Raw genomic sequence first — 72,089 nt, 5'->3', positions numbered from 1 at the left:
TGGACCAGATTTCAGCTTTTACAGTATGTTCATTTAATATCCACCATGGGGTGCCAAAGACCAAAAAGAGAGAATAGGTATACTGAGCTCACCTCTCGAAATGCTTCTTTAAGTTCCTTCAACCCAATCATCCCTGCAGTTTCAGCCAGGAGCTTTGGGGTCATTAGTTCCACAAAATCGTCAAAGTCCACCCGTCCCCCCACTGTAATAGGACAAATGATGTAACTAATACAACTATAAGCCGGCAGTAGTTGGAGAACACAACTTAAGCAAAGTTTGATTGCTATAACACCATTGTGAATTCCACAAAGGATTACATGCTTTTAGCTATAATCATTCATACATTACATTTCACTCTGCTGCACCGTGGAAAACAATTGTGACCTTATATCTAAGCACACTTATGCCACTTGCTTTAGCCAGTTATCTTCCTGGTTATAAATGTCTGACTTCATTCAAAGCTCAGTGGAGTGGAATACTTCATAAATGTGCATAGGATGGTTCACATTCAACTGTCAAATGTGATAAATAACCAAGATGATATCGTTGCTCTGCTGTAAAATTAATGTGACCCACTGACAAATGATGAGGCAGAAGACGAAATGTACATGTGATTATTCCAACCGGAAAGTGGCCGGCTAATTTTGAAAAAGAATATGTAAATATGTCTCAGGAGACCATTGTTAAGAAGAGCGTGAAAGACACATTTCCTGAAAGAAAACAAAACAAATCCGTCTTGCAGATGTTTTTTGTTATATTTTTTAAAAGATAAAGATAAAAGAAGTACTTGTTTGAAAACCCACAGTATTATCAGAGAGGCAATGACCTTTTTTTTTTATTCTCCATAACCTGCAAAAAATTGCGTCCAAAAATAATTATGTCATATAAATGAATAAAAGTAAGAATGACATATTTAAAACGATGGAATGTTTTTTGTTTATCGGTTTATCCGCCCAACATGGTCAGCAGTAATAAAGCATTAATGGAGCATAAGTACATTACTCACAATTCATGTTGATGTTCTGACTCAGTTCTATGAGCTCCATTTCAGTCGGCATGTAACCCATGGTCCTCATCAGGTTCCCCAAGTCCTTACAGGTTATGAAACCATCCTTATCTTTATCAAACTCTAAAAAAGCTTCATGTAACTCTAAAGAGCATAGAGACAGAAAGATGAGATGGCGTGTGACACATTTTTTAAAAGGTGAACAATATTATACAGCAATTTATCAAGTATACTGAAAGCATAAAAGCCAGTCAGACGTTACCTTCAATCTCATCGTTTGTAAGAGCTCTTGTCTGCAAAACAAGAATGAAACGGATAAATACGGAATGATTTTAGTATGTTTTATATACAGTAGTTTACGACAAAATGTACAACTATTTTTATATCCACAACTATCTACATTGTGTCAACGCAATGACCTATAAGCTCCATACATAACTATAAAGATGTGTGATGCACTTAATTGTACCTTTGTTTAATATGACACATGGTTTCCCAAAGTTTCTTAATAACATCATAATATGTACCAACACCATCCACATTATGTTTTCTGATGAACATGTATTATTTACATTGCATTAAGTTGTTTCATATTTTAAATAGGTTTTTCATTTGTGTGGCCCTGTTATATTGTCGTGCACATGAATTTACAATATATCATTTTAGTATATCATAATTTAGAACTAAATTTTAAACTTTTATTCATTTTTGAAACCTATTGGTTTGGATTTACATTTCTAATTCATTTGGAATCTAGGAAACATTATATTTTGATATTACAACATTATTCAAATCAAAGAACAATTCTCAATATCTGAGTGAATTAACATTTCGTATCTGCTTTTAGCTACACAGGATCCAGGACTATTATATATATATATATATATATATATATATATATATATATATATATATATACACAGTTATATATATGAATCTACCTGCTGTTTATGATGTTACACATTAATGTGCTGTGTTGTTTAACATTTTCAGAACACTTGCCTTGTTTATAGATGTTTTACTTCTTATTTCATTGTTGGTCATAAGTTTTTTTGTATATATATTTATAAAAAATAAATACTTACACCTTTTTTTCACTATTCTTTATCTTTATCTGTTCAGCTTTGTTCTCATTGTCCCCGGCTGGTCTTATATTTCTGTGTAAGTACATTGACAGCCACATTCCACATTCATACGTGCATGATTGGCAAATAAAGCTGATTCTGATCTCTGCACACTTTATGAATACGGGTTGACAATAATGTCCAGACACATTACTGTTTGTGTGCCTTTAACATCTGTAGATATGTCATGTTAAATCCTTGCTTAAAACATTTTATTTTTTATCTTGCAGTATCTTATTTGATTGATTCCAGATCATATGTACAGTATGTCCACCATGGGATTAGAACCACAGCAAAGGTTGCCTAAAAATTTCCATTATTGGTAAAAAACAAATGCAACAGAGTGCATCCTGTGTAAAAAATGTTTTCCTTTTCATATAAAGTATTAAGTTTTGAGTGCCAACGCATTTGCCTAATGCAAAAACGTTTATCGTCCCACCTCTACTCATAATGAGACAATTCTTGCAAGCTTCTTTTGCCATTAATCTAAAATAACACCATATTAAGATGACCACAATAACAAAACAATATTTGTTTCATAATTGATCAACAGATGATAGTAGGATTTATGTTCCTGGTGAACCACAGACAAAGATAATCATGATATATAAACATAATTAATTTAAGCTAAACACATGTTAATAGCAAAAAACAACTACCATTAAATAATAAACTGTAAAACCATAAAATCATTTTGACTTACGGGTCTCTTCGTTCCACCCCTGAGAAAGATGCAGGCTTGTTTAATACTCATGATGATGGCCGTAGTCGAGATCCTGGCTACTTGTGTTTGTAAATTTATTTTTAAAAAGATGATATGTCGCTATATCATTCAGCTTCTTGTTTTCCTGTGCGAGCCTGTGTCTGTGTGTAAACCGTGATCAGCAGTGAACTGCGTACGCCAGAGAGGAGTGATGAGGTCCCATATGGATTATCTCTGCAGCTTTGGTCTAGAAAAGAAAGATAAGCTCACTGCTGTACATATACACAATTTCAGATAGAAAGTACATTACTGGGGTTTTCATTTACTCTAATTTCATGAAGATTAAATGCATCTAAATGTCATAAACAAGAACTTTTGTAATTTAATACTAACAATATTTATATAATATAAAAATATCTATCTCACTTCATTTTAGGACTTCAATCCATATTTATTTGGAAAAAGGAAACCAATGGAGAATACACTGTGTTTGCTTATTGTTTGCAGTCTGTTGACTCCTTCCATTCTTTCGCGTGGTGCAAGTTGAGTAAATGACCGTCTGGATAAAGCTTTCTATCCACTACCACTAAATGAAACAAAACAGAATACAACAGATGGGAGAGTGAAGAGGGAAAGACATCTAGAATTAATAGGATTGTGAACCACATGCCTATAAATGCAATGGCTATTATTGCATGTTGTTTATTAATCTCAGCATGCAAGTTATCTGATTATTTACAAATGACAAATGAAATGCACTTAGAATGCTTGTTCCCTGTATTTTCATATGAGAATAGACATCATCAGCCTATTGCATAAACCATATATGCATTGGTAAAATGAAAGCTTCTTTGCAATTTGAGAAGATGTTCTCAATCTAAACGCAATGATCGCATTTGAAGCTGAATTGTTTGCTGCATTGCATGAGAAGCCCATGATTACAATAAAGGAGCACACAAGCAATTTGATCACACAACACGACGACAAGTATGTCTGTATGTACAAGCAGGATCAGTATTATGCGACATCACAAGCAGGACACACAGACAGACTGGATTTCTCTTGCATAGTATAATAGTTGTTAATGAAAGTGGCATTTCACTCAGAGTTTCTTTATGCTTGAAATATTCAAGGAGTTAAGTGTTGAATAGGCTTTGTCCATTTAAAGAAACTATGTCACATATAACACAGTAGCACGACGGCATTTTAGAAATGTTTGATTTCTGTTGCGTTGTTGGTTATTGTATACTTGTTGATTATACACGTAATTTAGTAAGATCAAATGGGTGCTGTTGGATTGATTAAGGTACTTTCTAAGTGTTGCTGTAGTTTTTGTCCTCCTCCTCTCTCCTTCCTGTTATAAATTATTTTTCAGGCAAGATGTTGCGGTTTGTGACTTCCTCTTTTCTATGGTTATACCAACATGTGCTCTTCTACAACAATAGGCTACTGGTTAATAATAACCCCGTCTGTTATTTTGTAAGGCAGGTGTGATGCATTTTATATTACGTTATACTATATTTAAACTATAGTAAAACAAGTTTAATAGCTATATAATGATTAATAGGACACTAACTAAACACATAATGAATGAAGACAACATGTGTTAAAGCTGCAGGATTTCCGAAAAACAATGTATAGACTCATAAAAAAGTAATCGCTCTTAATCATGGCTGATGACCCACTAGAGGTGTGTGGCGGTGTTTGTATCTGCCAGCCCAGTATCATGGCAGTTTGTCACGAATTGCAATCTACTGGTTTCGTGTACAGGGGCACAAATGATATGCTTTATTCGAGTTGCTCATTCAAGAAAATAATGCCATTGACATCATCAATTAGGTCATACATGGACACTGCCTGAGTATATCTTTATAAACTGTATAATAAATGTTTACACTGAATTTACAGCCCCAGTCATAGTACAGAGTACCTTTGCATGATTGCATCCTTATCGATTGGGGATAGAGTCAATCCCAGGTTGGGGAGAGACCCTACTAAGATAATTTTATGAACCTTGATGTCACTGTATAAAAAGACTTGTTGTGACCTCTAGGATAATCACAGCCTCATGAAACTTTACAACCACAGACTAGAGACGCTGGGCATTCAGAGGATGTATGGCTTTCTATAAAAATTGACAACAAGGGGGTTTCTGCGCAGTTCCCAGAACGGAGGCCATCCAATCGACAAACAATACATTTTTTCAGAAATCTCAAAAGTTCATATTGTGCTTGAGAGCCACAGTGACTGGAGTTGGTTGAGCAGCAGTACAAAATCCTACAATACTCATTCTCACCACAATTATCTCACAATTAATGATGAATGTCCTTCTGGTGCACTCCAAGAACATTTGGGAAAAACATTACTTTTTTGGATAAAAAAAATATTTACAAGTCTTTTTACTTGTTTTAGTCAGGAGTTTGGGGTGAAGTTGAATATTAGAATACTGCAAAGACTGTGGATCGAGACTCTTAACCTCAAACTTTGCTGTGTTGGTCTCCAAATTTGAAGAAAAAGAAGAAAAATAAAAAGATGTTCAAACTGTCTTTTAACTGCACACTCACTTAACTGTCCAAGTTGTCTACTGTTTTGTTTAATCTTTTTTATTTGTGATATAAAAGAGCACCTTCATTTACATTATTTGACACATGCCAGCAGATGTTTTTCCTGTTACCACTGAAAGGAGTTTTTATTTTGCATATCTCAGGTTTCAGTAGTTTATTTCTGCTGGAGGCTCCACATTGCTCTGTATGTCTGTGGCTTCAAATGGCGGAAATTTGAATACTGAAACCTTAAAAAGTCTAAAAACCAGCTGCAGTAAATTCAAATATTCATTTAGATCATCTTGCTTTCACTTCACTCGTGTAAATTTAAGAACAGTAGCATTCAAATCCTCCACTAGCACTCATCTAATTTATCTCAAATTACATGCATAAATAAAACAATTTATAGCAAAATTGCATTATTTGAACTGGTTTATTAAGCAGGACTTTGAGTGAGTTATGAAATGAACGTTATTAAACTATTCAAACATAGATTTCAGTTATGATTTTATTTGTAATAAATATTTAATGTGGAATCGAGGCTTTGACAAGACTATTTGCAACATTAATTTAAAAGTACGTTGAAAAAAGCTCCAGATTTTAATTACAAAACAGCATTTTTTTTTTAAATAAAGAAGTTGATTGCAGACTCCAAGCTGAACGACAGTAGCTCATCTGAAGACACTGAGGTGCAGACACACCTTTATATGCCATTTGTTTGGTTCTATGCAAACTCAGTATTTTTTCTTGTGACACAGTTATAAAAACATCCCATGAGAGTGTCAGTGAAGGCATCAGAAGCTCATCTCTTTTCATAAACCATGTTCTCTGTAGCTTTGCTGCTGCTGTTGGCAGCTGGATGTGAGTTTCTCTTGACTTATCAAAGTTAGTTGTTTTTATTTTACAGTATAACTTGATGATTTGTTATAAAAAAATCTTCTTTTTTAACAGGTGTGAAGTGTGAACAGTTGACACAGCCAGTCTCTGTGACTGTGCAGCCAGGTCAACGTCTGACCATCACCTGTCAGGTCTCTTATGCTCTTAGCAGCTACTACACAGCTTGGATCAGACAGCCTGCAGGGAAAGGACTGGAGTGGATTGGAATGAAATCTACTGGAGCTTCATACTTCAAAGATTCACTGAAGAACAAGTTCAGTATCGACTTAGACACTTCCAGCAAAACAGTGACTCTAACTGGACAGAACGTGCAGCCTGAAGACACTGCTGTGTATTACTGTGCCAGAGACCCACAATAACACAAACCATCAGTAGACCTGAACAAAAACCTCTCAGTGCCTGAACACTTGTAACATGAAGCCACCAGAGGAGGAGCCCTCACACCACTAGTGAACACATCAGTTTAAATACCTGGATGTTACAATCACTGATACATCATTTTATGTATATCCATAATGTAAACCAGAGTACACTTTTATAAATTGCTAAACATTAAAGTTTACAAGCAATGATATCAGTTCAGTTTATTTGTCTTCGGTAGAAGCTACAAGACAAAAGACAAAAGAAACGTGTTGGATGTCAAAGTTTCCCCCTGAAACTAAATTATGATCTCTGATCATAAATGTAATACCTTTGATGCACCCTCCCTGCAAAATTCAGAATCAATTACAAGATAATATTAATAAGAACAACATCTACAGCAGCAGAGACACTTCTGTTACACCCAGTAACATTTCTGATCTTCCTCTCGACCACTCCGATCCTCAAATCTCTGGCTTTATCAATCCCCCGCTCCGACTGCAAAACAAAAGGTGATCACGCTTTAGCTGTTTTAGCCCCAACCTTCTGGAATCATCTTCCCCAAACTATCAAAGCTGCTGAGTCTTTGGACAGTTTTAAGAGGCTTCTAAAACACAACTTTATAGGCAAGCCTTTCTGTAGATCTCTTTCCTATTTTTGTTCCTTCCAGTTTGGTTTGTCTGTCATTGATCCGTGTTTAAAATTGCAATCTATTTTTGCCTAATTCTTTCACTTGTTTTCTTTGTAACTGTGTATTTAACAAAATGCTTTACAAATAAAGCTTTACTCACTTATTTACTTAGATCAGGTTAACAATGTAAACAAATTTAAAATATACAAACATGGTTAGTTAGGAGAAAGCAATACTATGAAAGACGTTTAGAGGAGAGATTGAATAGAAGACAATGATCAATCAAAAAGGAGGAGTCAATGCAAAACTCAGACGTCTTCCAGCTACTTATGTGACTGCAGAGAGGAGGACAGAGAACAGTGGACACACAGTTTAACATGATGGACTATAGGACAGGACTGCTGCTCTTAACTATCTGCTGGGCAGGTGAAGATATCTACATGTATTGAGTTAAATCTTTCTTTAAAAAGTTACCAACTTACAATAAGTGACTATTTTTTGGTTTGTCTTGACAGGTGTTGATGGTCAGACTCTGACAGAATCTGAACCAGTGGTTAAAAGGCCTGGAGAATCACACAGGTTGACTTGTACAACATCTGGATTCACTCTTAGTAGCTACTGGATGCACTGGGTCAGACAGGCTCCTGGCAAAGGACTGGAGTGGGTTGCCGCTGATGCTGATGGTAGCACCAAATACTACTCTCAGTCAGTCCAAGGCCGGTTTACCATCTCCAGAGACAACAACAGACAGCAGGTGTATCTGCAGATGAACAGTGTGAAGACGGAAGATTCTGCTGTTTATTATTGTGCTCGAGACTCACAGTGACTGGAGCTGGTTGAGCAGCTGTACAAAATCCTACAGTACTCATTCTGACCACAACTATCACACATGATTAATGTCCTCACTTGGCATACAAGCAAATACAGTTACAGCAACCACTTAGTGAAAACCACTAATGTTTGTACAGAAAAAAACTCTAAACAGAGATAAGAATGTAGAAATCATATTTCTAAATAGTTAGTCTTACTTATACCATAACAGAGCTTCATTAAAACGACTCCCCACAGAAGGCAGGAACTGAACAATAAACAGCATTTCTGTAGTTAAATGGTTTTTCTAATGGTCTAACCCGACATTAACAAGCCTTCTTTAATTTAAAGGAGTTAAAATAACAATATAACAATACAATTTCTTTAAAAAAAGCTAAATAAATAAAACTTAACTTAGTTACATACGGTTAAACAAATGTCCAAAAAACAAATTTATAAACAAATTAAAACAGCAAGATACAGAGAGATGATTATTAAACAAACACACAAAACATGGTTAGTAGGAGAAAACCTTACATTGAAAATCAGTTTAGAGGAGGGATTGAACAGAGGACACTGTTCAATCAAAAAGGAGGAGTCAATGCAAAAAGAAGTCAACTTCCAGCTCTACTTATGTGACTGCAGAGAGGAGGACAGAGAACAGTGGACACACAGTTTAACATGATGGACTATAGGACAGGACTGCTGCTCTTAACTATCTGTTTTTTCATATAATTTTTTGACATTGTTTCATATTTTACATTCTACTTTACATATTTAATCAATAATTTAACTAAACATTAAATATATAAAAAAACACAATAGAGATCACTTGTTCGTGAAAGGGCCAAAAGACAGCATTACAATATGATCGCTGAAATTAAACTTCAACAAATACTTTGAATTTCCACAAATTGAGGAACAATAATGACTTTAAATTATGTGGAATGTAAAGAAAGTCTTTACAATTAAAGCCGTTACAATTTCCTTTATCAAACCGCGAGAGGGCAGTCCATGTGAAGTTTCTCTGTTATTAAAAGGAGACACTCAGATCTGCTGTTCTTATCATGGACTGAATTAAAGCTTAATATTATACATGGAGAGGTTTTTCATATTTGATGAGATAATAGAACTATTATCAAAGGATTATTGTTGTGTTTTAACTGTGTAAAGGTCTAAAAAAGATTTGTAGAGAATATTGATAGTTTGCAATAAAGTTATCTGAATATGAAGAAAATGTAGCTACATCTCTCCATGGGCAAGAATACATCTCTTGTTTTTTGATACCTTTGTCTTTATTTGTTACAGTTTGTTAGTTTCTGTGTGATTGGGCCATGAAGTATTTTTACTGCAAAGACTGTGGATCGAGACTCTTAACCTCAAACTTTGCTGTGTTGGTCTCCAAATTTGAAGAAAAAGAAGAAAAAGAAAAAGATGTTCAAACTGTCTTTTAACTGCACACTCACTTAACTGTCCAAGTTGTCTACTGTTTTGTTTAATCTTTTTTATTTGTGATATAAAAGAGCACCTTCATTTACATTATTTGACACATGCCAGCAGATGTTTTTCCTGTTACCACTGAAAGGAGTTTTTTTTTTGCATATCTCAGGTTTCAGTAGTTTATTTCTGCTGGAGGCTCCACATTGCTCTGTATGTCTGTGGCTTCAAATGGCGGAAATTTAAATACTGAAACCTTAAAAAGTCTAAAAATCAGCTGCAGCAAATTCAAATATTCATTTAGATCATCTTGCTTTCACTTCACTCGTGTAAATTTAAAAACAATAGCATTCAAGTCCTCCACAAGCACTCATCTAATTTATCTCAAATTACATGCATAAATAAAACAATTTATTGCAAAATTGCATTATTTGAACTGGTTTATTAAGCAGGACTTTGAGTGAGTTATGAAATGAACGTTATTAAACTATTCAAACATAGATTTCAGTTATGATTTTATTTGTAATAAATATTTAATATGGAATTGAGGCTTTGACAAGACTATTTGCAACATTAATTTAAAAGTACGTTGAAAAAAGCTCCAGATTTTAATTACAAAACAGCATTTTTTTTTTTTTAATAAAGAAGTTGATTGCAGACTCCAAGCTGAACGACAGTAGCTCATCTGAAGACACTGAGGTGCAGACACACCTTTATATGCCATTTGTTTGGTTCTATGCAAACTCAGTATTTTTCCTTGTGACACAGTTATAAAAACATCCCATGAGAGTGTCAGTGAAGGCATCAGCAGCTCATCTCTTTTCATAAACCATGTTCTCTGTAGCTTTGCTGCTGCTGTTGGCAGCTGGATGTGAGTTTCTCTTGACTTATCAAAGTTGTTTTTCTTTTACAGTATAACTTGACGATTTATTACAAAAAATCTTCTTTTTTAACAGGCGTAAAATGTGAACAGTTGACACAGCCAGCCTCTGAGACTGTGCAGCCAGGTCAACGTCTGACCATCACCTGTCAGGTCTCGTATGGTCTTAACTACTACACAGCTTGGATCAGACAGCCTGCAGGGAAAGGACTGGAGTGGATTGGAATGAAATCTACTGGAGCTTCATACTTCAAAGATTCACTGAAGAACAAGTTCAGTATCGACTTAGACACTTCCAGCAAAACAGTGACTCTAACTGGACAGAACGTGCAGCCTGAAGACACTGCTGTGTATTACTGTGCCAGAGACCCACAATAACACAAACCATCAGTAGACCTGAACAAAAACCTCTCAGTGCCTGAACACTTGTAACATGAAGCCACCAGAGGAGGAGCCCTCACACCACTAGTGAACACATCAGTTTAAATACCTGGATGTTACAATCACTGATACATCATTTTATGTATATCCATAATGAAAACCAGAGTACACTTTTATAAATTGCTAAACATTAAAGTTTACAAGCAATGATATCAGTTCAGTTTATTTGTCTTCGGTAGAAGCTACAAGACAAAAGACAAAAGAAACATGTTGGATGTCAAAGTTTCCCCCTGAAACTAAATTATGATCTCTGATCATAAATGTAATACCTTTGATGCACCCTCCCTGCAAAATTCAGAATCAATTACAAGATAATATTAATAAGAACAACATCTACAGCAGCAGAGACACTTTTGCAATCTATTGCAGAAGTGTTTATTGCAATCTATTTTTGCCTAATTCTTTCACTTGTTTTCTTTGTAACCGTGTATCTAAAAAAATGCTTTACAAATAAAGCTTTACTCACTGATTTACTTAGATCAGGTGAACAATGTAAACAAATTTAAAATATACAAACATGGTTAGTTAGGAGAAAGCAATACTATGAAAGAAGTTTAGAGGAGAGATTGAACAGAAGACAATGATCAATCAAAAAGGAGGAGTCAATGCAAAATAAGTCAACTTCCAGCTCTACTTATGTGACTGCAGAGAGGAGGACAGAGAACAGTGGACACACAGTTTAACATGATGGACTATAGGACAGGACTGCTGCTCTTAACTATCTGCTGGGCAGGTGAAGATATCTACATGTATTGAGTTAAATCTTTCTTTAAAAAGTTACCAACTTACAATAAGTGACTATTTTTTGGTTTGTCTTGACAGGTGTTGATGGTCAGACTCTGACAGAATCTGAACCAGTGGTTAAAAGGCCTGGAGAATCACACAGATTGACCTGTACAACATCTGGATTCACTCTTAGTAGCTACTGGATGCACTGGGTCAGACAGGCTCCTGGCAAAGGACTGGAGTGGGTTGCCGCTAATAGTGGTGACACCAAGTACTACTCTCAGTCAGTCCAAGGCCGGTTTACCATCTCCAGAGACAACAACAGACAGCAGGTGTATCTGCAGATGAACAGTCTGAAGACGGAAGATTCTGCTGTTTATTATTGTGCTCGAGACTCACAGTGACTGGAGCTGGTTGAGCAGCTGTACAAAATCCTACAGCGCTCATTCTTTTAGGCTGGTAGCACCCAAGATGATTATGTTTTTTCATATAATTTTTTGACATTGTTTCATATTTTACATTCTACTTTACATATTTAATCAATAATTTAACTAAACATTAAATATATAAAAAAAACACAATAGAGATCACTTGTTCGTGAAAGGGCCAAAAAGACAGCATTACAATATGATCGCTGAAATTAAACTTCAACAAATACTTTGAATTTCCACAAATTGAGACACAATAATGACTTTTAATTATGTGGAATACAAAGAAAGTCTTTACAATTAAAGCCGTTACAATTTCCTTTATCAAACCGCGAGAGGGCAGTCCATGTGAAGTTTCTCTGTTATTAAAAGGAGACACTCAGATCTGCTGTTCTTATCATGGACTGAATTAAAGCTTAATATTATACATGGAGAGGTTTTTCATATTTGATGAGATAATAGAACTATTATCAAAGGATTATTGTTGTGTTTTAACTGTGTTAAGGTCTGAAAAAGATTTGTAGAGAATATTGATAGTTTGCAATAAAGTTATCTGAATATGAAGAAAATGTAGCGACATCTCTCCATGGGCAAGAATCTTTGTTTTTTGATACCTTTGTCTTTATTTGTTACAGTTTGTTAGTTTCTGTGTGATTGGGCCATGAAGTCTTTTTACTGCAAAGACTGTGGATCGAGACTCTTAACCTCAAACTTTGCTGTGTTGGTCTCCAAATTTGAAGAAAAAGAAGAAAAAGATGTTCAAACTGTCTTTTAACTGCACACTCACTTAACTGTCCAAGTTGTCTACTGTTTTGTTTAATCTTTTTTATTTGTGATATAAAAGAGCACCTTCATTTACATTATTTGACACATGCCAGCAGATGTTTTTCCTGTTCCCACTGAAAGGAGTTTTTATTTTGCATATCTCAGGTTTCAGTAGTTTATTTCTGCTGGAGGCTCCACATTGCTCTGTATGTCTGTGGCTTCAAATGGCGGAAATTTAAATACTGAAACCTTAAAAAGTCTAAAAACCAGCTGCAGCAAATTCAAATATTCATTTAGATCATCTTGCTTTCACTTCACTCGTGTAAATTTAAGAACAATAGCATTCAAATCCTCCACTAGCACTCATCTAATTTATCTCAAATTACATGCATAAATAAAACAATTTATAGCAAAATTGCATTATTTGAACTGGTTTATTAAGCAGGACTTTGAGTGAGTTATGAAATGAACGTTATTAAACTATTCAAACATAGATTTCAGTTATGATTTTATTTGTAATAAATATTTAATATGGAATCGAGGGTTTGACAAGACTATTTGCAACATTAATTTAAAAGTACGTTGAAAAAAGCTCCAGATGTTAATTACAAAACAGCATTTTCTGGTAAATAAAGAAGTTGATTGCAGACTCCAAGCTGAACGACAGTAGCTCATCTGAAGACACTGAGGTGCAGACACACCTTTATATGCCATTTGTTTGGTTCTATGCAAACTCAGTATTTTTCCTTGTGAGACAGTTATAAAAACATCCCATGAGAGTGTCAGTGAAGGCATCAGCAGCTCATCTCTTTTCATTAACCATTTTCTCTGTAGCTCTGCTGCTGCTGTTGGCAGCTGGATGTGAGTTTCTCTTGACTTATCAAAGTTAGTTGTTTTTATTTTACAGTATAACTTGATGATTTGTTATAAAAAAATCTTCTTTTTTAACAGGTGTGAAGTGTGAACAGTTGACACAGCCAGCCTCTGAGACTGTGCAGCCAGGTCAACGTCTGACCATCACCTGTCAGGTCTCTTATGCTCTTAGCAGCTACTACACAGCTTGGATCAGACAGCCTGCAGGGAAAGGACTGGAGTGGATTGGAATGAAATACACTGGAGCTTCATACTTCAAAGATTCACTGAAGAACAAGTTCAGTATCGACTTAGACACTTCCAGCAAAACAGTGACTCTAACTGGACAGAACATGCAGCCTGAAGACACTGCTGTGTATTACTGTGCCAGAGAACCACAATAACACAAACCATCAGCAGACCTGAACAAAAACCTCTCAGTGCCTGAACACTTGTAACATGAAGCCACCAGAGGAGGAGCCCTCACACCACTAGTGAACACATCAGTTTAAATACCTGGATGTTACAATCACTGATACATCATTTTATGTATATCCATAATGAAAACCAGAGTACACTTTTATAAATTGCTAAACATTAAAGTTTACAAGCAATGATATCAGTTCAGTTTATTTGTCTTCGGTAGAAGCTACAAGACAAAAGACAAAAGAAACGTGTTGGATGTCAAAGTTTCCCCCTGAAACTAAATTATGATCTCTGATCATAAATGTAATACCTTTGATGCACCCTCCCTGCAAAATTCAGAATCAATTACAAGATAATATTAATAAGAACAACATCTACAGCAGAGACACTTCTGCAATCTATTGCAGAAGTGTTTATTGCAGAAGTGTTTATTGCAATCTATTTTTGCCTAATTCTTTCACTTGTTTTCTTTGTAACCGTGTATCTAAAAAAATGCTTTACAAATAAAGCTTTACTCACTGATTTACTTAGATCAGGTGAACAATGTAAACAAATTTAAAATATACAAACATGGTTAGTTAGGAGAAAGCAATACTATGAAAGAAGTTTAGAGGAGAGATTGAACAGAAGACAATGATCAATCAAAAAGGAGGAGTCAATGCAAAATAAGTCAACTTCCAGCTCTACTTATGTGACTGCAGAGAGGAGGACAGAGAACAGTGGACACACAGTTTAACATGATGGACTATAGGACAGGACTGCTGCTCTTAACTATCTGCTGGGCAGGTGAAGATATCTACATGTATTGAGTTAAATCTTTCTTTAAAAAGTTACCAACTTACAATAAGTGACTATTTTTTGGTTTGTCTTGACAGGTGTTGATGGTCAGACTCTGACAGAATCTGAACCAGTGGTTAAAAGGCCTGGAGAGTCACACAGGTTGACTTGTACAACATCTGGATTCACTCTTAGTAGCTACTGGATGCACTGGGTCAGACAGGCTCCTGGCAAAGGACTGGAGTGGGTTGCCGCTGATGGTGGTGGTAACAGCAAATACTACTCTCAGTCAGTCCAAGGCCGGTTTACCATCTCCAGAGACAACAACAGACAGCAGGTGTATCTGCAGATGAACAGTCTGAAGACTGAAGATTCTGCTGTTTATTATTGTGCTCGAGACTCACAGTGACTGGAGCTGGTTGAGCAGCTGTACAAAATCCTACAGTACTCATTATTTTAGGCTGGTAGCACCCAAGATGATTATGTTTTTTCATATAATTGTTTAGACATTGTTTCATATTTTACATTCTACTTTACATATTTAATCAATAATTTAACTAAACATTAAATATATAAAAAAACACAATAGAGATCACTTGTTCGTGAAAGGGCCAAAAAGACAGCATTACAATATGATCGCTGAAATTAAACTTCAACAAATACTTTGAATTTCTACAAATTGAGACACAATAATGACTTTAAATTATGTGGAATACAAAGAAAGTCTTTACAATTAAAGCCGTTACAATTTCCTTTATCAAACCGCGAGAGGGCAGTCCATGTGAAGTTTCTCTGTTATTAAAAGGAGACACTCAGATCTGCTGTTCTTATCATGGACTGAATTAAAGCTTAATATTATACATGGAGAGGTTTTTCATATTTGATGAGATAATAGAACTATTATCAAAGGATTATTGTTGTGTTTTAACTGTGTAAAGGTCTAAAAAAGATTTGTAGAGAATATTAATAATTTGAAATACAGTTATTAGATTATAAAGAAAATGTAGTGACATCTCTCCATGGGTGAAAATACATCTTTGTTTTTTGTTACCTTTGTCTTTATTTGTTACAGTTTGTTAGTTTCTGTGTGATTGGGCCATAATAAAAATAATGTAACAAAAAAACTAAACCTTTAAACAAATTGACATGCTATTGATTAAGACTGTTCATCTTCACACAGATGAAGGTAAAATGTGTTGAATATTACAAAATGTAAATTATACATTTTCTCTGTACGTGTCTTCAAACATCTGCGAAACTTTTCAAATGATTTTATTCAACTCTGTAAACCAGCAGCATCAGACATAAGTTATCATGCTATATACATGGCCCTGGCTGCTGCAAATTAATGAATAAAAAAGTGAGTTTTAATCATTTGAAAACATGCCAAACACATTATAAACATGGCTTATAGAAAGCAACATTCCTGGTGGTTGCTCCTTTAGTTTCCATTTCCATCATCATTATTATTTTAATGCTGATTTGAATAAATATGTTTTCCATTATGATTCATGTTAAAATGAACATTAACAATAGTAATAATGATCCTAATCCTTGTTCACAATTATACAATAATTTACATTATGTTTTTAAATCGAACTGTTATTATTTGGGCATTACTGTTTTAAATTAAAATCAAAGTTAACAGCTGTTTCATTTCAGCAAATGCAGAGATATTTCCTAAATCTTTGAGTGTCAAATTAAATAAAATGATCTAATGTAATGCAGGTGATTTCCAGGCATGTTTTCACTGTGCAGTTATAATGAACACATTGAAGAGACTGTTCAATTGGCTCCAGTTAGACCAACGTTGACGTTTCATGTGTTTGATTCTATGCAAACTCAGTGACCTTCCTTGTTGCTCAGCTATAAAAGCATCACATCAGTCTGTCAGTTTAATTCACAGCTCGTCAGTTTCAACATAAACCATGTTCTCTGTAGCTCTGCTGCTGCTGTTGGCAGCTGGATGTGAGTCTCTCTTGATTTATCGAAGTCAGTCGTTCTTCTTGTATAACTTGATGATGTTACAAAAAATCTTCTTTTTTAACAGGCTTAAAATGTGAACAGTTGACACAGACAGACTCTGAGACTGTGCAGCCAGGTCAACGTCTGACCATCACCTGTCAGGTCTCTTATGCTCTTAGCAGCTACAACACAGCTTGGATCAGACAGCCTGCAGGGAAAGGACTGGAGTGGATTGGAATGAAACATACTGGAGCTTCATACTACAAAGATTCACTGAAGAACAAGTTCAGCATCGACTTAGAGACTTCCAGCAAAACAGTGACTCTAAACGGACAGAACGTGCAGCCTGAAGACACTGCTGTGTATTACTGTGCCAGATACCCACAATAACACAAACCATCAGCAGACCTGAACAAAAACCTCTCAGTGCCTGAACACTTGTAACATGAAGCCACCAGAGGAGGAGCCCTCACACCACTAGTGAACACATCAGTTTAAATACCTGGATGTTACAATCACTGATACATCATTTTATGTATATCCATAATGTAAACCAGAGTACACTTTTATAAATTGCTAAACATTAAAGTTTACAAGCAATGATATCAGTTCAGTTTATTTGTCTTCGGTAGAAGCTACAAGACAAAAGACAAAAGAAACGTGTTGGATGTCAAAGTTTCCCCCTGAAACTAAATTATGATCTCTGATCATAAATGTAATACCTTTGATGCACCCTCCCTGCAAAATTCAGAATCAATTACAAGATAATATTAATAAGAACAACATCTACAGCAGCAGAGACACTTCTGTTACACCCAGTAACATTTCTGATCTTCCTCTCGACCACTCCGATCCTCAAATCTCTGGCTTTATCAATCCCCCGCTCCGACTGCAAAACAAAAGGTGATCACGCTTTAGCTGTTTTAGCCCCAACCTTCTGGAATCATCTTCCCCAAACTATCAAAGCTGCTGAGTCTTTGGACAGTTTTAAGAGGCTTCTAAAACACAACTTTATAGGCAAGCCTTTCTGTAGATCTCTTTCCTATTTTTGTTCCTTCCAGTTTGGTTTGTCTGTCATTGATCCGTGTTTAAAATTGCAATCTATTTTTGCCTAATTCTTTCACTTGTTTTCTTTGTAACTGTGTATTTAACAAAATGCTTTACAAATAAAGCTTTACTCACTTATTTACTTAGATCAGGTTAACAATGTAAACAAATTTAAAATATACAAACATGGTTAGTTAGGAGAAAGCAATACTATGAAAGACGTTTAGAGGAGAGATTGAATAGAAGACAATGATCAATCAAAAAGGAGGAGTCAATGCAAAACTCAGACGTCTTCCAGCTACTTATGTGACTGCAGAGAGGAGGACAGAGAACAGTGGACACACAGTTTAACATGATGGACTATAGGACAGGACTGCTGCTCTTAACTATCTGCTGGGCAGGTGAAGATATCTACATGTATTGAGTTAAATCTTTCTTTAAAAAGTTACCAACTTACAATAAGTGACTATTTTTTGGTTTGTCTTGACAGGTGTTGATGGTCAGACTCTGACAGAATCTGAACCAGTGGTTAAAAGGCCTGGAGAATCACACAGGTTGACTTGTACAACATCTGGATTCACTCTTAGTAGCTACTGGATGCACTGGGTCAGACAGGCTCCTGGCAAAGGACTGGAGTGGGTTGCCGCTGATGCTGATGGTAGCACCAAATACTACTCTCAGTCAGTCCAAGGCCGGTTTACCATCTCCAGAGACAACAACAGACAGCAGGTGTATCTGCAGATGAACAGTGTGAAGACGGAAGATTCTGCTGTTTATTATTGTGCTCGAGACTCACAGTGACTGGAGCTGGTTGAGCAGCTGTACAAAATCCTACAGTACTCATCCTGACCACAACTATCACACATGATTAATGTCCTCACTTGGCATACAAGCAAATACAGTTACAGCAACCACTTAGTGAAAACCACTAATGTTTGTACAGAAAAAAACTCTAAACAGAGATAAGAATGTAGAAATCATATTTCTAAATAGTTAGTCTTACTTATACCATAACAGAGCTTCATTAAAACGACTCCCCACAGAAGGCAGGAACTGAACAATAAACAGCATTTCTGTAGTTAAATGGTTTTTCTAATGGTCTAACCCGACATTAACAAGCCTTCTTTAATTTAAAGGAGTTAAAATAACAATATAACAATACAATTTCTTTAAAAAAAGCTAAATAAATAAAACTTAACTTAGTTACATACGGTTAAACAAATGTCCAAAAAACAAATTTATAAACAAATTAAAACAGCAAGATACAGAGAGATGATTATTAAACAAACACACAAAACATGGTTAGTAGGAGAAAACCTTACATTGAAAATCAGTTTAGAGGAGGGATTGAACAGAGGACACTGTTCCATCAAAAAGGAGGAGTCAATGCAAAAAGAAGTCAACTTCCAGCTCTACTTATGTGACTGCAGAGAGGAGGACAGAGAACAGTGGACACACAGTTTAACATGATGGACTATAGGACAGGACTGCTGCTCTTAACTATCTGTTTTTTCATATAATTTTTTGACATTGTTTCATATTTTACATTCTACTTTACATATTTAATCAATAATTTAACTAAACATTAAATATATAAAAAAACACAATAGAGATCACTTGTTCGTGAAAGGGCCAAAAGACAGCATTACAATATGATCGCTGAAATTAAACTTCAACAAATACTTTGAATTTCCACAAATTGAGGAACAATAATGACTTTAAATTATGTGGAATGTAAAGAAAGTCTTTACAATTAAAGCCGTTACAATTTCCTTTATCAAACCGCGAGAGGGCAGTCCATGTGAAGTTTCTCTGTTATTAAAAGGAGACACTCAGATCTGCTGTTCTTATCATGGACTGAATTAAAGCTTAATATTATACATGGAGAGGTTTTTCATATTTGATGAGATAATAGAACTATTATCAAAGGATTATTGTTGTGTTTTAACTGTGTAAAGGTCTAAAAAAGATTTGTAGAGAATATTGATAGTTTGCAATAAAGTTATCTGAATATGAAGAAAATGTAGCTACATCTCTCCATGGGCAAGAATACATCTCTTGTTTTTTGATACCTTTGTCTTTATTTGTTACAGTTTGTTAGTTTCTGTGTGATTGGGCCATGAAGTATTTTTACTGCAAAGACTGTGGATCGAGACTCTTAACCTCAAACTTTGCTGTGTTGGTCTCCAAATTTGAAGAAAAAGAAGAAAAAGAAAAAGATGTTCAAACTGTCTTTTAACTGCACACTCACTTAACTGTCCAAGTTGTCTACTGTTTTGTTTAATCTTTTTTATTTGTGATATAAAAGAGCACCTTCATTTACATTATTTGACACATGCCAGCAGATGTTTTTCCTGTTACCACTGAAAGGAGTTTTTTTTTTGCATATCTCAGGTTTCAGTAGTTTATTTCTGCTGGAGGCTCCACATTGCTCTGTATGTCTGTGGCTTCAAATGGCGGAAATTTAAATACTGAAACCTTAAAAAGTCTAAAAATCAGCTGCAGCAAATTCAAATATTCATTTAGATCATCTTGCTTTCACTTCACTCGTGTAAATTTAAAAACAATAGCATTCAAGTCCTCCACAAGCACTCATCTAATTTATCTCAAATTACATGCATAAATAAAACAATTTATTGCAAAATTGCATTATTTGAACTGGTTTATTAAGCAGGACTTTGAGTGAGTTATGAAATGAACGTTATTAAACTATTCAAACATAGATTTCAGTTATGATTTTATTTGTAATAAATATTTAATATGGAATTGAGGCTTTGACAAGACTATTTGCAACATTAATTTAAAAGTACGTTGAAAAAAGCTCCAGATTTTAATTACAAAACAGCATTTTTTTTTTTTTAATAAAGAAGTTGATTGCAGACTCCAAGCTGAACGACAGTAGCTCATCTGAAGACACTGAGGTGCAGACACACCTTTATATGCCATTTGTTTGGTTCTATGCAAACTCAGTATTTTTCCTTGTGACACAGTTATAAAAACATCCCATGAGAGTGTCAGTGAAGGCATCAGCAGCTCATCTCTTTTCATAAACCATGTTCTCTGTAGCTTTGCTGCTGCTGTTGGCAGCTGGATGTGAGTTTCTCTTGACTTATCAAAGTTGTTTTTCTTTTACAGTATAACTTGACGATTTATTACAAAAAATCTTCTTTTTTAACAGGCGTAAAATGTGAACAGTTGACACAGCCAGCCTCTGAGACTATGCAGCCAGGTCAACGTCTGACCATCACCTGTCAGGTCTCGTATGGTCTTAACTACTACACAGCTTGGATCAGACAGCCTGCAGGGAAAGGACTGGAGTGGATTGGAATGAAATCTACTGGAGCTTCATACTTCAAAGATTCACTGAAGAACAAGTTCAGTATCGACTTAGACACTTCCAGCAAAACAGTGACTCTAACTGGACAGAACGTGCAGCCTGAAGACACTGCTGTGTATTACTGTGCCAGAGACCCACAATAACACAAACCATCAGTAGACCTGAACAAAAACCTCTCAGTGCCTGAACACTTGTAACATGAAGCCACCAGAGGAGGAGCCCTCACACCACTAGTGAACACATCAGTTTAAATACCTGGATGTTACAATCACTGATACATCATTTTATGTATATCCATAATGAAAACCAGAGTACACTTTTATAAATTGCTAAACATTAAAGTTTACAAGCAATGATATCAGTTCAGTTTATTTGTCTTCGGTAGAAGCTACAAGACAAAAGACAAAAGAAACATGTTGGATGTCAAAGTTTCCCCCTGAAACTAAATTATGATCTCTGATCATAAATGTAATACCTTTGATGCACCCTCCCTGCAAAATTCAGAATCAATTACAAGATAATATTAATAAGAACAACATCTACAGCAGCAGAGACACTTTTGCAATCTATTGCAGAAGTGTTTATTGCAATCTATTTTTGCCTAATTCTTTCACTTGTTTTCTTTGTAACCGTGTATCTAAAAAAATGCTTTACAAATAAAGCTTTACTCACTGATTTACTTAGATCAGGTGAACAATGTAAACAAATTTAAAATATACAAACATGGTTAGTTAGGAGAAAGCAATACTATGAAAGAAGTTTAGAGGAGAGATTGAACAGAAGACAATGATCAATCAAAAAGGAGGAGTCAATGCAAAATAAGTCAACTTCCAGCTCTACTTATGTGACTGCAGAGAGGAGGACAGAGAACAGTGGACACACAGTTTAACATGATGGACTATAGGACAGGACTGCTGCTCTTAACTATCTGCTGGGCAGGTGAAGATATCTACATGTATTGAGTTAAATCTTTCTTTAAAAAGTTACCAACTTACAATAAGTGACTATTTTTTGGTTTGTCTTGACAGGTGTTGATGGTCAGACTCTGACAGAATCTGAACCAGTGGTTAAAAGGCCTGGAGAGTCACACAGGTTGACTTGTACAACATCTGGATTCACTCTTAGTAGCTACTGGATGCACTGGGTCAGACAGGCTCCTGGCAAAGGACTGGAGTGGGTTGCCGCTGATGGTGGTGGTAACAGCAAATACTACTCTCAGTCAGTCCAAGGCCGGTTTACCATCTCCAGAGACAACAACAGACAGCAGGTGTATCTGCAGATGAACAGTCTGAAGACTGAAGATTCTGCTGTTTATTATTGTGCTCGAGACTCACAGTGACTGGAGCTGGTTGAGCAGCTGTACAAAATCCTACAGTACTCATTATTTTAGGCTGGTAGCACCCAAGATGATTATGTTTTTTCATATAATTGTTTAGACATTGTTTCATATTTTACATTCTACTTTACATATTTAATCAATAATTTAACTAAACATTAAATATATAAAAAAACACAATAGAGATCACTTGTTCGTGAAAGGGCCAAAAAGACAGCATTACAATATGATCGCTGAAATTAAACTTCAACAAATACTTTGAATTTCTACAAATTGAGACACAATAATGACTTTAAATTATGTGGAATACAAAGAAAGTCTTTACAATTAAAGCCGTTACAATTTCCTTTATCAAACCGCGAGAGGGCAGTCCATGTGAAGTTTCTCTGTTATTAAAAGGAGACACTCAGATCTGCTGTTCTTATCATGGACTGAATTAAAGCTTAATATTATACATGGAGAGGTTTTTCATATTTGATGAGATAATAGAACTATTATCAAAGGATTATTGTTGTGTTTTAACTGTGTAAAGGTCTAAAAAAGATTTGTAGAGAATATTAATAATTTGAAATACAGTTATTAGATTATAAAGAAAATGTAGTGACATCTCTCCATGGGTGAAAATACATCTTTGTTTTTTGTTACCTTTGTCTTTATTTGTTACAGTTTGTTAGTTTCTGTGTGATTGGGCCATAATAAAAATAATGTAACAAAAAAACTAAACCTTTAAACAAATTGACATGCTATTGATTAAGACTGTTCATCTTCACACAGATGAAGGTAAAATGTGTTGAATATTACAAAATGTAAATTATACATTTTCTCTGTACGTGTCTTCAAACATCTGCGAAACTTTTCAAATGATTTTATTCAACTCTGTAAACCAGCAGCATCAGACATAAGTTATCATGCTATATACATGGCCCTGGCTGCTGCAAATTAATGAATAAAAAAGTGAGTTTTAATCATTTGAAAACATGCCAAACACATTATAAACATGGCTTATAGAAAGCAACATTCCTGGTGGTTGCTCCTTTAGTTTCCATTTCCATCATCATTATTATTTTAATGCTGATTTGAATAAATATGTTTTCCATTATGATTCATGTTAAAATGAACATTAACAATAGTAATAATGATCCTAATCCTTGTTCACAATTATACAATAATTTACATTATGTTTTTAAATCGAACTGTTATTATTTGGGCATTACTGTTTTAAATTAAAATCAAAGTTAACAGCTGTTTCATTTCAGCAAATGCAGAGATATTTCCTAAATCTTTGAGTGTCAAATTAAATAAAATGATCTAATGTAATGCAGGTGATTTCCAGGCATGTTTTCACTGTGCAGTTATAATGAACACATTGAAGAGACTGTTCAATTGGCTCCAGTTAGACCAACGTTGACGTTTCATGTGTTTGATTCTATGCAAACTCAGTGACCTTCCTTGTTGCTCAGCTATAAAAGCATCACATCAGTCTGTCAGTTTAATTCACAGCTCGTCAGTTTCAACATAAACCATGTTCTCTGTAGCTCTGCTGCTGCTGTTGGCAGCTGGATGTGAGTCTCTCTTGATTTATCGAAGTCAGTCGTTCTTCTTGTATAACTTGATGATGTTACAAAAAATCTTCTTTTTTAACAGGCTTAAAATGTGAACAGTTGACACAGACAGACTCTGAGACTGTGCAGCCAGGTCAACGTCTGACCATCACCTGTCAGGTCTCTTATGCTCTTAGCAGCTACAACACAGCTTGGATCAGACAGCCTGCAGGGAAAGGACTGGAGTGGATTGGAATGAAACATACTGGAGCTTCATACTACAAAGATTCACTGAAGAACAAGTTCAGCATCGACTTAGAGACTTCCAGCAAAACAGTGACTCTAAACGGACAGAACGTGCAGCCTGAAGACACTGCTGTGTATTACTGTGCCAGATACCCACAATAACACAAACCATCAGCAGACCTGAACAAAAACCTCTCAGTGCCTGAACACTTGTAACATGAAGCCACCAGAGGAGGAGCCCTCACACCACTAGTGAACACCAGCTCACTGTCACATCAGTTTAAAAACATGAAGGTTACAAGCACCCATGCGCCATCGTACACATTCCCTCAAGAAAAACTGAATTACATGTTTATTAATTGCTAAACACTGAACTTTACAAGCAATGAAATACATTCAGCTGAATTGTCTTCAGGTATTGAGGTAGAAGCTACAAGCCAAAACCCAGCACAAAGCTAAAAGGTGTTGGATGTCAAAGTTTCCCTCAAAACAAATGCTTGAACTTATCAACTCAAAATCTCAACTTGGACAAATAAGTTTAGGAGACATGGGATGTTGTTTGCCTCTCAAACCAAGCCTACAAGGTGATTTTCATACTATCCAGTTTGGTCTGTCTGTCATTGTTCTGTGTTTTATATTGCAATCTATTTGTACCTCATTCTTTCTTACATTTTGTGTGAACCACTTTGTAACTATGTGTTATAAAAAAGAGCTATATCAATACAAACTTAACTTAGTTATATAAGGTAAACATGTAAACAAATGAAAACGGCAAGATACAGAGAGATGATTATTAAAAAAACACACAAAACATGGTTAGTAGGAGAAAGCCTTGAATTGAAAATCAGTTTAGAGGAGGGATTGAACAGAGGATGCTGTTCCATCAAAAAGGAGGAGTCAATGCAAATATAAGTCAACTTCCAGCTCTACTTATGTGACTGCAGAGAGGAGGACAGAGAACAGTGGACACACAGTTTACCATGATGGACTATAGGACAGGACTGCTGCTCTTAACTATCTGCTGGGCAGGTGAAGATTTTCATTAATCTTTGTCTGAAATAATTCCATTAATGCTTCCAACTTAACACATGACATGCATATATTTCTTTTGGTTTGACAGGTGTTGATGGTCAGACTCTGACAGAATCTGAACCAGTGATTAAAAGGCCTGGAGAATCACACAGGTTGATCTGTACAGCCTCTGGATTCACATTCAGCAGCACCTATATGAACTGGGTCAGACAGGCTCCTGGAAAAGGACTGGAGTGGATCGCTTATATCAGATATGATAGTGCTGAGATCTACTACTCCCAATCTGTCAAGGGACGGTTTACCATCTCCAGAGACAACAACAGACAGCAGCTGTATCTGCAGATGAACAGTCTGAACACTGAAGATTCTGCTGTTTATTATTGTGCTCGAGACTCACAGTGACCGGAGCTGGTGGCACAGCTGTACAAAATCCTACAGTACTCTTTGTTAGTGGGTTGACTTAATCGTTAATCTTTACAAGTTGAAAGTATCAAACCTTTTAATGTTTCAGAATGTACACCTTAATAAAGTACAGAATCATGAAAATTAGATTGAAACAAATGAAATAAGTAGTTTATGTAGAAATCAAGGTGTGAATAAAACAAAGATAAAATGCACATTTCTTTATTTCAATTTAGTTAAGCCAAAAAAAAAAGTTAAGAGCTGTAATGACAAACAATAAAGTAAATTCTAGTCTTCTAAACATCAGTTGCAACAATGCATCTTCTACTTTTCCGTGTCCTATTATGTTGGCTCTTTAGTGTATCCCAGCATGCATTGGGTGAGTAACTTTTCTTGAATGCCAAAAGTAGCAACCATCCCTGTTTCAAGCCTGTAGAGGGCAGACAATGACTAGCTTTAACACATATTCAAGTTACCTCTATATGTAGAAAGAAATGACAGAGGAGGAAGGAATTGAGTTTTGCTTCATTGTTATTCCATTGTTACAAACTTTCCTGCCATGAAATGACCATGAATCCATCAGAAAGCTACGTCCGACCTGGACGATGGACCGTGTGCATCACTGCTTCACTGATTATTGCTTGTGGTTTAAATATAATCAGTCAGAAAACATAACTTGTGCTTAAATTATTGTTGTGGTCATGTTAACAAAGTTGCCCAATTTAAAACTTAAAAGAATATTTCTAAAGAAAAAAACTAATATGGGCACTTACTGGTCAGTACACATTCATTCTAGTTTCACCAAAAAAAGAGTGAGATCCAATTCCTCCCTGTGAGGAGGAGTCAATGCAAAACTCAGACGTCTTCCAGCTACTTATGTGACTGCAGAGAGGAGGACAGAGAACAGTGGACACACAGTTTAACATGATGGACTATAGGACAGGACTGCTGCTCTTAACTATCTGCTGGGCAGGTGAAGATAGTCACTGATCTTTGTCTCTGATGGCTTTTCTTTGTTTCATCACCTTATTTCACATTTTCTATTCTCTTGACAGGTGTTGATGGTCAGACTCTGACAGAATCTGAACCAGCGATTAAAAGGCCTGGAGAATCACACAGATTGACCTGTACAACATCTGGATTCACATTCAGCAGCTACTATATGCACTGGGTCAGACAGGCTCCTGGAAAAGGACTGGAGTGGATCGCGAGAATCAGCACATCTAGTTCTCCTATCAGTTACTCCCAGTCAGTCCAGGGTAGATTCACCATCTCCAGAGATGACTCCAGCAGTAAACTCTATCTACAGATGAACAGTCTGAAGAGCGAGGACACAGCAGTGTATTACTGCGCCAGAGACACACAGTGAGAGACAATAATAGGAGAGTCGTTCAAAAACTACTTCCTCTATTCTGGGAACATCCAGTTGCCTCAGTGTCTCTATTTTGCAATAAATAAAAATGATTAAATTCTGTGTATAAGTGTGGTGAGACTGAGTCTCTTAATGTGTCTTAATGAGTACATGCAAGAAGTTCAAGTGAGAAAATTACATTTTGGTAACAAAAATACAAAGCTTCCAAGTGATTTGCAGTTTGTACACCTTTGTTCTGAACACATAACAAAATCCAAACAAAGTCCTGAAATTACAAACATGGAAAAATACTTTTCCAGAAGCGTTTAGATATTTAGTCAGTTTAATCGCAACTTCAGCCGAAACTAAAAGAAACATTTTTAAAACTTGATTATCTGAAAGAAAATGGACAAATAATGTTTTCCTCAAAGACACCAGACTCTGATGGGCTTCTAAACTTTACTCTAAAATAAATCAAGTACACCTGAGATGATCAGTCATTCTTTGTTCTTTGGATCTCACTAGTGTCAATATCTTCTTAAAGGAGGGGTTGATGTGGAGAATATGATCACTCAACACTCATCTCTGTATGAGAAGCATGAAGCATGTGTCAGGGCTTTGAAACACATCTCAAAGTGTGTTAGGACAGTTTATCATGATTAACAACAATTATAAGACAACCTTATTGTGATTAAAGCATTGATTAGCTCTGGCTAATAGGCATTGATAGTTAAAAGCAAAGTTAACGGTTGTTTGATTCTGTAAATGCAGGGACATTTTCAAAATGTCCAATTTAGTGTGTAAAGAAATTAAAACATCAAATGTAAAGCAGAGTTGATTTTCAGGCATGAAAACTATAGTTTCACTCTGCAGATATATTAACACTGAACAGACTCTTCTATTGGCTGCAGTTAGACCAGTGTTGATGCTTCATATGTTTGATTATATGCAAACTCAGTGAGCTCCCTTGTTACTTGGCTATAAAAACATCACATCAGGCTGTTAGTGAAGTTCACATCTCGTCAGATCAACATAAATCATGTTCTCTGTGGCTCTGCTGCTGCTGTTGGCAGCTGGATGTGAGTCTCTCTGGATTTCTCAAAATCAACAATTCTGCTTCAATATTTTGTGACAAAACATTTCCTTTTTTAACAGGTGTGAAGTGTGAACAGTTGACACAGCCAGACTATGTGACTGTGCAGCCAGGTCAACGTCTGACCATCACCTGTCAGGTCTCTTATGCTCTTAGCAGCTACTACACAGCTTGGATCAGACAGCCTGCAGGGAAAGGACTGGAGTGGATTGGAATGAAATATACGGGAGGTTCACACTACAAAGATTCACTGAAGAACAAGTTCAGTATCGACTTAGACACTTCCAGCAAAACAGTGACTCTAACTGGACAGAACGTGCAGCCTGAAGACACTGCTGTGTATTACTGTGCCAGAGACCCACAATAACACAAACCATCAGTAGACCTGAACAAAAACCTCTCAGTGCCTGAACACTTGTAACATGAAGCCACCAGAGGAGGAGCCCTCACACCACTAGTGATTTCAACACCAGCTCACTGTCACAGTAAAGAGAAAATATATTTCAGCAACAAAAAAGTAAAAGGAATATAACATGTATTATAAAATAATAATTATACTATTTAATATACAGTTATATTCAATATAATACATTTTCCTAAAAGTGTCTTCTGTGTGTGACTCACAATATTTGTGTAAATGATAACATTATTTGATTTAAAAACTGCATTTTCAAAAGTTAATCATCTAATCAGAAATGAAAAACAATTAATAAATGTATTTGTACTCACTGAAAAACATCAATGGTATCTGTGGCATCCATGCACTGAGGTAGTTAAATGCTTAATAAAGCTGAATTGATAATCTCAACAAATCGAGAAAAGTATGACTCATGAACACTTTGTGAGTATAACAGTATAACATGATGAGCAACATTTGTTAATATTATATTTGATAATTATTAAAATATAATTACAATTCTCCCTTTAGGGATATTGTAAAACTGATTGTCCAAGTCTTCATGTGATGCAGACTGTGCTAAATAATGAACGGCAACAAACTGTTTGTCAACCTTTTGCACAAATTATACTGAAAGATGCTAAAGGGACTCAGTAAACATTCATTCTTCAGTTTCACCAAACTGTTACTGAGATCCAAGTCAAATCCAGTTCCACACTGTGAGGAGGAGTCAATGCAAAACTCAGATGTCTTCCAGCTCTACTTATGTGACTGCAGAGAGGAGGACAGAGAACAGTGGACACACAGTTTACCATGATGGACTATAGGACAGGACTGCTGCTCTTAACTATCTGCTGGGCAGGTGAAGATAGTCACTGATCTTTGTCTTTGATGGCTTTTATTTGTTTCATCATCTTATTTCACATTTTCTATTCTCTTGACAGGTGTTGATGGTCAGACTCTGACAGAATCTGAACCAGCGATTAAAAGGCCTGGAGAATCACACAGATTGACTTGTTCAACATCTGGATTCACATTCAGCAGCTACTATATGCACTGGATCAGACAGGCTCCTGGAAAAGGACTGGAGTGGATCGCTTATATCAGCACATCTAGTTCTACTATCCGTTACTCCCAGTCAGTCCAGGGTAGATTCACCATCTCCAGAGATGACTCCAGCAGTAAACTCTATCTACAGATGAACAGTCTGAAGAGCGAGGACACAGCAGTGTATTACTGCGCCAGAGACACACAGTGAGAGACAATAATAGGAGAGTCGTTCAAAAACTACTTCCTCTATTCATCACCACCACTGGGAGCATCCAGTTGTCTCAGTGTCTCTATTTTGCAATAAATAAAAAATACTAAATTCTGTGTATAAGTGTGGTGAGACTGAGTCTCTTAATGTGTCTTAATGAGTACATGCAAGAAGTTCAAGTGAGGAAATTACATTTTGGTAACACAAATACAAAGCTTCCAAGTGATTTGCAGTTTGTACACCTTTGTTCTGAACACATAACAAAATCCAAACAAAATCCTGATATTACAAACATGGAAAAATACTTTTCCAGAAGCGTTTAGATATTTAGTCAGTTTAATCGCAACTTCAGCCGAAACTAAAAGAAACATTTTTAAAACTTGATTATCTGAAAGAAAATGGACAAATAATGTTTTCCTCAAAGACACCAGACTCTGATGGGCTTCTAAACTTTACTCTAAAATAAATCAAGTACACCTGAGATGATCAGTCATTCTTTGTTCTTTGGATCTCACTAGTGTCAATATCTTCTTAAAGGAGGGGTTGATGTGGAGAATATGATCACTCAACACTCATCTCTGTATGAGAAGCATGAAGCATGTGTCAGGGCTTTGAAACACATCTCAAAGTGTGTTAGGACAGTTTATCATGATTAACAACAATTATAGGACAACCTTATTGTGATTAAAGCATTGATTAGCTCTGGCTAATAGGCATTGATAGTTAAAAGCAACGTTAACGGTTGTTTGATTCTGTAAATACAGGGACATTTTCAAAATGTCCAATTTAGTGTGAAAAGAAATTAAAACATCAAATGTAAAGCAGAGTTGATTTTCAGGCATGAAAACTATAGTTTCACTCTGCAGATATATTAACACTGAACAGACTCTTCTATTGGCTGCAGTTAGACCAGTGTTGATGCTTCATATGTTTGATTTTATGCAAACTCAGTGAGCTCCCTTGTTACTTGGCTATAAAAACATCACATCAGGCTGTTAGTGAAGTTCACATCTCGTCAGTTTCAACATAAACCATGTTCTCTGTAGCTCTGCTGCTGCTGTTGGCAGCTGGATGTGAGTCTCTCTGGATTTCTCAAAATCAACAATTCTGCTTCAAGTATATTTTCTTAAAAAACATTTTCTTTTTTAACAGGTGTGAAGTGTGAACAGTTGACACAGCCAGCCTCTGTGACTGTGCAGCCAGGTCAACATCTGACCATCACCTGTCAGGTCTCTTATGATCTTAGCAGCTACTACACAGCTTGGATCAGACAGCCTGCAGGGAAAGGACTGGAGTGGATTGGATATGCCGCTGTTGGAAACACAGCATACTACAAAGATTCACTGAAGAACAAGTTCAGTATCGACTTAGACACTTCCAGCAAAACAGTGACTCTAACTGGACAGAACGTGCAGCCTGAAGACACTGCTGTGTATTACTGTGCCAGAGACTCACAATAACACAAACCATCAGTAGACCTGAACAAAAACCTCTCAGTGCCTGAACACTTGTAACATGAAGCCACCAGAGGAGGAGCCCTCACACCACTAGTGATTTCAACACCAGCTCACTGTCACAGTAAAGAGAAAATATATTTCAGCAACAAAAAAGTAAAAGGAATATAACATGTATTATAAAATAATAATAATATTTAATATACAGTTATATTCAATATAATACATTTTCCTAAAAGTGTCTTCTGTGTGTGACTCACAATATTTGTGTAAATGATAACATTATTTGATTTAAAAACTGCATTTTCAAAAGTGAATCATCTAATAAGAAATGAAAAACAATTAATAAATGTATTTGTACTCACTGAAAAACATCAATGGTATCTGTGGCATCCATGCACTGAGGTAGTTAAATGCTTAATAAAGCTGAATTAATAATCTCAACAAATTGAGAAAGGTATGACTCATGAACACTTTGTGAGTATAACAGTATAACATGATGAGCAACATTTGTTAATATTATATTTGATAATTATTAAAATATAATTACAATTCTCCCTTTAGGGATATTGTAAAACTGATTGTCCAAGTCTTCATGTGATGCAGACTGTGCTAAATAATGAACGGCAACAAACTGTTTGTCAACCTTTTGCACAAATTATACTGAAAGATGCTAAAGGGACTCAGCAAACATTCATTCTTCAGTTTCACCAAACTGTTACTGAGATCCAAGTCAAATCCAGTTCCTCACTGTGAGGAGGAGTCAATGCAAAACTCAGACGTCTTCCAGCTCTACTTATGTGACTGCAGAGAGGAGGACAGAGAACAGTGGACACACAGTTTAACATGATGGACTATAGGACAGGACTGCTGCTCTTAACTATCTGCTGGGCAGGTGAAGATAGTCACTGATCTTTGTCTCTGATGGCTTTCTTTTGTTTCATCACCTTATTTCACATTTTCTATTCTCTTGACAGGTGTTGATGGTCAGACTCTGACAGAATCTGAACCAGCGATTAAAAGGCCTGGAGAATCACACAGGTTGACTTGTTCAACATCTGGATTCACATTCAGCAGCTACGATATGAACTGGGTCAGACAGGCTCCTGGAAAAGGACTGGAGTGGATCGCTTATATCAGCACATCTAGTTCTTATATCTATTACTCCCAGTCAGTCCAGAGTAGATTCACCATCTCCAGAGATGACTCCAGCAGTAAACTCTATCTACAGATGAACAGTCTGAAGAGCGAGGACACAGCAGTGTATTACTGCGCCAGAGACACACAGTGAGAGACAATAATAGGAGAGTCGTTCAAAAACTACTTCCTCTATTCTGGGAGCACCCAGTTGTCTCAGTGTCTCTATTTTGCAATAAATAAAAATGATTAAATTCTGTGTATAAGTGTGGTGAGACTGGGTCTCTTAATGTGTCTTAATGAGTACATGCAAGAAGTTCAAGTGAGAAAATTACATTTTGGTAACACAAATACAAAGCTTCCAAGTGATTTGCAGTTTGTACACCTTTGTTCTGAATACATAACAAAATCCAAACAAAGTCCTGAAATTACAAACATGGAAAAAGACTTTTCCAGAAGCGTTTAGATATTTAGTCAGTTTAAACGCAACTTCAGCCCAAACTAAAAGAAACAGTTTTAAAAGTTGATTATCTGAAAGAAAATGGACAAATAATGTTTTCCTCAAAGACACCAGACTCTGATGGGCTTCTAAACTTTACTCTAAAATACATCAAGTACACCTGAGATGATCAGTCATTCTTTGTTCTTTGGATCTCACTCGTGTCAATATCTTCTTAAAGGAGGGGTTGATGTGGAGAATATGATCACTCAACACTCATCTCTGTATGAGAAGCATGAAGCATGTGTCAGGGCTTTGAAACACATCTCAAAGTGTGTTAGGACAGTTTATCATGATTAACAACAATTATAAGACAACCTTATTGTGATTAAAGCATTGATTAGCTCTGGCTAATAGGCATTGATAGTTAAAAGCAAAGTTAACGGTTGTTTGATTCTGTAAATACAGGGACATTTTCAAAATGTCCAATTTAGTGTGTAAAGAAATTAAAATATCAAATGTAAAGCAGAGTTGATTTTCAGGCATTAAAACTATAGTTTCACTCTGCAGATATATTAACACTGAACAGACTCTTCTATTGGCTGCAGTTAGACCAGTGTTGATGCTTCATATGTTTGATTATATGCAAACTCAGTGAGCTCCCTTGTTACTTGGCTATAAAAACATCACATCAGGCTGTTAGTGAAGTTCACATCTCGTCAGATCAACATAAACCATGTTCTCTGTGGCTCTGCTGCTGCTGTTGGCAGCTGGATGTGAGTCTCTCTGGATTTCTCAAAATCAACAATTCTGCTTCAAGTATATTTTGTGACAAAACATTTTCTTATTTAACAGGTGTGAAGTGTGAACAGTTGACACAGCCAGACTATGTGACTGTGCAGCCAGGTCAACGTCTGACCATCACCTGTCAGGTCTCTTATGCTCTTGGCAGCTACTACACAGCTTGGATCAGACAGCCTGCAGGGAAAGGACTGGAGTGGATTGGAATGAAACATGGAGGTGGAACCACATACTTCAAAGATTCACTGAAGAACAAGTTCAGTATCGACTTAGACACTTCCAGCAAAACAGTGACTCTAACTGGACAGAACGTGCAGCCTGAAGACACTGCTGTGTATTACTGTGCCAGAGACCCACAATAACACAAACCATCAGTAGACCTGAACAAAAACCTCTCAGTGCCTGAACACTTGTAACATGAAGCCACCAGAGGAGGAGCCCTCACACCACTAGTGATTTCAACACCAGCTCACTGTCACAGTAAAGAGAAAATATATTTCAGCAACAAAAAAGTAAAAGGAATATAACATGTATTATGAAATAATAATAATATTTAATATACAGTTATATTCAATATAATACATTTTCCTAAAAGTGTCTTCTGTGTGTGACTCACAATATTTGTGTAAATGATAACATTATTTGATTTAAAAACTGCATTTTCAAAAGTGAATCATCTAATAAGAAATGAAAAACAATTAATAAATGTATTTGTACTCACTGAAAAACATCAATGGTATCTGTGGCATCCATGCACTGAGGTAGTTAAATGCTTAATAAAGCTGAATTAATAATCTCAACAAATTGAGAAAGGTATGACTCATGAACACTTTGTGAGTATAACAGTATAACATGATGAGCAACATTTGTTAATATTATATTTGATAATTATTCAAATATAATTACAATTCTCCCTTTAGGGATATTGTAACACTGATTGTCCAAGTCTTCATGTGATGCAGACTGTGCTAAATAATGAACGGCAACAAACTGTCATTTTGTGTTTGTCAACCTTTTGCACAAATTATACTGAAAGATACTAAAGGGACTCAGTAAACATTCATTCTTCAGTTTCACCAAACTGTTACTGAGATCCAAGTTAAATCCAGTTCTACACTGTGAGGAGGAGTCAATGCAAAACTCAGACGTCTTCCAGCTCTACTTATGTGACTGCAGAGAGGAGGACAGAGAACAGTGGACACACAGTTTAACATGATGGACTATAGGACAGGACTGCTGCTCTTAACTATCTGCTGGGTAGGTGAAGATAGTCACTGATCTTTGTCTCTGATGGCTTTTATGTGTTTCATCACCTTATTTCACATTTTCTATTCTCTTGACAGGTGTTGATGGTCAGACTCTGACAGAATCTGAACCAGCGATTAAAAGGCCTGGAGAATCACACAGGTTGACCTGTACAGCCTCTGGATTCACATTCAGCAGCTACGGCATGAACTGGGTCAGACAGGCTCCTGGAAAAGGACTGGAGTGGGTTGCTGCAATATATACCACTAGCACTTACTACTCTCAGTCAGTTCAAGGCCGGTTTACCATCTCCAGAGACAACAACAGACAGCAGGTGTATCTGCAGATGAACAGTCTGAAGACGGAAGATTCTGCTGTTTATTATTGTGCTCGATATCCACAGTGACTGGAGCTGGTTGAGCAGCTGTACAAAATCCTACAGCGCTCATTTTTTTTCAGGATGATAGCGCCCACGTTGATTAAGATTTTTCATATCATTGTTAAACATTGTTTTATGTTCTATATTCTACTTCACATATGAATTTGTATCAATAATTGAACATTTTTCCTGCATGATACGAAGTCCTGAATATGGAGAAATATCAGTATTTAACATTAAACACATACAAGATCACTTGTTCGTGAAAGGGCCAAAAGACAGCATTAAAATATGATCGCTGAAATTAAACTTCAACAAATACTTTGAATTTCTATAAACTGAGACACAGTAATGACTTTAAATGATGTGGAATATAAAGAAAGTCTTTTGAGAGTGAAAAAGTTATCTGTCAGTTTCTCCCTCTGTTACTAAAAGGAGACACTCAGATCTGCTGTTCTCATCGTTGACTGACACTTGAACCCTGGACTGAATTAAATACTTTATATGGAGATGTTTTTCATATTTGATGAAATAATATAACTATTATCAAATGATTATTATTGTGTTTTAAATGCATATAAGATCTAAAAAAGATGTCTAGAGAATATAAATAATTTGCAATAAAGTTATTTGATTATAAAGGAAATGTAGCTACATCTCTCCATGGGCAAGAATACATCTTACTATTGTTACCTTTGTCTTTATTTGTTACAGTTTGTTAGTTTCTGTGTGATTGGGCCAAAATAGAAATAATGTAACAAAACAACAAAACCTTTAAACAACTCGGCATGATATTTGATTAAGACTGTTCATCTTCACACAGATGAAGGTAAAATGTGTTGACTCTTACAAAATGTAAATTATACATTTTCTCTGTACGTGTCTTTAATCATTTGAAAACATGCCAAACACATTGTAAACATGGCTTATAAAGCAACATTCTTGGTGGTTGCTTATTTCCGTAGCATTTCCATCTTCATTGTTAATGCAACGCTGAATTGAATGAATATATTTTCCATTATAATTCATGTTAATATTGACATTAAGAATAGTAATAATGATTCTTATCCTTGTCTACAATAATACAATAATTTAGATTATGTTTTTTAACTGAACTGTTAGCATTTGGGTATTAAAAATGGACAATAAATTCAAAGTTTACATCTGTTGAATGTCTTTAAATGCAGCTAAGTGTGTAGTGCGTGTGCAGAGGTGATTTCCAGGCATGTTTTCACAGTTCAGATATAACGAACACATTGAAGAGACTGTTCAATTGGCTCCAGTTAGACCAACGTTGGCGTTTCATGTGTTTGATTCTATGCAAACTCAGTGACCTTCCTTGTTGCTCAGCTATAAAAGCATCACATCAGTCTGTCAGTTTAATTCACAGCTCGTCAGTCTCAACATAAACCATGTTCTCTGTAGCTCTGCTGCTGCTGTTGGCAGCTGGATGTGAGTCTCTCTTGATTTATCGAAGTCAGTCGTTCTTCTTGTATAACTTGATGATGTTACAAAAAATCTTCTTTTTTAACAGGCTTAAAATGTGAACAGTTGACACAGACAGACTCTCAGACTGTGCAGCCAGGTCAACGTCTGACCATCACCTGTCAGGTCTCTTATGCTCTTAGCAGCTACGGCACAGCTTGGATCAGACAGCCTGCAGGGAAAGGACTGGAGTGGATTGGATACAGCTGTGTTGGATGCACAGCATACTACAAAGATTCACTGAAGAACAAGTTCAGTATAAGCTTCGACTCTTCCAGCAAAACAGTGACTCTAACTGGACAGAACGTGCAGCCTGAAGACACTGCTGTGTATTACTGTGCCAGAGACCCACAATAACACAAACCATCAGTAGACCTGAACAAAAACCTCTCAGTGCCTGAACACTTGTAACATGAAGCCACCAGAGGAGGAGCCCTCACACCACTAGTGATTTCAACACCAGCTCACTGTCACAGTAAAGAGAAAATATATTTCAGCAACAAAAAAGTAAAAGGAATATAACATGTATTATAAAATAATAATAATATTTAATATACAGTTATATTCAATATAATACATTTTCCTAAAAGTGTCTTCTGTGTGTGACTCACAATATTTGTGTAAATGATAACATTATTTGATTTAAAAACTGCATTTTCAAAAGTTAATCATCTAATCAGAAATGAAAAACAATTAATAAATGTATTTGTACTCACTGAAAAACATCAATGGTATCTGTGGCATCCATGCACTGAGGTAGTTAAATGCTTAATAAAGCTGAATTAATAATCTCAACAAATCGAGAAAAGTATGACTCATGAACACTTTGTGAGTATAACAGTACAACATGGTGAGCAACATTTGTTAATATTTTATTTGTTAATTATTAAAATATAATTACAATTTTCACTTTAGGGATATTATAAAACTGATTGTCCAAGTCTTCATGTGATGCAGACTGTGCTAAATAATGAACGGCAACAGACTGTTTGTCAACCTTTTGCACAAATTATACTGAAAGCTGCTAAAGGGACTCAGTAAACATTCATTATTCAGTTTCACCAAACTGTTACTGAGATCCAAGTCAAATCCAGTTCCACACTGTGAGGAGGAGTCAATGCAAAACTCAGACGTCTTCCAGCTCTACTTATGTGACTGCAGAGAGGAGGACAGAGAACAGTGGACACACAGTTTAACATGATGGACTATAGGACAGGACTGCTGCTCTTAACTATCTGCTGGGCAGGTGAAGATAGTCACTGATCTTTGTCTCTGATGGCTTTTATTTGTTTCATCACCTTATTTCACATTTTCTATTCTCTTGACAGGTGTTGATGGTCAGACTCTGACAGAATCTGAACCAGCGATTAAAAGGCCTGGAGAATCACACAGATTGACTTGTACAACATCTGGATTCACATTCAGCAGCTACTATATGGGCTGGGTCAGACAGGCTCCTGGAAAAGGACTGGAGTGGATCACTACAATCAGCACATCTAGTTCTTATATCTATTACTCCCAGTCAGTCCAGGGTAGATTCACCATCTCCAGAGATGACTCCAGCAGTAAACTCTATCTACAGATGAACAGTCTGAAGAGCGAGGACACAGCAGTGTATTACTGCGCCAGAGACACACAGTGAGAGACAATAATAGGAGAGTCGTTCAAAAACTACTTCCTCTATTCATCACCACCTCTGGGAGCATTCAGTTGCCTCAGTGTCTCTATTTTGCAATAAATAAAAATGATTATATTCTCTGTATAAGTGTGGTGAGACTGGGTCTCTTAATGTGTCTTAATGAGTACATGCAAGAAGTTCAAGTGAGAAAATTACATTTTGGTAACACAAATACAAAGCTTCCAAGTGATTTGCAGTTTATACACCTTTGTTCTGAACACATAACAAAATCCAAACAAAGTCCTGATATTACAAACATGGAAAAATACTTTTCCAGAAGCGTTTAGATATTTTGTCAGTTTAATCGCAACTTCAGCCCAAACTAAAAGAAACATTTTTAAAAGTTGATTATCTGAAAGGAAATGGACAAATAATGTTTTCCTCAAAGACACCAGACTCTGATGGGCTTCTAAACTTTACTCTAAAATACATCAAGTACACCTGAGATGATCAGTCATTCTTTGTTCTTTGGATCTCACTAGTGTCAATATCTTCTTAAAGGAGGGGTTGATGTGGAGAATATGATCACTCAACACTCATCTCTGTATGAGAAGCATGAAGCATGTGTCAGGGCTTTGAAACACATCTCAAAGTGTGTTAGGACAGTTTATCATGATTAACAACAATTATAAGACAACCTTATTGTGATTAAAGCATTGATTAGCTCTGGCTAATAGGCATTGATAGTTAAAAGCAAAGTTAACGGTTGTTTGATTCTGTAAATACAGGGACATTTTCAAAATGTCCAATTTAGTGTGTAAAGAAATTAAAACATCAAATGTAAAGCAGAGTTGATTTTCAGGCATGAAAACTATGTTTCCACTCTGCAGATATATTAACACTGAACAGACTCTTCTATTGGCTGCAGTTAGACCAGTGTTGATGCTTCATATGTTTGATTATATGCAAACTCAGTGAGCTCCCTTGTTACTTGGCTATAAAAACATCACATCAGGCTGTTAGTGAAGTTCACATCTCGTCAGATCAACATAAACCATGTTCTCTGTAGCTCTGCTGCTGCTGTTGGCAGCTGGATGTGAGTCTCTCTGGATTTCTCAAAATCAACAATTCTGCTTCAAGTATATTTTCTTACAAAATGTTTTCTTATTTAATTAACAGGTGTGAAGTGTGAACAGTTGACACAGCCAGACTATGTGACTGTGCAGCCAGGTCAACGTCTGACCATCACCTGTCAGGTCTCTTATGCTCTTAGCAGCCACTACACAGCTTGGATCAGACAGCCTGCAGGGAAAGGACTGGAGTGGATTGGATATGCCGCTGTTGGAAACACAGCATACTACAAAGATTCACTGAAGAACAAGTTCAGTATCGACTTAGACACTTCCAGCAAAACAGTGACTCTAACTGGACAGAATGTGCAGCCTGAAGACACTGCTGTGTATTACTGTGCCAGATACCCACAATAACACAAACCATCAGCAGACCTGAACAAAAACCTCTCAGTGCCTGAACACTTGTAACATGAAGCCACCAGAGGAGGAGCCCTCACACCACTAGTGATTTCAACACCAGCTCACTGTCACAGTAAAGAGAAAATATATTTTACCAACAAAAAAGTAAAAGGAATATAACATGTATTATAAAATAATAATAATATTTAATATACAGTTATATTCAATATAATACATTTTCCTAAAAGTGTCTTCTGTGTGTGACTCACAATATTTGTGTAAATGATAACATTATTTGATTTACAAACTGCATTTTCAAAAGTGAATCATCTAATAAGAAATGAAAAACAATTAATAAATGTATTTGTACTCACTGAAAAACATCAATGGTATCTGTGGCATCCATGCACTGAGGTAGTTAAATGCTTAATAAAGCTGAATTAATAATCTCAACAAATTGAGAAAAGTATGACTCATGAACACTTTGTGAGTATAACAGTATAACATGATGAGCAACATTTGTTAATATTTTATTTGTTAATTATTAAAATATAATTACAATTTTCACTTTAGGGATATTGTAAAACTGATTGTCCAAGTCTTCATGTGATGCAGACTGTGCTAAATAATGAACGGCAACAAACTGTTTGTCATCCTTTTGCACAAATTATACTGAAAGCTGCTAAAGGGACTCAGTAAACATTCATTCTTCAGTTTCACCAAACTGTTACTGAGATCCAAGTCAAATCCAGTTCCACACTGTGAGGAGGAGTCAATGCAAAACTCAGATGTCTTCCAGCTCTACTTATGTGACTGCAGAGAGGAGGACAGAGAACAGTGGACACACAGTTTAACATGATGGACTATAGGACAGGACTGCTGCTCTTAACTATCTGCTGGGCAGGTGAAGATAGTCACTGATCTTTGTCTCTGATGGCTTTCTTTTGTTTCATCACCTTATTTCACATTTTGTATTCTCTTGACAGGTGTTGATGGTCAGACTCTGACAGAATCTGAACCAGCGATTAAAAGGCCTGGAGAATCACACAGGTTGACTTGTTCAACATCTGGATTCACATTCAGCAGCTATTGGATGGCCTGGGTCAGACAGGCTCCTGGAAAAGGACTGGAGTGGATCGCTTATATCAGCACATCTAGTTCTTATATCAGTTACTCCCAGTCAGTCCAGGGTAGATTCACCATCTCCAGAGATGACTCCAGCAGTAAACTCTATCTACAGATGAACAGTCTGAAGAGCGAGGACACAGCAGTGTATTACTGCGCCAGAGACACACAGTGAGAGACAATAATAGGAGAGTCGTTCAAAAACTACTTCCTCTATTCATCACCACCTCTGGGAGCATCCAGTTGTCTCAGTGTCTCTATTTTGCAATAAATAAAAAATACTAAATTCTGTGTATAAGTGTGGTGAGACTGAGTCTCTTAATGTGTCTTAATGAGTACATGCAAGAAGTTCAAGTGAGGAAATTACATTTTGGTAACACAAATACAAAGCTTCCAAGTGATTTGCAGTTTGTACACCTTTGTTCTGAACACATAACAAAATCCAAACAAAGTCCTGAAATTACAAACATGGAAAAATACTTTTCCAGAAGCGTTTAGATATTTAGTCAGTTTAATCGCAACTTCAGCCCAAACTAAAAGAAACATTTTTAAAAGTTGATTATCTGAAAGAAAATGGACAAATAATGTTTTCCTCAAAGACACCAGACTCTGATGGGCTTCTAAACTTTACTCTAAAATACATCAAGTACACCTGAGATGATCAGTCATTCTTTGTTCTTTGGATCTCACTAGTGTCAATATCTTCTTAAAGGAGGGGTTGATGTGGAGAATATGATCACTCAACACTCATCTCTGTATGAGAAGCATGAAGCATGTGTCAGGGCTTTGAAACACATCTCAAAGTGTGTTAGGACAGTTTATCATGATTAACAACAATTATAAGACAACCTTATTGTGATTAAAGCATTGATTAGCTCTGGCTAATAGGCATTGATAGTTAAAAGCAAAGTTCACAGTTGTTTGTTACAGGGACATTTTCAAAATGTCCAATTTAGTGTGTAAAGAAATTAAAACATCAAATGTAAAGCAGAGTTGATTTTCAGGCATGAAAACTATAGTTTCACTCTGCAGATATATTAACACTGAACAGACTCTTCTATTGGCTGCAGTTAGACCAGTGTTGATGCTTCATATGTTTGATTTTATGCAAACTCAGTGAGCTCCCTTGTTACTTGGCTATAAAAACATCACATCAGGCTGTTAGTGAAGTTCACATCTCGTCAGTTTCAACATAAACCATGTTCTCTGTAGCTCTGCTGCTGCTGTTGGCAGCTGGATGTGAGTCTCTCTGGATTTCTCAAAATCAACAATTCTGCTTCAAGTATATTTTCTTAAAAAACATTTTCTTTTTTAACAGGTGTGAAGTGTGAACAGTTGACACAGCCAGACTATGTGACTGTGCAGCCAGGTCAACGTCTGACCATCACCTGTCAGGTCTCTTATGCTCTTAGCAGCTACTACACAGCTTGGATCAGACAGCCTGCAGGGAAAGGACTGGAGTGGATTGGACATGCCGCTGTTGGAAACACAGCATACTACAAAGATTCACTGAAGAACAAGTTCAGTGTCGACTTAGTCTCTTCCAGCAAAAGAGTGACTCTAAACGGACAGAACGTGCAGCCTGAAGACACTGCTGTGTATTACTGTGCCAGAGACCCACAATAACACAAACCATCAGTAGACCTGAACAAAAACCTCTCAGTGCCTGAACACTTGTAACATGAAGCCACCAGAGGAGGAGCCCTCACACCACTAGTGAACACCAGCTCACTGTCACATCAGTTTAAAAACATGAAGGTTACAAGCACCCATGCGCCATCGTACACATTCCCTCAAGAAAAACTGAATTACATGTTTATTAATTGCTAAACACTGAACTTTACAAGCAATGAAATACATTCAGCTGAATTGTCTTCAGGTATTGAGGTAGAAGCTACAAGCCAAAACCCAGCACACAGCTAAAAGGTCTTGGATGTCAAAGTTTCCCTCAAAACAAATGCTTGAACTTCTGTTACTTATCAACTCAAAATCTCAACTTGGACAAATAAGTTTAGGAGACATGGGATGTTGTTTGCCTCTCAAACCAAGCCTACAAGGTGATTTTCGTACGATCCAGTTTGGTCTGTCTCTCATTGTTCTGTGTTTTATATTGCAATCTATTTGTACCTCATTCTTTCTTACATTTTGTGTGTGAACCACTTTGTAACTATGTGTTATAAAAAAGAGCTATATCAATACAAACTTAACTTAGTTATATAAGGTAAACATGTAAACAAATGAAAACGGCAAGATACAGAGAGATGATTATTAAAAAAACACACAAACATGGTTAGTAGGAGAAAGCCTTGAATTGAAAATCAGTTTAGAGGAGGGATTGAACAGAGGATGCTGTTCCATCAAAAAGGAGGAGTCAATGCAAATATAAGTCAACTTCCAGCTCTACTTATGTGACTGCAGAGAGGAGGACAGAGAACAGTGGACACACAGTTTAACATGATGGACTATAGGACAGGACTGCTGCTCTTAACTATCTGCTGGGCAGGTGAAGATAGTCACTGATCTTAATCTTACATGGCTTTTATTTTTTTCATCACCTTATTTCACATTTTCTATTCTCTTGACAGGTGTTGATGGTCAGACTCTGACAGAATCTGAACCAGTGGTTAAAAGGCCTGGAGAGTCACACAGGTTGACTTGTACAACATCTGGATTCACTCTTAGTAGCTACTGGATGCACTGGGTCAGACAGGCTCCTGGCAAAGGACTGGAGTGGATTGCCTGGAATTTGAATGATGGTAGCACCAAATACTACTCTCAGTCAGTCCAAGGCCGGTTTACCATCTCCAGAGACAACAACAGACAGCAGCTGTATCTGCAGATGAACAGTCTGAAGACGGAAGATTCTGCTGTTTATTATTGTGCTCGAGACTCACAGTGACTGGAGCTGGTTGAGCAGCTGTACAAAATCCTACAGCGCTGATTCTTACTGTGCTAATATACTAAGAAATACTTTTATTTTTGTATCTGTTGTTGTTTTTTATAAAATCGTGATCAAGGCCAGCATCAACCATAAACAATATCCAATAAAAATATGAATAAAAAAATATCCGACATCATCTAAAGTAGGTCACAATATAAGTTCAGAAATAACACAAAAATAACATTTTTATAATTGGATCAGAAGTGACTGCAGCTTCATGTGATTAAGTTGTAGCTCACTATCTTAAATACATGTCACTATAAACAGCTGGAAGACTGTGGGAGCTGCTGTTTAGTCTTGTGCTTGTAAGACATTGTAATAAAAGTGGAATGAATAAGTGATACTGGAATAAGACAAACTTTCACTTCCTGGGCACTTGGAGGGAAAACTACATCTTTCTTGCAACACGTTTCCTCTCTCAGCAGTAATCCACCTCACTGAGGGGACTTAACTGTACATTAGAATGTATGAGACTGCTTCAATTAGAGTGAAAACGTTTGCACAGTATTAACTTTTTCAACATTATTATATTACAAACTTCATGATATTAAGAGACCTTTTTTACAGTAAATTAAATAATATCTATCCATCTAGAGATGACATTTTAGTCCAAATAAGCTTTTTTATAAAAATATTTAACTTAATAGAAAAAAAAATATTCTACCTCGTGTGATCACTCGAGAAGACACACTGTTTACATCTGAAAGTGATTTAAGTGAAATTCAAAAGATTATTCAACAATATGCAAATGAAAGTTACTTATAAGAAGTGTGTGTGTGTGTGTGTTTGTGTCAGTGAGAGGACAGAAGAGCTCACATCACTTCAGCTTCAACATCAACCATGTTCTCTGTAGCTCTGATTCTGCTGCTGGCAGCTGGATCCTGTGAGGAGCTTTCAGTGGATTCTCACTAATACACACATTAGAAACTCTGAATAGTCAGATGTCTGATGGAGATAATGTTGATTTGTGTTTCCACAGGTGTGAACAGTCTTGATCTCATCCAGTCAGACTCAATGGTTGTGCAGCCTGGACAGTCTTTGACCATCAGCTGTCAGGTCTCTGGTTATTCTTTGACTGATGACGACTATGCAACAGGTTGGATCAGACAGAGTGAAGGAAAACCGATGGACTGGATTTCACATCAGTGGGGAGGAGGAGACTTTTACCAAAATAATGCTCTGAAGAACAAGTTCAGCTACAGCAGAGACACTTCTGCTCGAACAGTGACTCTAAAAGGACAGAATCTGCAGCCTGAGGACACAGCTGTGTATTACTGTGTACGTCGGCCCACAGTGATACAAACCACCAACAGACCTGCACAATAACCAGCAACCATGTGACTAAACCTCCCACTCATGTTGACAATGAGAAATAGAAATAAAGAAAGTCATGGGCAGTTACTTCACTTAAAAATGTAAATCTGGAAATTTTCAAATGTATGTTTAACTTCAAAATAAAAATTTTCTTGTATGTTGATGCAAACAATTAATTGCTTTATTTGGTTCAAAGCAATATAAAAAAATAAATAAAATCAAAAACAGAATAAAAACAAGATAAGTACATAAAATGAGTTAAAAAAGACTCCCAAAACCCAATTCAAGCCAATTGTGAATTTATCATTTAATAGCTGAGTTCTTTCCTGTGAAGACGGAAATTAATTTTTTAACTGACTTTGGTGATCCCTTAACTTTGCATGTAGCGCCATCATTAAGTCAGTATTTCAACGTCTCTACTATAGTTTATGACCAAACAAAGATAATGATATTATCAACCTCATCTATACGAGCATGAGCATTTACCTCAAAGCACCGCTGTACCGAAGTACAGCCTCACATGGCTGTTGACCCTTACGTTGTTAATGTTCTCTACATTATATATTACTGCTGGAAAAAACTTGTTTACCTCATGATGATTTATTTTCTGAATGGCAGCAGCTAATAGCTAAATCCTGACCTGTGCCATTATACATTATCCAGTAAGTAACAAATATGGCTGCCCACAGAATCCAGTTTCTACTGGCAATGGACTTTCCATCACTTCATGAGGTGCTGGATATTAATGCCAGAATTACCAGACATGCATAAAGACAGACAAGTGACATCTGTCCAAATCAGTTCTCTCCTCCCTGTGAGGAGGAGTCAATGCAAACCTGATCACTTGTCTGATGTCCGCCACCTCTACTTATGTGACTGCAGAGAGGAGGACAGAGAACAGTGGACACACAGTTTACCATGATGGACTATAGGACAGGACTGCTGCTCTTAACTATCTGCTGGGCAGGTGAAGATAGTCACTGATCTTTGTCTTTGATGGCTTTTATTTGTTTCATCATCTTATTTCATATTTTCTATTCTCTTGACAGGTGTTGATGGTCAGACTCTGACAGAATCTGAACCAGCGATTAAAAGGCCTGGAGAATCACACAGGTTGACCTGTACAACATCTGGATTCACATTCAGCAGCTACCATATGAACTAGGTCAGACAGGCTCCTGGAAAAGGACTGGAGTGGATCGCTTTTGTACACACAGGCAGCACTTCTACCTCTTACTCCCAGTCAGTCCAGGGTAGATTCACCATCTCCAGAGATGACTCCAGCAGTAAACTCTATCTACAGATGAACAGTCTGAAGAGCGAGGACACAGCAGTGTATTACTGCGCCAGAGACACACAGTGAGAGACAATAATAGGAGAGTCGTTCAAAAACTACTTCCTCTATTCATCACCACCTCTGGGAGCATCCAGTTGCCTCAGTGTCTCTATTTTGCAATAAATAAAAAATACTAAATTCTGTGTATAAGTGTGGTGAGACTGAGTCTCTTAATGTGTCTTAATGAGTACATGCAAGAAGTTCAAGTGAGAAAATTACATTTTGGTAACACAAATACAAAGCTTCCAAGTGATTTGCAGTTTGTACACCTTTGTTCTGAACACATAACAAAATCCAAACAAAGTCCTGAAATTACAAACATGTAAAAATACTTTTCCAGAAGCGTTTAGATATTTTGTCAGTTTAATCGCAACTTCAGCCCAAACTAAAAGAAACAGTTTTAAAAGTTGATTATCTGAAAGAAAATGGACAAATAATGTTTTCCTCAAAGACACCAGACTCTGATGGGCTTCTAAACTTTACTCTAAAATACATCAAGTACACCTGAGATGATCAGTCATTCTTTGTACTTTGGATCTCACTAGTGTCAATATCTTCTTAAAGGAGGGGTTGATGTGGAGAATATGATCACTCAACACTCATCTCTGTATGAGAAGCATGAAGCATGTGTCAGGGCTTTGAAACACATCTCAAAGTGTGTTAGGACAGTTTATCATGATTAACAACAATTATAAGACAACCTTATTGTGATTAAAGCATTGATTAGCTCTGGCTAATAGGCATTGATAGTTAAAAGCAAAGTTAACGGTTGTTTGATTCTGTAAATGCAGGGACATTTTCAAAATGTCCAATTTAGTGTGTAAAGAAATTAAAACATCAAATGTAAAGCAGAGTTGATTTTCAGGCATGAAAACTATAGTTTCACTCTGCAGATATATTAACACTGAACAGACTCTTCTATTGGCTGCAGTTAGACCAGTGTTGATGCTTCATATGTTTGATTATATGCAAACTCAGTGAGCTCCCTTGTTACTTGGCTATAAAAACATCACATCAGGCTGTTAGTGAAGTTCACATCTCGTCAGATCAACTTAAACCATGTTCTCTGTAGCTCTGCTGCTGCTGTTGGCAGCTGGATGTGAGTCTCTCTGGATTTCTCAAAATCAACAATTCTGCTTCAAGTATATTTTGTGACAAAACATTTTCTTATTTAACAGGTGTGAAGTGTGAACAGTTGACACAGCCAGACTATGTGACTGTGCAGCCAGGTCAACGTCTGACCATCACCTGTCAGGTCTCTTATGATCTTAGCAGCTACTACACAGCTTGGATCAGACAGCCTGCAGGGAAAGGACTGGAGTGGATTGGAATGAAATATACGGGAGATTCATACTTCAAAGATTCACTGAAGAACAAGTTCAGTATCGACTTAGACTCTTCCAGCAAAACAGTGACTCTAAACGGACAGAACGTGCAGCCTGAAGACACTGCTGTGTATTACTGTGCCAGAGACCCACAATAACACAAACCATCAGTAGACCTGAACAAAAACCTCTCAGTGCCTGAACACTTGTAACATGAAGCCACCAGAGGAGGAGCCCTCACACCACTAGTGATTTCAACGCCAGCTCGCAGTAGAAAGGGAGAGAGTCTTAGGTTTTATAAATATAGTTCCTACTCTAATTTAACGGAAACAGAATAATACATTTAAATAAATGTCAATATATAGTATTATAGTGATTAAATTGTGGAAATGAATCCTCAAAAAGTCAGTTTCACTTCCATAACACTGTTTCTTTAAAAACAAACAAATGTATAATTATAATTTCAATCATAACTGCATTAGTGACAGAATCAAGAGTCTTTAATTCAAAGTGATCAAAATACAGAAAGGTTTCATCAACAATGTAAAAGTGTGTTTATCTGAGATTCAAGTTCCACTATCTCTTTGTGAGAACAGCTGAACATGTCAGCGACATAAATTATGTTAATATACTTTAGTCAGCTGATTTACTATCACCATTATGTAAATCAGCCTCCTCATGTTACCTCATAAAGAAGTGTGTGTGTGTGTGTGTTTGTGTCAGTGAGAGGACAGAAGAGCTCACATCACTTCAGCTTCAACATCAGCCATGTTCTCTGTAGCTCTGATTCTGCTGCTGGCAGCTGGATCCTGTGAGGAGCTTTCAGTGGATTCTCACTAATACACACATTAGAAACTCTGAATAGTCAGATGTCTGATGGAGATAATGTTGATTTGTGTTTCCACAGGTGTGAACAGTCTTGATCTCATCCAGTCAGACTCAATGGTTGTGCAGCCTGGACAGTCTTTGACCATCAGCTGTCAGGTCTCTGGTTATTCTTTGACTGATAACAGCTATGCAACAGGTTGGATCAGACAGTGTGAAGGAAAACCGATGGACTGGATTTTACATCGGTGGGGAGGAGGAAGCTTTTACCAAAATAATGCTCTGAAGAACAAGTTCCTTCACCACACACACACTTCTACTAGCTCGGTGACATTAACAGGACAGAATCTGCAGCCTGAGGACACAGCTGTGTATTACTGTGTACGTCTAAGCTCCACAGTGATACAAACCACCAACAGACCTGCACAATAACCAGCAACCATGTGACTTACTCACACACAAATGTGAACATTACTGTGATAAAGCAGCACTCTGATGAGTTAATAACAATGAATGTTTAAGTCTCGTTTGACTTCCACTGCAGCCAACATCAGTATAGAAGAGACAAAGACAAGCTTGATTTTCACATATATAACAATTTTTTTAATACATTTTTTTGTGTATTGCAGTGCCAAAAAAGACGGGGACAAAATGTTTCCTGTTTGCATGCAATGGAATAGAAAATAAAGTCTTATAACGTCACTATAACTTTTATGTCTTCACAAATAGAATGTAAATTTCCGATTTGTATTTTGTAATATTTGCCATTTTTTTCCATCAGTGCATAAATTAGTGACTTTGATATCAAACTTACAGTTTACAGCTGTTGTAGAGATTCTCTATGGAGAGGGATCAGTGTCACATGTTCCCTTTTCAAACTGTAGTGGGAGGTCTATGCAAACTCTTCTTCTCCTATAAAAACATCAGCAACTTGTGGCAGAACACCGTGACAGTTTTATACATTTCTGAAACACTCAGACAAGAAATAATCTGAACTACAGTATTTATCCCAGAATGGAAAATACAATCATTTGGACTTTATTTTTTGTAGTTACTATTCAAGGTGAGAGAAACAAATCAGCTTCACTGCTTTTGTAAATGTCTGACCTGTGATATATACTGTACGTGTGATGGATGATGATCACAATGTCTTTACTTACAGGAGTTTGGAGTGAGATCAAACTGGACCAGTCTCCCTCTGAGGTGAAAAGACCTGGAGAGACAGTGAAGATGTCATGTATCATATCTGGTTATAGCATGACAAGCTACAACATTCACTGGATACGACAGAGGCCAGGGAATGCTCTGGAGTGGATTGGGAGGATGAGCACAGGCAGCAACTCTGCTAGCTATGGCAGCTCCTTTCAGAGCCATTTCATCATGACTGAAGATGAGCCCAGCAGCACTCAGTACCTCGAGGTCACGAGTCTGAGAGCAGAAGACTCTGCTGTTTACTTCTGTGCTCGACAACACAGTGACTGAAGACAGTGGAGCAGCTGCACAAAAACATCCACTGACAACTAACAGCAAAGTGAACTTAATAAAATTTTTTTTTTTTCTCACCACCTGCTAAAGTACTTTGATTAGAGCTCTATATTATACCATAAACTCATGAGTAAATATTTATTCTCATGATGTTACAGCACTCACAGTTATAGAAAGAATGGAGTTCTCTCATTTGTTAAAGTGAAGTGGATCTAAACATAATTAGAAAGGTGAAATGTCCACAAACCAAAATTGTATATCACAGATGATAATGAAGCACTTTTCATTAATGCCAGTGGATGTTGGTGATCAGAATAAAACTGTAGATTATTAATATTATTGTAGAAGTTCTTATGTGCTGCTCATTATGCTCAAAGTAACAGGTGAGAAAACTTGGTACCAAGATAAATTATAAATTAACACATTTAAATAAACCTTGTATGTTAATGGGGCAGATCTCTGAAGTAAAATTGAAATTTTCGTATGATTAGAATGATTATGGATGTAGTGTTACTGATGATGAACCATGTCAGACAGACATGAAAACAGCTGACTTGGAGGACTGACTCATTCATTAAATAATCCAGCTGTCTCCTCCCTGTGAGGAGGAGTCAATGCAAAACTCAGATGTCTTCCAGCTACTTATGTGACTGCAGAGAGGAGGACAGAGAACAGTGGACACACAGTTTAACATGATGGACTATAGGACAGGACTGCTGCTCTTAACTATCTGCTGGGCAGGTGAAGATAGTCACTGATCTTTGTCTCTGATGGCTTTTCTTTTGTTTCATCATCTTATTTCACATTTTCTATTCTCTTGACAGGTGTTGATGGTCAGACTCTGACAGAATCTGAACCAGCGATTAAAAGGCCTGGAGAATCACACAGATTGACTTGTACAACATCTGGATTCACATTCAGCAGCTATTGGATGCACTGGGTCAGACAGGCTCCTGGAAAAGGACTGGAGTGGATCGCTGTTGTACACACAGGCAGTTCACCTGCTACCTATTACTTCCAGTCAGTCCAGAGTAGATTCACCATCTCCAGAGATGACTCCAGCAGTAAACTCTATCTACAGATGAACAGTCTGAAGAGCGAGGACACAGCAGTGTATTACTGCGCCAGAGACACACAGTGAGAGACAATAATAGGAGAGTCGTTCAAAAACTACTTCCTCTATTCTGGGAACATTCAGTTGTCTCAGTGTCTCTATTTTGCAATAAATAAAAATGATTAAATTCTGTGTATAAGTGTGGTGAGACTGAGTCTCTTAATGTGTCTTAATGAGTACATGCAAGAAGTTCAAGTGAGGAAATTACATTTTGGTAACACAAATACAAAGCTTCCAAGTGATTTGCAGTTTGTACACCTTTGTTCTGAACACATAACAAAATCCAAACAAAGTCCTGAAATTACAAACATGGAAAAAGACTTTTCCAGAAGCGTTTAGATATTTAGTCAGTTTAATCGCAACTTCAGCCCAAACTAAAAGAAACATTTTTAAAAGTTGATTATCTGAAAGAAAATGGACAAATAATGTTTTCCTCAAAGACACAGACTCTGATGGGCTTCTAAACTTTACTCTAAAATACATCAAGTACACCTGAGATGATCAGTCATTCTTTGTTCTTTGGATCTCACTCGTGTCAATATCTTCTTAAAGGAGGGGTTGATGTGGAGAATATGATCACTCAACACTCATCTCTGTATGAGAAGCATGAAGCATGTGTCAGGGCTTTGAAACACATCTCAAAGTGTGTTAGGACAGTTTATCATGATTAACAACAATTATAAGACAACCTTATTGTGATTAAAGCATTGATTAGCTCTGGCTAATAGGCATTGATAGTTAAAAGCAAAGTTAACGGTTGTTTGATTCTGTAAATGCAGGGACATTTTCAAAATGTCCAATTTAGTGTGTAAAGAAATTAAAACATCAAATGTAAAGCAGAGTTGATTTTCAGGCATGAAAACTATAGTTTCACTCTGCAGATATATTAACACTGAACAGACTCTTCTATTGGCTGCAGTTAGACCAGTGTTGATGCTTCATATGTTTGATTATATGCAAACTCAGTGAGCTCCCTTGTTACTTGGCTATAAAAACATCACATCAGGCTGTTAGTGAAGTTCACATCTCGTCAGATCAACATAAACCATGTTCTCTGTAGCTCTGCTGCTGCTGTTGGCAGCTGGATGTGAGTCTCTCTGGATTTCTCAAAATCAACAATTCTGCTTCAAGTATATTTTGTGACAAAACATTTCCTTATTTAACAGGTGTGAAGTGTGAACAGTTGACACAGCCAGCCTCTGTGACTGTGCAGCCAGGTCAACGTCTGACCATCACCTGTCAGGTCTCTTATGCTCTTAGCAGCTACTACACAGCTTGGATCAGACAGCCTGCAGGGAAAGGACTGGAGTGGATTGGACAAAGCTGTGTTGGATGCACAGCATACTACAAAGATTCACTGAAGAACAAGTTCAGTATCGACTTAGACTCTTCCAGCAAAACAGTGACTCTAACTGGACAGAATGTGCAGCCTGAAGACACTGCTGTGTATTACTGTGCCAGAGACCCACAATAACACAAACCATCAGTAGACCTGAACAAAAACCTCTCAGTGCCTGAACACTTGTAACATGAAGCCACCAGAGGAGGAGCCCTCACACCACTAGTGATTTCAACACCAGCTCGCAGTAGAAAGGGAGAGAGTCTTAGGTTTTATAAATAGTTCCGACTCTAATTTAACAGAAACACTATAATACATTTAAATAAATGTCAATATATAGTCTTATAGTGATTCAATTGCAGAAATGAATCCTGAAAAAGTCAGTTTCACTTCCATAACACTGTTTCTTTAAAAACAAACAAACATATAATTATAATTTCAATCATAACTGCATTAGTGACAGAATCAAGAGTCTTTAATTCAAAGTGATCAAAATACAGAAAGGTTTCATCAACAATGTAAAAGTGTGTTTATCTGAGATTCAAGTTCCACTATCTCTTTGTGAGAACAGCTGAACATGTCAGCGACATAAATTATGTTAATATACTTTAGTCAGCTGATTTACTATCACCATTATGTAAATCAGCCTCCTCATGTTACCTCATAAAGAAGTGAAGTGTGTGTGTGTGTTTGTGTCAGTGAGAGGACAGAAGAGCTCACATCACTTCAGCTTCAACATCAACCATGTTCTCTGTAGCTCTGATTCTGCTGCTGGCAGCTGGATCCTGTGAGGAGCTTTCAGTGGATTCTCACTAATACACACATTAGAAACTCTGAATAGTCAGATGTCTGATGGAGATAATGTTGATTTGTGTTTCCACAGGTGTGAACAGTCTTGATCTCATCCAGTCAGACTCAATGGTTGTGCAGCCTGGACAGTCTTTGACCATCAGCTGTCAGGTCTCTGGTTATTCTTTGACTGATAACAGCTATGCAACAGGTTGGATCAGACAGAGTGAAGGAAAACCAATGGACTGGATTTTACATCGGTGGGGAGGAGGAGACTTTTACCAAAATAATGCTCTGAAGAACAAGTTCCTTCACCACACACACACTTCTACTAGCTCGGTGACATTAACAGGACAGAATCTGCAGCCTGAGGACACAGCTGTGTATTACTGTGTACGTCAGCCCACAGTGATACAAACCACCAACAGACCTGCACAATAACCAGCAACCATGTGACTTACTCACACACAAATGTGAACATTACTGTGATAAAGCAGCACTCTGATGAGTTAATAACAATGAATGTTTAAGTCTCATTTGACTTCCACTGCAGCCAACATCAGTATAGAAGAGACAAAGACAAGCTTGATTTTCACATATATAACAATTTGTTTTATTAATTTATGCCAAAGAAAACCGGCAACAAAATTGTTCCTGTTTGCATGCAATGGAATAGAAAGTCTTATAACGTCACTATAACTTATATGTCTTCACAAATAGAAGTTCCGATTTGTAATTTGGCCAAAAAAATTTGTTATTTGCCATTTTTTTCCATCAGTGTATAAATTAGAGACTTTGATATCAAATTTACAGTTTACAGCTGTTGTAGAGATTCTCTATGGAGAGGGATCAGTGTCACATGTTCCCTTTTCAAACTGTAGTGGGAGGTCTATGCAAACTCTTCTTCTCCTATAAAAACATCAGCAACTTGTGGCAGAACACCGTGACAGTTTTATACATTTCTGAAACACTCAGACAAGAAATAATCTGAACTACAGTATTTATCCCAGAATGGAAAATACAATCATTTGGACTTTATTTTTTGTAGTTACTATTCAAGGTGAGAGAAACAAATCAGCTTCACTGCTTTTGTAATACTTTTGTAATACTGTACGTGTGATGGATGATGATCACAATGTCTTTACTTACAGGAGTTTGGAGTGAGATCAAACTGGACCAGTCTCCCTCTGAGGTGAAAAGACCTGGAGAGACAGTGAAGATGTCATGTATCATATCTGGTTACAGCATGACAAGCAAAAATATTGACTGGATACGACAGAGGCCAGGGAATGCTCTGGAGTGGATTGGGTGGATGAGCACAGGCACCAACTCTGCTAGCTATGGCAGCTCCTTTCAGAGCCGTTTCATCATGACTGAAGATGAGCCCAGCAGCACTCAGTACCTCGAGGTCACGAGTCTGAGAGCAGAAGACTCTGCTGTTTACTTCTGTGCTCGACAACACAGTGACTGAAGACAGTGGAGCAGCTGCACAAAAACATCCACTGACAACAAACAGCAAAGTGAACTTAATGAATACATTTTTTCTCGCCACCTGCAAAAGTACTTTGATATATATTCACATTAGAGATCTATACATATTTTACTGTAAACTCATAAGTACATATTTATTCTCCTCATGATGTTACAGCACTCACAGTTATAGAAAGAATGAAGTTCTCTCATTTGTTAAAGCGAAGTGGATCAAAACAGAAATATGTTCACAACATTGGTAAATTGTAAATCACAGTGAGATGATAATGAAGCACTTTCCATAGATGCCAGTGGATGTTGGTGATCAGAATAAAACTGTAGATTATTAATATTATTGTAGAAGTTCTTATGTGCTGCTCATTATGCTCAAAGTGACGAGTTAGAAACCTTGATACCAAGATAAATTATAAATTAAAACATTTAAATAAACCTTGTATGTTAATGGGGCAGATCTCTGAACTAAAATTTACATTTTCATATGATTAGAATGATTATGGATGTAGTGATACTGATGATAAACCATGTCAGACAGACATGAAAACAGCTGACTTGGAGGACTGACTCATTCATTAAATAATCCAGCTGTCTCCTCCCTGTGAGGAGGAGTCAATGCAAAACTCAGATGTCTTCCAGCTACTTATGTGACTGCAGAGAGGAGGACAGAGAACAGTGGACACACAGTTTAACATGATGGACTATAGGACAGGACTGCTGCTCTTAACTATCTGCTGGGCAGGTGAAGATAGTCACTGATCTTAATATTACATAGTTTTTATGTCATCATTTCACTTGATGTGTCTTTCTATTCTCTTGACAGGTGTTGATGGTCAGACTCTGACAGAATCTGAACCAGTGATTAAAAGGCCTGGAGAATCACACAGGTTGACTTGTTCAACATCTGGATTCACATTCAGCAGCTACTATATGAACTGGGTCAGACAGGCTCCTGGAAAAGGACTGGAGTGGATCGCTTATGTACACACATCTAGTTCTTATATCTATTACTCCCAGTCAGTCCAGGGTAGATTCACCATCTCCAGAGATGACTCCAGCAGTAAACTCTATCTACAGATGAACAGTCTGAAGAGCGAGGACACAGCAGTGTATTACTGCGCCAGAGACACACAGTGAGAGACAATAATAGGAGAGCCGTTCAAAAACTACTTCCTCTATTCATCACCACCACTGGGAGCATCCAGTTGCAAAATAATAACAAGGAAATATTTTGATACTCAAAAAAAATTCATCAGAGCACTTTTCGAGATAGTCAGTCGCTATACATGACAAATTAAAGAACCCAAAACAACTAAAAGCTCAGTATATAAGATCTAACATTGGAAATGTTTAAAAGGGGAGTTTGGAGTTACTTCTTGAACGTAAAATGATTTGAGCAGCTTGGTCCTGGATGATGATGATGGGGACAGGAGGTTGGCCTCAGAGGATCGGAGTCTGTGGGAAGGAGTGTGGAGGTAGACTCTCCGCTGGACAAGAATGATATATTCATGTTAGCAGGAGTGAGAGAGCAGGTTATCACCTGAGTGCTGTGAGAGAGAAGGTTATCACCTGAGTGCTGGATTTTTTAGAGTCTATTCAGGAGTTTGGAGGGTGCACCATAAATACTGTTATTGCAGTAGTTGAGTCATGTGATTATGGCATGGTTTAAAGTGTCAGCAGAAGAGAATGAGAGAGATGAGCAGAGACAAGCTATGTTTTATAATTGGAAAAAGGCAGTTTTAGAGATGAGATTCACATGGTGTTTAAATGAGAAGTCAGTGTCAAACATTAAACCAAGCTTGTTGGATGTATGATGTGGAGGACAGAGTGGAGCAGTTTGAGCAAGTTGGCTTGCATCCGTGATTTCATTTTAGTGAGGCAGTTAGTCAGGGTGGAGAGCCGCGTGATGATGAATTTAGTGGAGGTGGTAATCATCAGCGTAGAAGTTAAAGTGGAGATCATGATGACGTGTGATAGTATAGAGGAGGAGCATGTGGAGGATGAACAGGAGAGGATGAAGCACAAAGCCCTGTGGGACACATTGAGACAGCGTAGCAATCGTAAAGATGCAAATGTTAATGCTGATAAACTGTTATCTGTCTGTGAGGTATGACTTACAGTAAGCTACCCATTCAGCAGCTACCCTATGAACTGGGTCAGACAGGCTCCTGGAAAAGGACTGGAGTGGATCGCTTTTGTACACACAGGCAGTTCTCATTTTTTTTACTCCCAGTCAGTCCAGGGTAGATTCACCATCTCCAGAGATGACTCCAGCAGTAAACTCTATCTACAGATGAACAGTCTGAAGAGCGAGGACACAGCAGTGTATTACTGCGCCAGAGACACACAGTGAGAGACAATAATAGGAGAGTCGTTCAAAAACTACTTCCTCTATTCATCACCACCTCTGGGAGCATTCAGTTGTATCAGTGTGCTTTTTTGTGCAATAAATAAAACTGATTAAATTCTCTGTATAATTGTGGTGAGACTGTCTTCATGATTACATGCATGAAGTTCAAGCCAATTACATTTTGGTAACATACAAATATAAAGCTTCCAAGTGATTTGCATTTTTTACACCTTTTTTTCTGAATACATAACAAAATCCAGTCAAAATCCTGAAATTACAAACATAAAAAAGGAAAAAAATGCCTTTTGCAGAAGCATTTAGGTCTTTAGTCAGTTTAATGGCAACTTCAGCCCAAACTAAACAAGATGTGTTTTTGTAAGTTTATTATCAGAAATAAAATGGAGGAATAATGTTTTCCTCAAAGACACCAGACTCTGATGGGCTTCTAACCTTTAACCTAAATTAAATCAAGTACACCTGAGATGATCGCTCATTCTTTGTACTTTGGATCTCACTAGTTTCAATATTTTCAGAAAGGAGGCAAATATCAAATAATTGATGTGGTTGCAGCATATGATAACTCCTTGTGCTTTCCTCTGCTGCTGCTTACAGGGAGTAATAACAACATTAATTACTGATAATAAATTGTAGTTTCACCACAAGATGCAAGATTCAAGACCAATATAGTTGTCTCCTCCCTGTGAGGAGGAGACAATGCAAAACTAGGACGTCTTCCAGCTCTACTTATATGATTGATGAGAGGAGGACAGAGAACAGTGGACACACAGTTTACCATGATGGACTATAGGACAGGACTGCTGCTCTTAACTATCTGCTGGGCAGGTGAAGATAGTCACTGATCTTGATTTGACAGGGTTTCCATTCATGTAACTGACATATTTCTCATGATGTTTTTTTTAAATATCTTAACAGGTGTTGATGGTCAGACTCTGACAGAATCTGAACCAGTGATTAAAAGGCCTGGAGAATCACACAGATTGATCTGTACAGCCTCTGGATTCACATTCAGCAGCTACCCTATGAACTGGGTCAGACAGGCTCCTGGAAAAGGACTGGAGTGGATCGCTTATATCAGCAGTGCTAGTTCTTCTATCTATTACTCTCAGTCAGTCCAAGGCCAGTTTACCATCTCCAGAGACAACAACAGACAGCAGCTGTATCTGCAGATGAACAGTCTGAAGACTGAAGATTCTGCTGTTTATTATTGTGCTCGAGACTCACAGTGACTGGAGCTGGTTGAGCAGCTGTACAAAATCCTACAGCGCTCATTTTTTTTCAGGCTGATAGCGCCCACGTTGATTAAGATTTTTCATATCATTGTTAAACATTGTTTTATGTTCTATATTCTACTTCACATATGAATTTGTATCAATAATTGAACATTTTCCCTGCATGATACGAAGTCCTGAAAATGGAGAAATATCAGTATTTAACATTAAACACATAAAAGATCAGTTGTTTGTAAAAGGGCCAAAAGACAGCATTAAAATATGATCGCTGAAATTAAACTTCAACAAATACTTTGAATTTCTATAAACTGAGACACAGTAATGACTTTAAATGATGTGGAATATAAAGAAAGTCTTTTGAGAGTGAAAAAGTTATCTGTCAGTTTCTCTCTCTGTTACTAAAAGGAGACACTCAGATCTGCTGTTCTCATCGTTGACTGACACTTGAACCCTGGACTGAATTAAATACTTTATATGGAGATGTTTTTCATATTTGATGAAATAATAGAACTATTATCAAATGATTATTGTTGTGTTTTAAATGCATATAAGATCTAAAAAAGATGTCTAGAGAATATAAATAATTTGCAATAAAGTTATTTGATTATAAAGAAAATGTAGCTACATCTCTCCATGGGCAAGAATACATCTTAAACATGCCAAACACATTGTAAACATGGCTTAGAAAGCAACATTCTTGGTGGTTGCTTATTTCCGTAGCATTTCCATCTTCATTGTTAATGCAACGCTGAATTGAATGAATATATTTTCCATTATAATTCATGTTAATATTGACATTAAGAATAGTAATAATGATTCTTATCCTTGTCTACAATAATACAATAATTTAGATTATGTTTTTTAACTGAACTGTTAGCATTTGGGTAGTAAAAATGGACAATAAAATCAAAGTTTACATCTGTTGAATGTCTTTAAATGCAGATAAGTGTGTAGTGTGTGTGCAGAGGTGATTTCCAGGCATGTTTTCACAGTTCAGATATAATGAACACATTGAAGAGACTGTTCAATTGGCTCCAGTTAGACCAACGTTGACGTTTCATGTGTTTGATTCTATGCAAACTCAGTGACCTTCCTTGTTGCTCAGCTATAAAAGCATCACATCAGTCTGTCAGTTTAATTCACAGCTCGTCAGATCAACATAAACCATGTTCTCTGTAGCTCTGCTGCTGCTGTTGGCAGCTGGATGTGAGTCTCTCTTGATTTATCGAAGTCAGTCGTTCTTCTTGTATAACTTGATGATGTTACAAAAAATCTTCTTTTTTAACAGGCTTAAAATGTGAACAGTTGACACAGACAGACTCTGAGACTGTGCAGCCAGGTCAACGTCTGACCATCACCTGTCAGGTCTCTTATGATATTGGCAGCTACGGCACAGCTTGGATCAGACAGCCTGCAGGGAAAGGACTGGAGTGGATTGGATACAGCTGTGTTGGATGCACAGCACAATACAAAGATTCACTGAAGAACAAGTTCAGTATAAGCTTCGACTCTTCCAGCAAAACAGTGACTCTAACTGGACAGAATGTGCAGCCTGAAGACACTGCTGTGTATTACTGTGCCAGAGACCCACAATAACACAAACCATCAGTAGACCTGAACAAAAACCTCTCAGTGCCTGAACACTTGTAACATGAAGCCACCAGAGGAGGAGCCCTCACACCACTAGTGATTTCAACACCAGCTCACTGTCACAGTAAAGATAAAATATATTTCAGCAACAAAAAAGTAAAAGGAATATAACATGTATTATAAAATAATAATAATATTTAATATACAGTTATATTCAATATAATACATTTTCCTAAAAGTGTCTTCTGTGTGTGACTCACAATATTTGTGTAAATGATAACATTATTTGATTTAAAAACTGCATTTTCAAAAGTTAATCATCTAATTAGAAATGAAAAACAATTAATAAATGTATTTGTACTCACTGAAAAACATCAATGGTATCTGTGGCATCCATGCACTGAGGTAGTTAAATGCTTAATAAAGCTGAATTAATAATCTCAACAAATCGAGAAAAGTATGACTCATGAACACTTTGTGAGTATAACAGTACAACATGATGAGCAACATTTGTTAATATTTTATTTGTTAATTATTAAAATATAATTACAATTTTCACTTTAGGGATATTATAAAAGTGATTGTCCAAGTCTTCATGTGATGCAGACTGTGCTAAATAATGAACGGCAACAGACTGTTTGTCAACCTTTTGCACAAATTATACTGAAAGCTGCTAAAGGGACTCAGTAAACATTCATTATTCAGTTTCACCAAACTGTTACTGAGATCCAAGTTAAATCCAGTTCCACACTGTGAGGAGGAGTCAATGCAAAACTCAGACGTCTTCCAGCTCTACTTATGTGACTGCAGAGAGGAGGACAGAGAACAGTGGACACACAGTTTAACATGATGGACTATAGGACAGGACTGCTGCTCTTAACTATCTGCTGGGCAGGTGAAGATAGTCACTGATCTTTGTCTCTGATGGCTTTTATTTGTTTCATCACCTTATTTCACATTTTCTATTCTCTTGACAGGTGTTGATGGTCAGACTCTGACAGAATCTGAACCAGCGATTAAAAGGCCTGGAGAATCACACAGATTGACTTGTACAACATCTGGATTCACATTCAGCAGCTCTTGGATGGCCTGGGTCAGACAGGCTCCTGGAAAAGGACTGGAGTGGATCACTACAATCAGCACATCTAGTTCTTATATCTATTACTCCCAGTCAGTCCAGAGTAGATTCACCATCTCCAGAGATGACTCCAGCAGTAAACTCTATCTACAGATGAACAGTCTGAAGAGCGAGGACACAGCAGTGTATTACTGCGCCAGAGACACACAGTGAGAGACAATAATAGGAGAGTCGTTCAAAAACTACTTCCTCTATTCATCACCACCTCTGGGAACATTCAGTTGTCTCAGTGTCTCTATTTTGCAATAAATAAAAATGATTAAATTCTGTGTATAAGTGTGGTGAGACTGGGTCTCTTAATGTGTCTTAATGAGTACATGCAAGAAGTTCAAGTGAGGAAATTACATTTTGGTAACACAAATACAAAGCTTCCAAGTGATTTGCAGTTTGTACACCTTTGTTCTGAACACATAACAAAATCCAAACAAAATCCTGAAATTACAAACATGGAAAAAGACTTTTCCAGAAGCGTTTAGATATTTAGTCAGTTTAATCGCAACTTCAGCCCAAACTAAAAGAAACATTTTTAAAAGTTGATTATCTGAAAGAAAATGGACAAATAATGTTTTCCTCAAAGACACCAGACTCTGATGGGCTTCTAAACTTTACTCTGAAATAAACCAAGTACACCTGAGATGATCAGTCATTCTTTGTTCTCTGGATCTCACTAGTGTCAATATCTTCTTAAAGGAGGGGTTGATATGAATCATATGATCACTCCCTGTGCTTTCCTCTACTGCTGCTCACATGGGAGAAATAAAAACAATAATATTCAAGTCCAATGTAGTTGTCTCCTCCATTTATTATTGGTGTCTGTCTGTTTTTTACTGTCTCTCTTCAACACTCCTCTTTTTCTGACAGATTTAGACTTGATGTATCAAAAATCTATCTCCAAAATCTTCCGCTGTGAAAATGCAAATCCACACACTGATGCACAAACCTCATCCATTCTGCCTCCATAATACATCTATCCTTCAGAGGAGCGTGTTGGCTCTCATTCAGGTGAGTGAAGTTGGTTTCCAGCAGAGGAGGAGAGAAGGAGCTCTGGATGTCTGCTGGAGTTATGGGAAGTTACTCCCTGATAACAGTTCACTTTAAAATGTATGGTTCAACTGAAAAAAAAAAACGTTTACTCCACAACAATCAATATAACATATTTTAGAGAGTGTCACTTGGATATATATATATGGTTAAAAATATTATTATTTGTCTCATTTAAATAATTTGAAATATAATAAGTAGATGTCAGTATTTTACATTTCTACCTCTCTTGTAGAAATAATACTCTTGTTTGATTTCATGTCAAGATTCTGCTGTTTATTTTTGTGCAGAAGAACTAAAGTGTCTGGAGTCGGTTGAGCAGCTGCACAGAATCCTGCAGTGGCTCAGTCTCTCTGAACTGATGCAATGTGATCTCACAGAAATACGTCGAACGTCCTCATCACAGCGCATTATGTGGTGGCGCGTTATATGGTACAATTACGTGTTGGCATTACGGAAGCAATACAACTTTAGGTTGAGGCAAAATACTCTCGGTGAGGTTGAGGGAAACAATCTCAAACGTAACTTTACAATAACTCAACAAGACTTTGGCACCCGAACACCGGTCTCAAAACATCAGTCTAGAGGTTGAAGGTCTTGTGTCATTTAACACATCTAATGACAATTATTTGTCTTTATTGCTGTTTATAGTACAATACACTATTGTTTTATTTTACATTGGACAGAATCCTAAGAGAGTAAATAAACATATTCAAAGTTACAAAGTAACTTACAGTAAAACAAGGATACTAATAACATCAGGTTAAAAATGGAAACAAAATTCAAATTGTAAGATACGGAGAGTTCTTTCTTTAAAGAATAACACCAAATACAATTAGTAAGAACAAAAGCTAAAGTATGAAAATAAGTTTTGAGGAGAGATTGAACAGAGGACACTTCCATCAAAAAGGAGGAGTCAATGCAAAACTCAGACGTCTTCCAGCTACTTATGTGACTGCAGAGAGGAGGACAGAGAACAGTGGACACACAGTTTAACATGATGGACTATAGGACAGGACTGCTGCTCTTAACTATCTGCTGGGCAGGTGAAGACTTTGTCTGATCTTGATTTCATGTTTCCACTTGCTGCTAACTTAACACATGACATGCATATCTTTTTGTCTTGACAGGTGTTGATGGTCAGACTCTGACAGAATCTGAACCAGTGGTTAAAAGGCCTGGAGAATCACACAGATTGATCTGTACAGCCTCTGGATTCACATTCAGCAGCTACTATATGAACTGGGTCAGACAGGCTCCTGGAAAAGGACTGGAGTGGATCGCTTTCATCAGACATGATAGTGGTGAGATCTACTACTCCCAATCTGTCAAGGGACGGTTTACCATCTCCAGAGACAACAACAGACAGCAGGTGTATCTGCAGATGAACAGTCTGAAGACGGAAGATTCTGCTGTTTATTATTGTGCTCGAGACTCACAGTGACTGGAGCTGGTTGAGCAGCTGTACAAAATCCTACAGTACTCTTTGTTAGTGGGTTGACTTAATCGTTAATCTTTACAAGTTGAAAGTATCAAACCTTTTAATGTTTCAGAATGTACACCTTAATAAAGTTCAGAATCATGAAAATTAGATTGAAACAAATGAAATAAGTAGTTTATGTAGAAATCAAGGTGTGAATAAAACAAAGATAAAATGCATAACATTTATCTTTTCAATTTAGTTAAGCCAAAAAAAAAAGTTTAGAGCTGTAATGACAAACAATAAAGTAAATTCTAGTCTTCTAAACATCAGTTGCAACAATGCATCTTCTACTTTTCCGTGTCCTATTATGTTGGCTCTTTAGTGTATCCCAGCATGCATTGGGTGAGTAACTTTTCTTGAATGCCAAAAGTAGCAACCATCCCTGTTTCAAGCCTGTAGAGGGCAGACAATGACTAGCTTTAACACATATTCCAGTTACCTCTATATGTAGAAAGAAATGACAGAGGAGGAAGGAATTGAGTTTTGCTTCATTGTTATTCCATTGTTACCAACTTTCCTGCCATGAAATGACCATGAATCCATCAGAAAGCTACGTCCGACCTGGACGATGGACCGTGTGCACCACTGCTTCACTGATTATTGCTTGTGGTTTAAATATAATCAGTCAGAAAACATAACTTGTGCTTAAATTATTGTTGTGGTCATGTTAACAAAGTTGCCCAATTTAAAACTTAAAAGAATATTTCTAAAGACAAAAACTAATATGGGCACTTACTGGTCAGTACACATTCATTCTAGTTTCACCAAAAAAAGAGTGAGATCCAATTCCTCCCTGTGAGGAGGAGTCAATGCAAAACTCAGACGTCTTCCAGCTCTACTTATGTGACTGCAGAGAGGAGGACAGAGAACAGTGGACACACAGTTTAACATGATGGACTATAGGACAGGACTGCTGCTCTTAACTATCTGCTGGGCAGGTGAAGATAGTCACTGATCTTTGTCTTTGATGGCTTTTCTTTGTTTCATCACCTTATTTCACATTTTCTATTCTCTTGACAGGTGTTGATGGTCAGACTCTGACAGAATCTGAACCAGCGATTAAAAGGCCTGGAGAATCACACAGGTTGACTTGTACAACATCTGGATTCACATTCAGCAGCTACGCTATGCACTGGGTCAGACAGGCTCCTGGAAAAGGACTGGAGTGGATCGCTTATATCAGCGGTGCTAGTTCTTATATCTACTACTCTCAGTCAGTCCAAGGCCAGTTTACCATCTCCAGAGACAACAACAGACAGCAGGTGTATCTGCAGATGAACAGTCTGAAGACGGAAGATTCTGCTGTTTATTATTGTGCTCGAGACTCACAGTGACTGGAGCTGGTTGAGCAGCTGTACAAAATCCTACAGCGCTCATTTTTTTTCAGGCTGATAGCGCCCACGTTGATTAAGATTTTTCATATCATTGTTAAACATTGTTTTATGTTCTATATTCTACTTCACATATGAATTTGTATCAATAATTGAACATTTTTCCTGCATGATACGAAGTCCTGAAAATGGAGAAATATCAGTATTTAATATTAAACACATACAAGATCACTTGTTTGTGAAAGGGCCAAAAGACAGCATTAAAATATGATCGCTGAAATTAAACTTCAACAAATACGTTGAATTTCTATAAACTGAGACACAGTAATGACTTTAAATGATGTGGAATATTAAGAAAGTCTTTTGAGAGTGAAAAAGTTATCTGTCAGTTTCTCCCTCTGTTACTAAAAGGAGACACTCAGATCTGCTGTTCTCATCGTTGACTGACACTTGAACCCTGGACTGAATTAAATACTTTATATGGAGATGTTTTTCATATTTGATGAAATAATAGAACTATTATCAAATGATTATTGTTGTGTTTTAAAACTGCAGATAAGATCTAAAAAAGATGTCTAGAGAATATTAATAATTTGCAATAAAGTTATTTGATTATAAAGAAAATGTAGCTACATCTCTCCATGGGCAAGAATACATCTTACTATTGTTACTTTTGTCTTTATTTGTTACAGTTTGTTAGTTTCTGTGTGATTGGGCCAAAATAAAAATAATGGAACAAAACAACAAAACCTTTAAACAACTCGGCATGATATTTGATTAAGACTGTTCATCTTCACACAGATGAAGGTAAAATGTGTTGACTCTTACAAAATGTAAACTATACATTTTCTCTGTACGTGTCTTTAATAATTTGAAAACATGCCAAACACATTGTAAACATGGCTTAGAAAGCAACATTCTTGGTGGTTGCTTATTTCCGTAGCATTTCCATCTTCATTGTTAATGCAACGCTGAATTGAATGAATATATTTTCCATTATAATTCATGTTAATATTGACATTAAGAATAGTAATAATGATTCTTATCCTTGTCTACAATAATACAATAATTTAGATTATGTTTTTTAACTGAACTGTTAGCATTTGGGTAGTAAAAATGGACAATAAAATCAAAGTTTACATCTGTTGAATGTCTTTAAATGCAGATAAGTGTGTAGTGCGTGTGCAGAGGTGATTTCCAGGCATGTTTTCACAGTTCAGATATAATGAACACATTGAAGAGACTGTTCAATTGGCTCCAGTTAGACCAACGTTGACGTTTCATGTGTTTGATTCTATGCAAACTCAGTGACCTTCCTTGTTGCTCAGCTATAAAAGCATCACATCAGTCTGTCAGTTTAATTCACAGCTCGTCAGTCTCAACATAAACCATGTTCTCTGTAGCTCTGCTGCTGCTGTTGGCAGCTGGATGTGAGTCTCTCTTGATTTATCGAAGTCAGTCGTTCTTCTTGTATAACTTGATGATGTTACAAAAAATCTTCTTTTTTAACAGGCTTAAAATGTGAACAGTTGACACAGACAGACTCTCAGACTGTGCAGCCAGGTCAACGTCTGACCATCACCTGTCAGGTCTCTTATGATATTGGCAGCTACGGCACAGCTTGGATCAGACAGCCTGCAGGGAAAGGACTGGAGTGGATTGGATACAGCTGTGTTGGATGCACAGCATACTACAAAGATTCACTGAAGAACAAGTTCAGTATAAGCTTCGACTCTTCCAGCAAAACAGTGACTCTAACTGGACAGAACGTGCAGCCTGAAGACACTGCTGTGTATTACTGTGCCAGAGACCCACAATAACACAAACCATCAGTAGACCTGAACAAAAACCTCTCAGTGCCTGAACACTTGTAACATGAAGCCACCAGAGGAGGAGCCCTCACACCACTAGTGATTTCAACACCAGCTCACTGTCACAGTAAAGAGAAAATATATTTCAGCAACAAAAAAGTAAAAGGAATATAACATGTATTATAAAATAATAATAATATTTAATATACAGTTATATTCAATATAATACATTTTCCTAAAAGTGTCTTCTGTGTGTGACTCACAATATTTGTGTAAATGATAACATTATTTGATTTAAAAACTGCATTTTCAAAAGTTAATCATCTAATCAGAAATGAAAAACAATTAATAAATGTATTTGTACTCACTGAAAAACATCAATGGTATCTGTGGCATCCATGCACTGAGGTAGTTAAATGCTTAATAAAGCTGAATTAATAATCTCAACAAATCGAGAAAAGTATGACTCATGAACACTTTGTGAGTATAACAGTACAACATGGTGAGCAACATTTGTTAATATTTTATTTGTTAATTATTAAAATATAATTACAATTTTCACTTTAGGGATATTATAAAAGTGATTGTCCAAGTCTTCATGTGATGCAGACTGTGCTAAATAATGAACGGCAACAGACTGTTTGTCAACCTTTTGCACAAATTATACTGAAAGCTGCTAAAGGGACTCAGTAAACATTCATTATTCAGTTTCACCAAACTGTTACTGAGATCCAAGTCAAATCCAGTTCCACACTGTGAGGAGGAGTCAATGCAAAACTCAGACGTCTTCCAGCTCTACTTATGTGACTGCAGAGAGGAGGACAGAGAACAGTGGACACACAGTTTAACATGATGGACTATAGGACAGGACTGCTGCTCTTAACTATCTGCTGGGCAGGTGAAGATAGTCACTGATCTTTGTCTCTGATGGCTTTTATTTGTTTCATCACCTTATTTCACATTTTCTATTCTCTTGACAGGTGTTGATGGTCAGACTCTGACAGAATCTGAACCAGCGATTAAAAGGCCTGGAGAATCACACAGATTGACCTGTACAACATCTGGATTCACATTCAGCAGCTACTATATGGGCTGGGTCAGACAGGCTCCTGGAAAAGGACTGGAGTGGATCACTACAATCAGCACATCTAGTTCTCCTATCTATTACTCCCAGTCAGTCCAGGGTAGATTCACCATCTCCAGAGATGACTCCAGCAGTAAACTCTATCTACAGATGAACAGTCTGAAGAGCGAGGACACAGCAGTGTATTACTGCGCCAGAGACACACAGTGAGAGACAATAATAGGAGAGTCGTTCAAAAACTACTTCCTCTATTCATCACCACCTCTGGGAGCATTCAGTTGCCTCAGTGTCTCTATTTTGCAATAAATAAAAATGATTATATTCTCTGTATAAGTGTGGTGAGACTGGGTCTCTTAATGTGTCTTAATGAGTACATGCAAGAAGTTCAAGTGAGAAAATTACATTTTGGTAACACAAATACAAAGCTTCCAAGTGATTTGCAGTTTATACACCTTTGTTCTGAACACATAACAAAATCCAAACAAAGTCCTGATATTACAAACATGGAAAAATACTTTTCCAGAAGCGTTTAGATATTTTGTCAGTTTAATCGCAACTTCAGCCCAAACTAAAAGAAACATTTTTAAAAGTTGATTATCTGAAAGGAAATGGACAAATAATGTTTTCCTCAAAGACACCAGACTCTGATGGACTTCTAAACTTTACTCTAAAATACATCAAGTACACCTGAGATGATCAGTCATTCTTTGTTCTTTGGATCTCACTAGTGTCAATATCTTCTTAAAGGAGGGGTTGATGTGGAGAATATGATCACTCAACACTCATCTCTGTATGAGAAGCATGAAGCATGTGTCAGGGCTTTGAAACACATCTCAAAGTGTGTTAGGACAGTTTATCATGATTAACAACAATTATAAGACAACCTTATTGTGATTAAAGCATTGATTAGCTCTGGCTAATAGGCATTGATAGTTAAAAGCAAAGTTAACGGTTGTTTGATTCTGTAAATACAGGGACATTTTCAAAATGTCCAATTTAGTGTGTAAAGAAATTAAAACATCAAATGTAAAGCAGAGTTGATTTTCAGGCATGAAAACTATAGTTTCACTCTGCAGATATATTAACACTGAACAGACTCTTCTATTGGCTGCAGTTAGACCAGTGTTGATGCTTCATATGTTTGATTATATGCAAACTCAGTGAGCTCCCTTGTTACTTGGCTATAAAAACATCACATCAGGCTGTTAGTGAAGTTCACATCTCGTCAGATCAACATAAACCATGTTCTCTGTAGCTCTGCTGCTGCTGTTGGCAGCTGGATGTGAGTCTCTCTGGATTTCTCAAAATCAACAATTCTGCTTCAAGTATATTTTGTGACAAAACATTTCCTTATTTAACAGGTGTGAAGTGTGAACAGTTGACACAGCCAGCCTCTGTGACTGTGCAGCCAGGTCAACGTCTGACCATCACCTGTCAGGTCTCTTATGATCTTAGCAGCTACTACACAGCTTGGATCAGACAGCCTGCAGGGAAAGGACTGGAGTGGATTGGAATGAAACATGGAGGTGGAACCACATTCTTCAAAGATTCACTGAAGAACAAATTCAGTATCGACTTAGACACTTCCAGCAAAAGAGTGACTCTAAACGGACAGAACATGCAGCCTGAAGACACTGCTGTGTATTACTGTGCCAGAGACCCACAATAACACAAACCATCAGTAGACCTGAACAAAAACCTCTCAGTGCCTGAACACTTGTAACATGAAGCCACCAGAGGAGGAGCCCTCACACCACTAGTGATTTCAACACCAGCTCATTGTCACAGTAAAGAGAAAATATATTTTACCAACACAAAAGTAAAAGGAATATAACATGTATTATAAAATAATAATAATATTTAATATACAGTTATATTCAATATAATACATTTTCCTAAAAGTGTCTTCTGTGTGTGACTCACAATATTTGTGTAAATGATAACATTATTTGATTTAAAAACTGCATTTTCAAAAGTGAATCATCTAATAAGAAATGAAAAACAATTAATAAATGTATTTGTACTCAATGAAAAACATCAATGGTATCTGTGGCATCCATGCACTGAGATAGTTAAATGCTTAATGAAGCTGAATTAATAATCTCAACAAATTGAGAAAGGTATGACTCATGAACACTTTGTGAGTATAACAGTATAACATGATGAGCAACATTTGTTAATATTTTATTTGTTAATTATTAAATATAATTACAATTTTCACTTTAGGGATATTGTAAAACTGATTGTCGGCAAAACTGTTATTTTGTGTTTGTCAACCTTTTGCACAAATTATACTGAAAGCTGCTAAAGGGACTCAGTAAACATTCATTCTTCAGTTTCACCAAACTGTTACTGAGATCCAAGTCAAATCCAGTTCCACACTGTGAGGAGGAGTCAATGCAAAACTCAGACGTCTTCCAGCTCTACTTATGTGACTGCAGAGAGGAGGACAGAGAACAGTGGACACACAGTTTAACATGATGGACTATAGGACAGGACTGCTGCTCTTAACTATCTGCTGGGCAGGTGAAGATAGTCACTGATCTTTGTCATTGATGGCTTTTATTTGTTTCATCACCTTATTCCACATTTTCTATTCTCTTGACAGGTGTTGATGGTCAGACTCTGACAGAATCTGAACCAGTGATTAAAAGGCCTGGAGAATCACACAGGTTGACTTGTTCAACATCTGGATTCACATTCAGCAGCTACCGTACACTGTAAAAAAAATCCATGTGGTTCAACTTAAAAACGTAAGTACAATTGCTGCCTTAAACTTTCAAGTCAAGTCAAATTGGATTTACAATTTGTTTCAACTCATCACTTTGAGTTTACTTTAGCTTTGGATTGCTCTTTGTAAGTTCACATGAATGTATAGTATGAGTTTATTCAACTTAGCAATGCAAGTTAAAAAGATATATAACTTATGCATTCTGTTCACTTGTCCCAACTAGTGATTTCAACTCACATATTTTAGTTAGAAGGCAGTCTTGACATTACTTTCCTAGTTAAAATGACCTAAAAGTATGAGTCGTTTCAAATGACTAGTTATAAGAAAACACCATGTCTTGAGGCAAAAATCGAATTTATTTTCTTGCATTAAAATAGTTTTTACATTAAAACATGCAGATCGCCAACAACTTCCATACTGTAGTTAAACAGAATATTCACAAAAAGTTCCACCTCAGCAGAGAATAACCTTAAAGTCACTGTATATTTAAACATTAACATACAAATCTCCAAGACCAACCGTAAACAAATGAGTGTCCAAGTTGTAGGATTTAGTGGTATCTACTGACGAATGAACTGAATAACCCTCCACTCACTCGTCCCTTTCCAAGCATGGTTGAGAACTACAGTGGCCTTCAGGTAACGTAACAACAAACCAAACACTGTGTCCATTCTGGGCTACTTCAGAAACATAGCAGACTCCGTGCTCATTCTAATGTGTCAAAAACACAACATTCATATTTTCAGGTTATTATATATTAAAGAAAACTATATATATATATATTATATTCCAATTTCTGGAATAAAAGAGTGGGTGTGCGTTCTAGTGAGAGACTGCACTGAATGTGTAACTGTATGAAAAAAAAGAAAAAGAACAATGAGCACAATTTTAACAGGACCAACTGACAGGATTTAGCAAATCTTGAGTCCTTTTCTGTCTTTTACAATTTGTACCTCAGGAGTTTGTTTCTCAATCCATGTACTCTTGCAGAGGCTTGTTCTGGTTTGATCTTCATCACCACTCGCTGGAGAAATTCAAAGGAATACTTCATGGCTTGTGGATACTCAAGATTCACAGTATATAATGCCCATAAGCATGGCAAAGCTGCATGGCACATCTTTCATGTTATGGAGCACAATTGTCTCCTCGATCACAACTGCGACGTTGAAGACCTCGCCTGGAACTGCATCCCGTTCCGGACCTTCGTAGCCTATCAGAAGGCCAACTCGCATCCAGTCTCACCATGAGCCTTGAAAAGCAGAAATAATAGTGTTTGACCTTTTACATCTTTAAGTACATATGCTCTACAAGCAGTGAGGGAAAGTAATTAAGTGCATTTACTCAAGTACTCCACTTAAGTA

At 36.9% G+C, this 72,089-nt stretch overlaps 1 protein-coding gene and 2 gene segments (V, D, J or C); 2 read left to right on the top strand and 1 right to left on the bottom strand.

Annotated features, from left to right (window-relative positions):
* cabp5b (calcium binding protein 5b) overlaps positions 1-3,056 on the bottom strand; it is a 5,453-nt gene extending 2,397 nt beyond the window's left edge. Inside the window, exons 1-4 of one of the 2 annotated variants that reach the window (XM_076086221.1) lie at positions 2,834-3,056; positions 1,269-1,299; positions 1,007-1,150; positions 93-202 (exon numbers count right to left, since the gene is read on the bottom strand). In XM_076086221.1, coding sequence (XP_075942336.1) covers positions 93-202; positions 1,007-1,150; positions 1,269-1,299; positions 2,834-2,884 — 336 coding nt within the window. In that variant the 5' untranslated portion in view covers positions 2,885-3,056. The remainder of the gene's footprint in view (positions 1-92; positions 203-1,006; positions 1,151-1,268; positions 1,300-2,833) is intronic. The other variant, XM_076086222.1, reaches the window with a different exon arrangement.
* A 41,691-nt stretch (positions 3,057-44,747) lies between these two features.
* LOC142945299 (immunoglobulin heavy variable 3-72-like) lies at positions 44,748-46,584 on the top strand. The segment is given in 4 exon segments: positions 44,748-44,790; positions 44,887-45,003; positions 46,271-46,342; positions 46,439-46,584. Coding segments are annotated over 4 exon segments (378 nt in total).
* Positions 46,585-66,492: 19,908 nt separating this feature from the next.
* On the top strand, positions 66,493-66,922 carry LOC142937852 (Ig heavy chain V region XIG14-like). The segment is given in 2 exon segments: positions 66,493-66,532; positions 66,615-66,922. Coding segments are annotated over 2 exon segments (348 nt in total).
* Positions 66,923-72,089: the final 5,167 nt, after the last annotated feature.

The sequence above is a fragment of the Anarhichas minor genome, unplaced genomic scaffold (genome assembly GCF_050575085.1).
Source record: "Anarhichas minor isolate MPS153535 unplaced genomic scaffold, ASM5057508v1 ptg000007l, whole genome shotgun sequence".
NCBI lineage: Eukaryota > Metazoa > Chordata > Actinopteri > Perciformes > Anarhichadidae > Anarhichas > Anarhichas minor.
The sequence above is the reverse complement of the archived record's forward strand: the minus strand, read 5'-3'. Positions and strand labels throughout refer to the sequence as shown.